Source organism: Bactrocera dorsalis, chromosome 2 (genome assembly GCF_023373825.1).
Source record: "Bactrocera dorsalis isolate Fly_Bdor chromosome 2, ASM2337382v1, whole genome shotgun sequence".
NCBI lineage: Eukaryota > Metazoa > Arthropoda > Insecta > Diptera > Tephritidae > Bactrocera > Bactrocera dorsalis.
This window is the reverse complement of record NC_064304.1, coordinates 51,829,055-51,901,143: the sequence shown is the minus strand read 5'-3', so window position 1 is coordinate 51,901,143 and position 72,089 is coordinate 51,829,055. Positions and strand designations below refer to the sequence as shown.

General features: G+C 33.3%; 1 long non-coding RNA gene across 1 annotated transcript; it reads left to right on the top strand.

Moving 5' to 3' along the window:
* Positions 1-27,484: 27,484 nt before the first annotated feature.
* LOC105226089 (uncharacterized) lies at positions 27,485-32,283 on the top strand. The gene is made up of 2 exons (XR_007421688.1): positions 27,485-32,017; positions 32,078-32,283. It is a non-coding gene; the product is annotated as an uncharacterized LOC105226089 (long non-coding RNA).
* The last annotated feature ends 39,806 nt before the right edge of the window (positions 32,284-72,089 follow it).

Here is a 72,089-nt window from a genome sequence, read left to right as displayed (position 1 = left end):
AAAATATAATCTGAAGAAAAGATTTTTTACCTTTTCCACATTCTAAATTCAGCAACGAAATCATCGGGATCTTCTACATCAGCGGACCATTGCTTTTCTAAAACACGAACAGTCTCCTGCATCTCAATAACGTCAAGATTTATGCATTTATTTGGCAAAATGTTTTCAATTTTGGAAAACAGCTCTTGATGTTTTAAAAATCTTTCATTGATTTGGTCCAAAAAATTATCTAAAAACGGTATATAAATTGATCTGCGGTAATATTCTTCCGGTTCGCCTTCATAATTGTCACGATTAGTTTGCCGTTTCGCCAAACGCGGAATTTTGATTTCTAAATCTAATTCTGCGGCTATTGTTTTAACTGATTCAAAAATTAGTTTAAACGATTGTTCAGAATACTTACGCATTTCACTAATTTCAGCATACAAATTATTTGCATAAGCAACGCAGCTGCTCAAATCACAGTCTATTTGCTGCAAACATAGGCTTATGTGTTTTGATAATGCAAAAATTGGCTTTAGTATCGCCATAGCAATGATTAATACGAATGCAAAAATATAAGCAAAATGCAAAAACGGCACAAGAACAAAACACGCGTACGCACATAATTCATTTGTTCTATTCTCATTCACGCTCTAATCATTAGTGACAAGTGTTGCCGCGAGCTAAAAAAATTAAGTATATGTTGCCAAGCAAAAAAAGTATCAAAAAGTATCAAAAGCGCAACCGTTGGTTTAAAAATTTTCATTTGAAAAACAAATAATAAGTAAAGTTGTGTATCTAATTCAGACCAGTTTTTTCTGGGTTTTTTTATTAAAAATATAGACGTTTTAGTTAAGACACTCAAGTATTTTTTTGCAAATAGCATAATTTTTTATACTCTCGCAACAAAGTTGCTAAAGAGAGTATTATAGTTTTGTTCACATAACGGTTGTTTGTAAGTCCTAAAACTAAAAGAGTCAGATATAGGGTTATATATACCAAAGTGATCAGGATGACGAGTAGAGTTGAAATCCGGATGTCTGTCTGTCCGTCCGTCCGTCTGTCCGTCCGTCCGTGCAAGCTGTAACTTGAGTAAAAATTGATATATCATGACGAAACTTGGTACACGTATTTCTTGGCTCCATAAGAAGGTTAAGTTCGAAGATGGGCAAAATCGGCCCACTGCCACGCCCACAAAATGGCGGAAACCGAAAACCTATAAAGTGTCATAACTAAGCCATAAATAAAGATATTAAAGTGAAATTTGGCACAAAGGATCGCATTAGGGAGGGGCATATTTGGACGTAATTTTTTTGGAAAAGTGGGCGTGGCCCCGCCCCCTACTAAGTTTTTTGTATATATCTCGGAAACTACTATAGCTATGTCAACCAAACTCTACAGAATCGTTTTATTTAAGCATTTCCATATACAGTTCAAAAATGGAAGAAATCGGATAATAACCACGCCCACCTCCCATACAAAGGTTATGTTGAAAATCACTAAAAGTGCGTTAACCGACTAACAAAAAACGTCAGAAACACAAAATTTTACGGAAGAATTGGCAGAAGGAAGCTGCATCCAGGCTTTTTTTAAAAATTGAAAATGGGCGTGGCGTCGCCCACTTATGGACCAAAAACCATATCTCAGGAACTACTCGACCGATTTCAATGAAATTCGGTACATAATATTTTCTTAGCACCCTGATGATATGTACGAAATATGGGTGCAATCGGTTTACAACCACGCCTTCTTCCAATATAACGCTATTTTGAATTCCATCTGATGTCTTCTCTGTATAATATATACATTAGGAACCAATGATGATAGCGGAATAAAACTTTACACAAATACGGTATTTGAGCTGAGGTATCACGTTTAAAAAAATATGTAAATGACGGATAATGAAATCTCGATTATCACTTTATCATGCGAGAGTATAAAATGTTCGGTGACACCCGAACTTAGCCCTTCCTTACTTGTTTTAATTTAAATTTATTTCACAACATTTTGCTCATGGAACGAAAACTGAAAGTCATAATAAATGAGTTTTTATTTTTCCTGTATTATGATTAACAATAACCTCTAAAAAAAATAATAGAAACCTTAATGGTGACTTTTCAGTTCAGAACTAATTTTCAAAAGAAGTCCATTTTCGACTCACAATTCTCCTTAAATCTAAAAAAATCCAGTTCAGCAGCCACAGAGTTATAAGGCAAACTCATTACTTTGAAGCAAATTAAAAAAAAGTCTCTGTCCAGTTTATATTTTTCTGGGTTTTTTAATTGGCCTACATTCCCACAACTTTTTAATACTATCCAGATACAATAGGCTTGTTTTTAGTTTAACAATTTCATAGTTTTAAAAAATTAAATTCTATCAGCAGAAAAGTATCAAAATAGGCCGTTTGTGAACAAAAAAGTATCAAATCACAAAATTTAGAAAAAAAGTATCAAAAAAGATACAATTGTATCAAAATGGCAACGCTGTTGGTGACTAATGTATTCATTTATTTTACATATTCATATATCGTCGGCAGAAAGATTGTTTTGAAAACAACAAATTACAATCCTTCAAATGACTATGTAGAATTAAATTCTATTATTTAAAAATTCAATTACTTTTGGGGTTTAACACCCCACACACATAACTGTAATTTGGACAAGGGAATTGCAATAGCAAGGCGCACCTGTGGGCAGAAAATTTGTAAAATGTGGGTGTGGCCCAGCCCTTTAATATAGCGTACATATCCTCTAGACCACTGAAGCTACAATAGCCAAATTCTCCTATGTCAGACAATGTGAAAAGGTATCAAATCGGATGATAACTCCGCCCACTCCTCATATAACGGTACTGACGGTGTGCTCGTAAAATTTTGGACGATGGGTGTTGCACCGCCCACTTTTAAGTAAAATTACAAATCTCAAGATGTGCTACACTGATCTAGCGCCTAGCTACTGAATATTTGTAACCCAGTACCTATAGTTCCCTTTTTCTCACAAATATCGGCCAATGTGTGAGATACATAAATAAGTCTGGGGATAATTTTTTCCTGATAATGGTATGTCTGTGTGTTAAAAATGATTTTCGAACTTCCAAGCGAATTTATGCCGCATATATCGGTCAATATGTGAGTTATCTCGAGTCTATCGTAATATAAGGCATTAATTTTTTTTTAACAAAATAAACAATACGAACGATGAGATACAGCGCGCGTCGAAGGATTTGGAGAATTATTTTTTTTTTTAGGTTAGGTCAGTCACATTTATGTCAAATTTCATGTCAAAATATTCATTAGTGTTTGAGATACGTGTCGTTTTGTAAGCTGCTAAAAGTGAGTTTTTCGTTTTTTGGGATGTCGAAATTTGTTGAGCAAAGAATTTGCATTAAGTTTTGTTTACGGAATCAATTTTCTGTTGCGGATACGTTGACGATGGTGCAGAAAGCTTTTGGTGATGAGGCTATGTCTAAAAAAATGTTTACAAGTGGTATAGTGAGTTCCAAGCCGGCCGTGAACGCGTCGAAGACGAAGAGCGTCCAGGACGACCATCAATCTCAACCGACAAAGCTCACATTCAACAAATAAAAGATTTGGTGTTGAAAACCGTCGATTAACAATTAGAGACTTTGCTGATGAAGTTGGCATATCGAAAGGCTCAGCCAATACCATTTTGAAGGATGTTTCGGGCCTCAAGCGCGTCAAATCTCGACTGGTACTGAAAACATTGAATTTTTTGGAAAAAGGCGTCGCGTTGAAGTGTGTAAAACGATGCTTTCCGACTACCAAAGTGTCAAGAAACGCATTATAACTGGCGATGAGACTTGGATTTATGCTTACGACCCCGAAAAAACAGATCAATCGAGCGAATATCGTGCCAAAAGAGATCCGAGACCAAAAAGATCGCGCTAAAGTCGCTCAAAAATCAAGGTCATGTTGACTGTTTTCTTCGATTATCCTGGTGTTGTGCATTATGAATTCCTTCCAACCGGTCAAACAGTCAACAAGGAATATTATTTGAACGTTATGCGTCGTTGCGGTAACGCTATCCGCCTAAAAAGGCCGGAATTGTGGAAAGACAATTCTTGGTTTTTACTCCACGGTAATGCACCATCCCATACTGCCCTCGTAAATTGTGATCATTTCGCCAAAAACTCAACCCATATCCTTCCGCAACAACCGTATTCACCTGATCTGGCGCCGTGCGGCTTCTGGCTGTTCGCCAAGCTTAAAAGACCGCTCCGGGGACACCGTTTTTACACGATAGAGGAGATTCAAGCCGCAGCGAAGACGGAACTGAAGGCCATCCCGGAAAGTGACTTTAACCAGTGTTTCGAAGATTGGAAAATCCGTTGGCATAAGTGCATTGCATCGGGAGGGGATTACTTTGAAGGGGATGAAATTGATTTGGAAGAATAAATAAAGAATTTTCAAAATAAATACAATGTCACCTTATTTTTTAGGCACTGTAGTATGTTTTTATTTTTAATCCTATGTAGGTCTGCGATTTTGAGGAGAAAATTCATTGAAATGGCTTGTAATATCACATAATACCAGTGATATGCAATATGTTACTTATACAGGTAATGAAGAAAATATATTTGACTATATTACTTACATATATACATAGATACACATACATACCTATCTAAAACAAGCAGAATTAAAACAAATGACGATAGGCCAAGTGGCACAAAGAAAAAACCAAGCTGAGTGGTTGCGCATCAGGTGCCTTAGCCCTTTGAGTTCCGTGTCGATTTCATTTTTAAACATAGCTCACCCGCGGCCTTCAATTTGCCGCGGAATACGTTACAGCAAGAATGGTGGAAAATGCACCTTTCGTAGGAAAAAGGGTTGGTTGCATACTTGCGATTTCAGCATTTTTCTCATAGTCTGAAAGGCAAAAAATATTTGTTGCTAAAACACAATTGTTTTCCTTTTCTTTTGGATTTCCCGCACCGCTGTTATTCGTTGTTATATTTTGCTTCTAGAACCCGTAAAAAGATTTTTTAGAATCAATACACGGGCTCAGTTAAGTAAAAAAATGGGTTTAGCAAATAGCAATAACAATGTAAATGTGTGTAAATGTATACCCAAAATTTACACTACAATTGTCGTTTAGCGAGCTAATTCAGCAGACGACCAAATTTGCAATTAGTAAAAAACAAGTCTCAATAGAAATATATCTACCGACTTTATCCAATGTTCATTTGCTTACATATTTATAATAATTCCTTAAAAACGTTGACATGGTTGTATACAGGTAGATAAGAAAGAAGAATATTAAATGTACTATTGTTACATTTACTCTCCAAATTCGTAGGGTTTAAAGGCGAGACACATTTCTTTACAATAAAAAAATTGATTACAGTGTAACTTTTCATGATTATTCAAAAGTGTGAACGTCTTGTAATCAACCAGATTTAACTTAGTCCCATTAGTTATCTAGCCAACATAATACATGTATTCGTCATAAAGTTTAATAGAAGAACAACAAACGATATATGTGACAAATCGGCCCTTGAGAAATCCGCATTGCTTACGTATTACGGATACATTCAGCAAAAAGATGGATACCTACAAGTAATTCTTCTTCTTTCATGGCGCTGAAACCGCTATGAGGTTATAGCCGAATTAACAACAAGCGCGCCAATCGGAGATTAAAAGCAAAGCCAGGTCCTTCTGCAATTTGCTCTTCCAAAGGAGTGGAGGTCTTCCTCTGTTTCTCCCAGCGGGTACTGCGTCGAACACTTTCATAGCTGGATTGTTTTCGTCCATTCGGGCGATTTGATCAAGCCAGCGTATCCGCTGTCTTTTAATTCGCTGAACTATGTCAATGTCGTCATATATCTCATACAGCTTATCGTTCCATCGAATGCGATATTCGTCGCGGCCAACGCGCAAAGGTCTATAAATCTTCCATAGAACCTTCTGTCGACTCATGAGATGTTGTCATCGTCCATACCTCGGCACCGTAAAGCAGGACGGGAATAATGAGTGACTTAGAGAGTTTTTCTTTTTTTCGTCAAAAGAGGACTTTACTTCTCAATTACCTACTTATTCCGAAAAAGCAACTGTTGGCAAGATCTATTCTGCGTTGGATTCGAGGCTGACGTTGTTGTTGGTTTTGATGCTGGTTCCAAGATAGACGAAATTATCTACGACTTCGAAGTTATAACCGTCAGCAGTGACGTGGGTGCCTAGTCGCGAGAGCCACTACTGTTTGTTTGATGACAGGAGATATTTCATCTTGCCCTCGTTCACCACTAGACTCATTTGCTTCGCTTCCCTATCCATTCTGAGGAAAGCAGAACTAATGCTGGGGTTGTTAAGGCCAATGATAGAAATATCATCGGCGCACGCCAGCAGCTGTACACTCTTATAAAAGATTGTAGCTGGTCAATTAAGTTCTGCAGGTCGAATTATTTTCTCCAGCAGCAAATTGAAGAAAACGCACTGTAGGGAGTCGTCTTGTCTGAAACCTCTATTAGTATAGAACGGCTCAGTCCTTCCCGATCTTGACAGAGCTTTGGTGTTGCTTGGTCAGTTTGCACAACCGTATTAGTTTTGCGGGGATACCAAACTCCGACATCGCAGCATAAAGACAGCTCCTTTTCGTGCTTCGATTATTTTTTCTCGGGCCTTTTCCAAGACTCAGCGCATGGTGAATATATGGTCGGTTGTTGATTTTCCAGGTCAAAAGCTTCACTGATAAGGTCCAATCAGTTTGTTAACGGTGGGCTTTAATCTTTCACACAATATGCTCGATAGAACCTTATGAGCGATGTTGAGGAGGCTTATCCCATGGTAGTTGACGCAGATTGTGGGGTCTCCCTTTTTCTGGATTGGGTAAAGCACACTTAAATTCCAATGTTGTGAATACTTTCGTCCGACTATACTCTACAAAGAAGCTGATGCATGCCTCTATGAGGAAATATCCCCAAATGGGTTGAGGCTGATCGACTTCGCCGGGGCCCGAAATATTGTTATTGCTGTACAGAGCTACCGTCTTTGCCTGCCCTGGCGTTAAAAGCTACAAAAAATTATCATCGAAAAGTCTTAACTGGCATTCATTCGCAATTATTAGTTTAGTAAAACTATAGTTTTTAACCATACCCCGCATATGAATATTTTTTAATTTTTTATACGACAATGCTGTATTTGTACACCTTACAATTGTTTGTAACGCCTAGAACTAATCGAGATTGCTATAGAGTTTCGTATAGAAATATATACATATGATCAGACTGATGAGACAAGTTGAATTCTAGGTGACTATCTGTCCGTCCATTCGTTGGTCCGTGGAAGTGATAATGCCAGAAAAAATTAAGATATCTTAATATAGCTTATTACACATGTTTTTTGACACCATAAAAATATTAAATGTGAGGACCCGAGCGCTTAAGTTTAATATATATATATATTTCATAATGAGTAAAGATACATATATTTCATCGCTGAGAAAAAGCTCTAGTACCTCTCTATGCAGTGTACAAATTGCTGAACTCCTATCACCATGACTACTTCAAATAATGGTTTTGTCGAAAACTACTAAAAGAAAAATAACTCGCTAATGAAATATGACAAAATCATTAAATTTCACAACCAAAATGGTCAGGTAGGATTTCCAAGGTATCGGAAAGAACTTGGACATTGGCTGCCCCGTACGGCAAAATTTTAATTTTCATTTTAAGTATATAAATCGTTCTCGTGTAAACATATTAGAACTTCCGGTTGACCGTATACCGTATGTAGTATATGTATATGTATCGGTCTATATATAAAAATATCTTAGAAAAGTTAAGTGAACGTATATATGAAAATATAATATACCCCAGCTCCCATATATGTTTATATGTACATATCGTCGCTTAAAATGCAAAATAACATAAAAAATTTTTTGGAAATTCACAGGGGAAAGAATAAAACGCGTAATAAAATGGAACATGAGTGAAACAAAATTAAAATAACGGTTAAAACTGAGTTATGTGTATCTTATAGCAGAACCTTAAAATGTTGGAGATATGTATTTATATGTATGTAATTTGAAGTAGTGTGTAGTAATCAATGAAACAACACTCAATTTCGATTTTTTTGATCATACGTTATTTTGCGTTTTAGGTAACGATATGTAGATTTTTATATTCTCACAGAATGTTTCAACAGAGAGTACAAAATTTTGACACCTAAGGTTGTTTAAATCACTTAGAATCGGGAATCGTAACAGTTATGAGAACATGAGTAAAAAATTCAATGAAATAATTATTTTTCAATTTACATTTTTTATTTACAAAATAATCGTCGTTTTGATTTTTATTTTTCTTTTACAAAATAAGTGATATTTTATAACTTTTACTTATTGCTCACAAAATGTTAGTTATGCGGTAAGTTTTAAATAACTTTCACGCAATAGTAGTTGAAGAGTAAGCTTTTTCGTTAAGAAAATATAGTATAGTTTAAGAAGACTCTCTTGCAAATTGTTTCTACAGAGTATAAAAGTATTCTTCATCTAACAGTTCTTTGTATCACTTGAGACTAATCGAGTTAGATATAGGAATAGATATATAAATGATCAGAACGAAGAGACGAGTTCGAATCCGGATGACTATCTGTTCATCTGTCCGTCCGTCTGTGCAAGCTGTAACTGAGTACCATGTTTTTCGGCATTGTAGGATGATTAGTATTGTAGAAGTACGCATATATGTGACTACTGCCTCGTCCACAAAAACCATTAGACCGATCAAATGCCATAACCATGTACCAAATTAAAATAAAGAAAGAAAGTTAAACATTTTGCAAAAATGGGAGTATCCTCGCCTTCTAAATGGTTTCATGTACATACCTCTTAAACCACTTAAGCTACAGTATCCCAATTCCTTGAAGATAAATCTCTTAAATACCCTGCCGACTCTGTATGAAATCGGAAGATATTCCCGTCCACTCCCAATATATCGCTACTGTCCAAACCACTAAAAGTGCGATAAATCAATAACTAAATATGTCAGAGGCGTAACAATTTACCTCCGAAGGTTTTATCGGAGCCGGTGTAAAATTGGACAATGGGCATGTCATCACCCTTTTTTTTTATTAAAATCACATATCTCGAGTCCCGACCAATCGATTTTGACTAAATTTAGGGCGCGTCATTCTTCTATATTCCCATGTCACTGTCTCTTATAACACAGTTTTCAATTTCTTTTGATTCTTTCACTTTGCAGTGTACAAATGAAAAAGTACTTAATATAATTGGTTAAAATTTTGGAATAATAATTCTTTAAAGTATGCCACCATATGGCCAAAAATAGTTCAAATCCAACCAAAACTGTTCGAGCCTCTAAATGCCAGAAAAGTGGACTCCATTATTTAATGTTGAGTTTTGTCCTAAAACCAGAAACTCGGCATTAGTATCTCTGTGCATCTAAAATGGTTTGAATCAATACTTACTTGAGTCAATCTTTCCTGAGCCCCCTGCTGCCAAATAAACTGCTATAACTATATAATAAATTAAGGAAAAAGTATGTTACCTGTGGCTTAAAAGTAAAAAACAATGGGCTTAGCCATTAAATAAATAATTCACAAACAACTACAACTTTAACAGCGAAACTTGATGAAACAACAAATTTCGGAGTAGATGGCGTTGATATCAACGTATTTTACATAATTTCAATTTCCATTGCATTCTTCACCAAAATTTCACCCAAAAATTTTCGAAATTGGACTTTATTTTTTCAAGCATCCCGGCTCAGAAAATGATTAATTGCGCGTGGAAAATATCGGTATAATGGGACATACATATGACAAAACTGGATAAATCGTTTCAATACTTTCCCTAGTCCACATACAAAATATTCTATCAAATTTATCTTTGTCATTGTACCATTCGTATTGGTCAATATTTAATATGTCTTAGCAAAAGTATAACGTTTAATTTATGTTTAATAATTTTTTGTCAAAAATGGGTGAAATCGCACATTTTCCCAATGCCAATATTTAGCCAGCTTAGTAAAATTGTTTGAAAATATTTAGATTATTACCAAAATTAAATGAAAAACTCAGGCCTCCCACAGCTGTAATAAACAGCTAACTAAAATTGGACTGTCCAGTTGCCCGTATGTTTAAACTGTTTATATCGGTGAATTTGTGTGAATTCTTCTTTGATTTCTTGATCATAATATGGTTTAGACTTACGTATGAATAATACATTAGGATATTAAGAAGTTATTTACAGTTAGAATGCCGAGAAAGCGAATGTTCCACAATTTTTTTCTGAGAATTAAATTTATTCACCTAAAAACTTGTACACGTATTGTGGTATCTTTTAACTGTATTTTCGGACTTAGTATTAGTAAATATATTTATTTGGAAAAGAAATATAGCTGATATCCTGGACTCCTCTCAAAAAAGACGTTTTCGATGACCACTATATCTCTGAACTGGATCCTTTTATTATTAAAAGACTAAACAGGTTTCATTAGAGGAATGTTGAATGTTGTAATTCATCGAAGGAAGAAATAAAACAAAACTTTTTGACAAAATAACCTTCTAAAAAAAAAAACGATTTTTGACCGAAATTTCCACCTTAAATTGATTATGTAAAATAATATATGTATTTATCGGTGAGAAACTACTAAAAAAAAATATTTAAGAAGGTCGTTTTAAAATTTGGACTAAAGTTAAACGGTTTAGCTGTTTTCGAGTAATATTGGTCACCGATTGTAGATGGTTACATAAATGAGAAGTTGATAAGGTTAGAGAAACACATTTTCTAAGTTTCGGACATTCTAAACTAAGTAACGGGGCCTAAAGTGGCAGTAACCAAAAGCAATAAATACAGCAGTACTTCCCATAACTATTGGAATCATGTTTTACACTGCTATAATAACTATATAAGCAATCTATATGCACTTGAGAGTTAGAGCTCTTATTAAAAACAAACACTTTGGCATTATTCGGCAAGCCGTTGTCAACTTAGAGAAATGAAAATATTTAAGGTACTTAATATAAGCAGTGGTGTATTCCAGGTCAACGCTCCAAAGAAACTTTTCTGGAGAAGCATCCCACCTAAGACACCTGTTATCAATTGATAACTAAAAAGTTTTAAATTTAGCCAAAAGTCCCTTAAAGTTTATGTCTCTATTACAGATAACTCAGAAAAATGAAGCGTGAATATTTAGTATCGATAGTAAAAATTTGGCTATTGGTACTCCCTAAAGCGCTAAGTACTGATTGTAATCCATTCACGATACCGTCGTTTAAGGATAGTATGCAACATTTTTAATATAAGTGTTACCAGCATTGGCAAATATATCCTTCTGATCCTTGAAATTTGCGAGAGTATAACATATTTTGCCCTTCCTCCTTACTTGTATATTATAATTACGCAGACACTTGGAAATATTTTACTTGTATATAACTATTTACAGCTACAGATTAAATATATCCTAAATTAACTCCTCTTTGCCTTTTTCGTTTTAGTAGTAGAGCATTTGGGCTTCTATTTGGAAATGCCATCAACATAAATTAATACTGCTAATATAAATAAGTGGAATCAACTGCATCAACTTTATTAAAACAGTATATAAACATTTCGCACTTTTGAGCAATTTGCAGAAAAAGATGTATTTGTATATTCACCAATTTACAAACATATGTACTTAAACTTTATTGTGTAGGTGTGCTTTGTGAGACCTTTAGCCGTGCTTATGTAATATATAGAAACTTACTATCCCTTACATTTCTCTTACCGCACTATGTATTTTATATTGAATTAACCTGTAAAATGGCTAACATGGGTGTTAGCACATATACATTTGTACTTATATGTGCTCATATGTATATAACTGAGATGGTGCACACCCTCCTCAATAAAGAAGTCCCAGAATCCGACTATTTAGCTATGTATTCCTTTATATACATAAACGGTATGTATGATTATTAATCACGTACACGATTGAATATTTCATTATCAAACTTTGACTATGGTAGGTGGTTGTGAAACTTGGTATTAGTCAAAGCACCACATTGTCGATAGAAGCATTTTTATTAAAGCATTTAATGATTAATTTATTGAGCAATCAAAAGCTTCTGTCGTGACATTTTTTTTGACCACCTCGCAAAGGTAAAATAAAAACCATCATTATATCTGAATGAATATTAAATACGAAAAAAGTCGAGAAAGATACAATTCCTGAAATATATTTTGGATTCGGTAGTAATAATTAATTTCGCTCTAATTGAGTAATTTCACTAGTTGAAATGATTATTTCTGATACAACTAAATAAATTGCTAGTAGAATTTAAATCTATAAAAACTTTAAATTGAATTAACAAGTGTATTTTTTTTAACTATATAAGCTCCCAAATTTCTTTTTAAATTATATTTATTGATGATATACTTACCTACATTGAAAATAATTTTATTTATTAGTGAGAATCTCGCTTTATATGAGTCTCTACTTCTTGCAGTGTATTGATAAATTGGTCAAGAAAATAACAAAATAGTCTAAACATGAAGAATATGCTGGACTAATATTTGAATCCAAGTTTATATATAACTAGTCAAGAACCAGACATTTATTCAAATATTATGTTTTGAGAAATTTTACTGGATTTCGTCAATTTAAGATAACTAAGAAACACACAGAAGATACTAAAGGGTGAAGGTGTTTGGAACATTTAATAAATACTTTTGTAAGCTCAACTACTGTCACTCTACTTGGTTTTCACAACAAGTCAAATAAAATATGATACATGTTTTAGTTACTGGGTAAAACAAAAACGGTTTGGGATATTAATGAAATTTTTTATTATTTTAGCGTCAAATCGCACTACCGAGGCGGCCAATTGGACCATTTCGTGAGATAACACGTTCACCAAACTTGGTTGTTGCTCAGCCCGGTTCTCAAACATTCGATGATTCTGGTGGTCAAGCGGCTTCAGTTCGGGAGTCAATTTGATTTTGTAAAATTCGTCACAACGACGTCACAGAAATGCCCAACGCTTGAGATCGACGTGTGAGAGACTGATTGGGTAGTCCTCAATTGATGCGCTGGGCACTTCTTTATCTCACTGGCACGGGGACATTTTGTACAGTGCCTGTGGATTCAGATTTTTCCGCTTGAAGCTCAATGTGAATGATATGACAAGCAATTATGATGACCATAAATTGGACGTAGCGCTCTTAAAATTGAGGGTACTGACTCCGTAATTCGGTAGTAAGTTTTAATAATTTCGACTCGTTGTTCGATCGTGTATCTCTATATGTTGAAATGACAACCCTTACTGAAGAGAAATGTCAAAAGAGCGGGGAAAATATGGCGTCGTTTGCTGTTCCTATCCATCTACTTTTGTAGCATCCCTATTGAAAAACTCGTTATGTGTTATAATAACCTTTGAGCGTTTTTATATGGAAGTATAGGCCCCATCACAAACATAAAACCATTTATTTACTTATTCCAGTTTTAAGTATTTTAAAAGCCTTATGTTTTTTGATTCGTGCGTATTGTATAATTCGTCGCAAATGACAACTGCGACTTAATCTTTTGACGGCAGTTTCATTAAATGCGAAATTATGACGATTCATCCCTGAATTTAACGCCATAATTCATAAACTTTTTAACAATAGCATAATTCTTTGGTGTAATAGAAAATGGGCAGAAACCATGGTTTTTGTAGCGTACGGTATTACTGCGTTAATTTTCATTTCTAATAGGTAATATGTAAAAACCGTAAACAAATTGGAAAAAGCTATGTAGCACTTAAAATAAAAAAAAAATGTTTATGCCACGCAAATTCATAAGTTCTTTTAATTGATTTGAAAGTTTATTTTATCAGCTTTTTTATTTTGGACCAGTAATTCCCTGGTGTTAGAAATTTGTCAAATGCAGCTGATCTTAAGCATCTGAAACACTGAGAAATACTTTTATAACCAACAGGGCGTAATTATGGTTACATCCGCAGTGGAGGTTTTACCCTTGCTTTCTCTATTCCAAAATAATAAAATTCTTTAATTGATATATAGTATATCATCAAAAAAAGAACAAATTGTAAAGCTGAACAAAGAAGCAAAATGCGATGCAGGAGTGTTGGACAATTTTAAAGTCAATTTGAAACGATTGACGCGCAAACCATCTGCTTTACCTGGCAGTTATTTGTGAATTAAGTGAAAAGCTAACAAAAGCAGGTGCAATTGCATAAATTGTATTGAATTGGTAAAGCAAGACCATTTAATATAACTGAAATGAAATACTTACACTAAATGTAAACAGTTAAAAATAAATAGTTATTAAGAGAATGAAGATATAATGTAAATCTTCCACGACCAATTAGATATGCGGTTTTCTTCGTCTCCAACGAAATTTCGTGCCAGTGACGCTTACTTCCCAATCATTGCATGTGCTTTTAATTGAATAAGGAGTTTTTCGTTAAGTGTATTCGGTTCTTTTCTCTTTAAGTCTATACATCCTACGCATTTATGACGCGTATGCGTGCGTATTTACGGGTAAAATTATGGCCAATACAATTGAATATTTTATGCACATAAGGTTGACAGCTTTTAAGTGAAGTTAAAATTTGCAACGTCGAAACAGGGGCTGTAAGTGTTGTAGAGAGTCACTGAACAGTCAAGCACAGCAAGGCTTGTTCCACCCAATAATCTGTTGTAATTTGTTTTTGGAGAATTATCATTTCGGCATTAGTATAATTATCCCATTGTGTTTGTTTGAATATGCACAATAGAAAATTCTTATGAATTAAAAGAATGAAATCCCCTATTCCTTCATGCTGCACAAGAGAAATCTTTTGAAATTTCTTCCACTTATTGCAGAAAACTTCACCCATAAGAGCAAAATTTGATTGACATGCCATACTCTCAAAATCTAGTGTAAGCAAACCAAATGTTTATAATCTAATATCTAGCTTTAAACTGCGCAAAAATATACATGATTCTTAGGATATTCGAAGAATGTTCTATAAAATTTTCACGAAGATACATTAAAAAACACGGAATTGGCAGCAATTTAGTAAGAAAAAAGTGTAGTGCCCCTCAAACTTGGTGTTTGGTCTATCGAATTCTGAAAATGAAGATTCATTCGTTAGATAATGACTTTATCCCAGATAAAGCCGAGAAGGTTTTACGAAATTAAAATTTTTTTGAACACCTGAAATGAGTAAACTCGGCTTATTGTTTAGTGTGAAATAAAAATTTGTAAAGGAGCTGTGAAAAGGTGAGTGACTTTTGCTTCAAGTAACTTGAAATTTTGACAAAATATCTTTGAAATATTATGCATTTAATAAAAAAATCAAAATAAAAAATTTTAAATCCCTACATCCCCCTTAAGGAAGTGTTAAACTGAATTAAAGGTGCCGAAATTTGTTTACAGTTGTCAGCAAAACTCCAGGTAAAAACGTGTTGCATTTCATATATTATAACGTTTCCTCATATGGATGGAAATCATTAGGTTGGGTATATTTGGTTTTGGTTTGTGAATTCGATTTTATCAAATGCACAAAATGACATTTTGTCAAAATAACATGATAAATATTAAAGCTATTAGAAATATTGAGTATACGAGGCTAGAACAAAGTGTGGCACATTTTAATTCACTATTGACGTTAAAAGAAGTATGCTTAGAGAAATATATGCTTTATTGTGCTTTATTTTGATAACTCACATCCATGTGGACTGTTTCCATTTATACTACTAATACAAATATGATAAAGTCATTGATTTTGTTAATTTTTATACTATAGCAACATGATTCTACAGAATATAATAGTTTTGTTTACCTAATGGTTGTTTGTGTTACCTAAAACTAATCGATAGACATAAATACAGAGTTAGGGTGTGTAAAAGAATAATTTGTTTTGTTTTTCTCCTCTACTTTGAAATATGGGTATGGTCTAACGATTTTTTATTTTTATCAGATAAAAAATGTCTTACCTTGCTTCCAACTTCTTGAAAAAATATGAAATGTTACCTAGGATATCTTTATAAAATTGTTTGAAAATCCTTCAGTTGCTGGTTTCCTCTTATACCTAATAAATTAAACTTAGTTCCTTTGGCTGAGTTGATATCTCATTTAAATATAAATATCTTGGTTAGGAAGCAAAATGTAAAGGAACTTCGTTAGTCTATGACCTATAATAAGATATTAAAATGTGTATTTAATTCAAGCATTTCGTCGAATAATGAATGTTGAATTTTTTAATCTGATGTTGAGAAACACCAAAGAAGTGTTTTTCGCTTTAGATCCCTGCAAATTGCGAAGGTAAAAGATATTCGGTTTCAACCGAACTTAATCTTCCTTACTTCTTAGCATAAACAAATAAAATTCAATGTGCCAACTGGCCGTACTATACTTATGGTTAAGTTTAATGTTCCTTACGGTTCTCGTTATACATACGTTCTATTAGTTTCACACCTACTGTTGTATACTGGTGAGCGTGTTTATTATCTGATTTTATAAAATTATCTTTTTAAGACATGTACATTAAAATTATTATATAGATAGATATATATAGAACGTTATAATGTTTCGATTAACTGTATTTTTTGGATGAGGACAGGAGGCCCTAATTAACAATTTTATGTTGAAACCTCATTTTAGTAACTAAGCATAGTTCTTAGCATTAATATTATATGTAAATTGGAACAATATTTGAAAACAAGGGTGTTCCAAAATTAACAAAAGATTTGAATTTGTCGCCATTTCTGTAGTAAAGCGTTAAAAACTCTAAAAAACAGGACATGTTCTCTCTCGTTTTGGTAATCAGAATTCGCCCTTCCCCTTTTTATTGGGTTATTTAAAATCAGGGTTCTATTGCATCAAGCCACAAACACACGTGCTTTAAAGGAGGAGATTCAGCTTTGTATCAATTTGTATTCGTCCACGTTTATTCAGAATAGTCATGAAAAATTTCGACAAACGAGTGCGTATGTGCATTGAAAGTTGAGGTGGGTATTTGCCCGATGTGGTATTCCATAAATAACCTTATTCCATTTACTTTAGAATCCAATACAACAAGTACTATCGAAAGACTAAAAACTATGTTTTTTATTTAAATCTTATCTTCCGTTAATTTTGGGACACCCTTTATGACGACGATTATGGTTTAGCAAGACAATATAGTCTTGAAGCATAAGATTTATCTCTTCATCGTCAAAATATACAAGTAGTAACAACCACAACCATCTAACATAAGCCCGTTATCTCCAAATTTACAAAAAGAAACAAGTAAGTTCGGGTCCAACCGAAAATTTTATACTTTACAAGAATCAAAGCAAAACTTTGTATTAAAATATGTTGTGAAAAAGTTAAACTTAGTTTTATTGCTATATTTTAGTTCGCGTCAGTTTAAATTATATTAAAAACTTTTTCGTATAATTGATATCTATATGATATTAACTTGAGCGGAGCGCTTAAATTTAAAATATTGAGCTTATGTGGAAAACGTCAACCAGAGGATCGAAGTTCTTTATATAACTAATACTTGTATATAGACAAATTCCATTCTAATTCAACGCTAAGCTACATAATCGTTAAGAAAAGTTTTTCATTTCATAAAAATATTTTTACCAATTTAAACGGCTTATAGTTGGAAAAACGGAAATCATTAACTGGAAATTTTTGGTGGCAGAGAAGTGGCTCAAAGACAGTCTCAGGAATTTCCCTTATTTTTTTTTAAATATGCAACTCAGATACTGACCGACTTATTCTTCATACGGTTCGTTGAAATGAAGTATATAAGAGTTGGGGGAAGTATCGATTTTATCTATATTTTCCAATACCATATACTATTAACATGCCACATAATATTAAAAGGATTCCTGGGTTTCATTGGCCAGATGTTCAAAAATTTTGAATATCAGTTATATTGACCTAAGGAAAGTTTCCGTAAAAGAGGACTCTCTCATTTTCATTGAGATAACTCACACATTGGTCACGGTATAAAGTTCTACGAAAGTTCGAAAATCTATATTTAAAATATAGACGTACTGTTGTCAGGAAAGAATTATCCCTTAATTTCAATTATATGTCTCACTTAATGATTCAACTATAGGTATTGTGTTCCAAACTTGACTCAAACTGGAACAGTTTTAATTGGATTTGGGCAATTTTTGGTCATGATGCGACATACTTCAAAGGCATTATTTGTGCAAAGTTGTATCTAGATATATTAATTGCTTCGTGATTTGAACACTGGAAAGTGAAAAAATCGAATGGAATTTAAAATTGTATTATATGTTAAGTAGGTGTAGGTGTAGTTGTGGTTCAATTTCAATTTTTTTACGGTAACAAAGAAATTTCAGAGATTGTTACTTGCAAAATGTAGTTGAAATCAGTTAGACGGTTTGGTTTGAGAAATACATATAGTATGTACATTAAACGAATCGTGGCCACCCCACTTTTTCAAAAATGTTAGCCCACAAGTGCCACTCGCTATTGCAATCCACCGTATCAAATTACAGTTCGATATCTGAATTAAATACGAGTATGTGCTTAGTTATGCTACTTGATAGGTTTTCGCTTATTGACGTTTTGAGGTAGTGGCAGTGGTCCAATAACGTGCACCAAGTTCATTACGATGCCTCAACTTTTATTCAAGTTACAGCTTGCACAGACAACAAATTTCAATTCTTTTGACATCCTCATCCTTATACATATATAAAACCTTATATCTATCTCGATTGGTTTGGTTTACTCTGCAGCAACATGTTACAAGAGTATAAAAAACAGTTTAATAAATCTTTCAAATCGTTTGAAAGTGCAGTTTTTCTTAATCTTTTGAATATTAATTATGTAAAATCCATCTTAAAATAACAATCTTTACAATTAATATAATTTCTAAGTAATGATATTAGATTAATATCAGCTTTAGAAGTGTTTATTTTCATTACTGATTAGAGTAACCTAAATGTTTTTCACATTCCAAATTTATTCTAAGTTCAGATGATTCAAATTATTTAGACTCTGTTAATTTGTTCAACTAAATAAAGTATGAGGTCAGCAATGTCGTGCACTGATCTCAACGTCATACAATATGATCGTTGTCGATATAATATGTATTTCAATCGAAAGTGTTCGGTATATATTAAAATACATATGTATATTGTTTTGACTCATACAGCTTAAGGATATATGAATGTAGATATGTATGTACATATGTTCAGAATAATTTGTTACCATATAAAGTGTATTGAAGGACATACATTTTCCTTTATTATTATATATTTTAAAAAATCTATTTCAAGGACAAAAGACAAACCACTCAATTGTAGACTTGGCTGGTCAAGAGCAACATTAAAATATAATAGTAATGGTCCGTGGTACACTCAGTGCATTGTTGTGGAAAATATCTTATGCAGCCATATGAACTTAGTACTTTGCTGCAATGTGTTTAAATAGTTGTGAAATTCTCGTAAACTGCAATCCTTTACCATTTCTGTGATTTACACAGATGGAGTTATCCTCAAAGATGTCACTCTCACTTTCCGCATCACATGTGTTCTTATAGCTACATAGTGTACATACATAAGCTTGTAAATGAAGTTCACTAAAAAGGAAGCATATACATATGTAAATACAATTTTAATTTCAATACTCCAACAAATATGATTAAATAAGCACACAATGCAAGGAATATATAAGTGTAGACTACATAACTATATGAGTTAGTACCTACTTATCAGAGCTATATACATAGGTATTATATGGTTTTGACTCACTTACTTAATTTGTGCCTTCATGAATAGTTGTGTTAGCCTATGTAATCTCTGCTTTTAGACTGCCTTTAACAACTTTTAGATTTGCAATTGCTTTGCAAAATATTTTAAGTATGAAATTTTTAGTATTTGCAATATTTATTGAAGGAACTGTCGTATAACATTTATAAATCGGCTGAAATTTATCAGTTACATATTTTGAAACGTTTGTAACAATTAATGCATAGCTTTAACAACACTTGGAAATGTTTCGTATTTTAAAAAGTCATCTTGATGCTTTCAATGATTTATGTTGATGTTATTTGCGCAAATTATTTATTTTGAATGTAAAATACACATTTTCTTCAGTTGTGCATACTCGTATACCTAACTAAACAAAAGTTCATTAGCCGGATGACGTGGATTTTTTCACTATCTTCAAGTCGTGCCATTCGCCCGCTTGTCTGTCTGGTTCTCTGACAGCTAATTGAAAATATCACAATTTATTGTATATGTCATATATTTAAATAAATTAACAATGGTCACTTTGTATAGTTGACAACATTATTTTGATTCTTTACGAACAAGTGAAAGAATATCAAATATGGGCTGGACAAAGCTTATTTAACATGCACAATACGCCCAAGTAAAAATATCATTACAAAGGGTAAGACAAATGATTTTTTGTTATTTTTTAAGCCTAAAACAATTTAAACTGTCTTGTATTCACTTAAATGTCTTCAGTATATACCCAATCTCGCCGTTTGTAATAAGTTGAAGTGTATTTGTTCTACTGTGATTTCCTTTAAGTTTACATACTGAATTCTTTATTTGGAAAGTTATATTTATATTAGAGCGTATCGATTTACAGGGAACTAAAAAACGGAAAAATCGAATATGCTGAAAATATTATACGGCTCATTCGGAACCATATTGCCCAAGAAATTATGGGCCTAAACCAGGTATCTAGCCAGCGATTTTTTAAACCTTTAGGGATTATAATGGGTGGTCCATATAAAATTTTAAATTTAAAGATAGGGCGTAAAAGATTGAGTGTAGCGTTTGCTGTATGGCACGTAGAGCCGTCCTGCTGGAACCAAATGTTGTCCAAGTCATCTTCTTCAATTTGCTTCAAGAAAAATTGGGTTCGGTTCGCGTTATCGCTCACCATTGATGGTTACGGCGGTTCGTTCTTCATTTTCGAAGAAAAATGGGCCGATGATTCCACCAGACCAAAATCCGCACCATACAGTAATTCGTGCTGGGTGCATTGGCTTCTTGACGATCACGTGTGAGTGCGTGCTTGTTAATGTAATCATCGAGGTGGAAATGAGTCTCGTCCGAAAAGATGATTTTTCGGTCAAATTGACCATCCTCGGTCAAACGATCTTCTGCCCAATCTGCGAACTGTAGAATAGTGAATAGCGACCCATTTCGTAAATTTTCGACTTTTTACTTAATATCTGTCACTTTCCGAATGGTATTTGACGTTTCCAATGTCGAAATATAGATAATTCAAATATAAAACATTAGATGACCCACCCATAGAAATTTGGAAATTGTTGAATACATTGGTTCATTTCGATATTCTATTGATCATTTGTCGGAATCGGCTAGGCCGGACATCTATAATTCCCATATAACAGATTATTTAGATTTTTATTTTTGCTATACACTGTCTTAATTAAAAGTGAAAATAAACAACTGTGACATATTTAGACCCATAATTACTTAAAGAAAGTCGTATAGAATAATCCGTAAAACATTTCCGGCATATGCGATTTTGTAGAAAAGAGAAATCATTTTTTTATATGCGTTCGCAAAACTTTATTTTAACAATTTTGAGAAATAATTCAAATATATAAGGAGTAAAGTCAAAATTAAAATGCTGATGTTAGTTATATTTGGTCTATGACAAGTTTTCATCCGATCTAATCCACTAAATTTTATTAAAATAACTCAAAGGAATTATTTTTCCAAATTTTATAAGGAAACCTTGATTGATTTTTTATTTTTATACTGGAAAGTGAAAATATTATAATTAGTATTTTGGTTATTACAGTCTGAATAGTTTAGGATATTTGCATATCAAACTTATTAAGGAGCAGGTCCCACTTTTAAAAATTGTTGCAACCATAGATGGCTTTCCTAATAAAACTCGTTGCACTAAATAACAGCCATGTATCTTAATGTGGAACTTATTGGCGTTTTGTGGAGCAATGTATGTATACAGCAAACATAGTGTTTAGTAGTCTAATGCTACGTACACCACCAAAACAAAAGTATTTTATGATTCTATACAGACAGTTACACACAGAGAATTAGAAAACATTATTCAATAATTCTAAAAATTTTTAATATGTTAGATTTTTGAAGTCTTTGAAATTATTATGAACTGTTAATGATTTCTCTTACTCAAAGCTCAAAGTATTCTTTTACTAAAATAATGTCAAATTTGTTTATCAAGAATGATATACTCATACATGGCTTTTGCTAAAGGACAGTAATAGTACACTCGGAAAAAAACACTTAAAAAACGACCACATCCCGTAATGTGTGTAATAAATTCTTTCTATTAGGACTGCAGTAGTCCTTAAAATTCTACTATCTGTGTATTGCATTCCGTCTTGTTTTATATTTGTAAGTAACAATAAATTTGTCAACAGTTAGAAAAGCTTACTATTATATTAACAAACTTTTGATGTCAAAATTTATAAGCTGGTATTATATATATTTATGTATGTATATATAAATTATATTTTTACATTATATTGAATTATATACATAAATACATGTGTGAATACGCATGACCAGCCACAGATTTTGAAATATTCGATTGGTACCTTGAGAAATCAAATATGGCCGTGCGAATGCTTAACTAGCAACCGCTCTCCTTCTCCGGCCACATCTGGCTATCTCGAATAACATTGTTGCCATAACAACGGATGCCCCACAACCACCACCGTTTCTCTCGATATCTCTCGTTGGTTTCGTTTTCTCATCAGTTGCGCTATGCATTTTTACTTAGCTGCGCCATACATAACATAACCTGAATATTAATTATGTTGTCGCCCAAGAATTCAGAATTCGTATAGTATTGTTATTGGACACAGAAAAACTGTCCAATATGATCGTATAAATGGAATGAATTTCAACATGGTGTAAACGACGAGGGCGGAATGTTGATATAACAAATATTTTATTCCTATTGATTTTGCTTTTCCATTTGTATTATATGGTTTGGTGTACATAGATACGAAGTCATTTATACATCTCTGCGTGTCGGTTCTTTAGCTTATTATTGTTGTACCACTACACAAACCAGCTGCTAGGTTTAACCAATTTTTGAATACTTTTGAAATATAAGTACAGCTTGTAAGTGTTACTCAGTAGTGTTGAATATAATTATCTCTAGAAGAAACTTGCTTAATATTAAAATATTAATCATACAAATGAAATATTCCTTATAGGTAGTTTATTTTAAGCATATATGTATGTATACCAGTTTCGCTTTTCATATCACAATCTGGAATTGTGTCTATCTACTAGATATGTTAATGCATTACAGACAAGACAATTCTAATGAATAACATTTTTTATAAATTAAATATTTGGTTTCAGTGATTCAATTAGGGTTAAATTGTACTTAATACATATGGTATATTACTCAAGAGAATTTAAAACATACTCTGTGGGAAGATGCCGAAACACTCATTTAAAGATATTCGCTTTTTTTATTCAGTTATCATGTACTTAACTAAAGAGCCTAACTTTTAACAGAGTACATCAGAGAAAGGAAGTAAGTAAAAGTATCCATAAAATCTTATTCATACATATGTATATGCATGTCAAACAAAAGTACGGAAATTATTATATTGGGCACATAAGCATGAGGGGAACATATGAACCAATTTAATCAAGTTTTAGCGCTAGATCAAATTATGTTTATTTAAAATAACATGTCTATTTAAGACCCCTAATTTAAAGCCTCAACACCCGCGGCGTTAGTTCTGCTTTCTCCAGACTGGATAAGGAAGCAAAACAAATGGGTCTGGCAGTGAACGAGGGCAAGACTAAATATCTTCAGACGATGTCAGCCTGGAAATCCAACACAGGATATCTCTTGCCAACAGGTGCTACTTCGGACTGAGTAGGCAATTGATAAGCAAAACCCAAACTCTATAAGTCACTCATAATTCCCGTCCTGCTATATGGTGCAGAGGCTTGGACGATGTCAACAACTGATGAGTCGACGTTGCGAGTTTTCGAGAGAAAAGTTCTGCGAAAGATTTATGGTCCTTTGCGCGTTGGCCATGGCGAATATCGCATTCGATGGAACGATGAGATGTATGAGGTATATCACGACATTGACATAGTTCAGCGAATTAAAAGACGGCAACTACGCTGGCTAAATCATGTTGTCCGAATGGACGAAAATACTCCAGCTCTGAAAGTATTCGACGCTGTACTCGGCGGGGGAAGCAGAGGAAGAGGAAGACCTCCACTCCGTTGGAAGGACCAGGTGGAGAAAGACCTGGCTACGCTTGGAATATCCAATTGGCGCCACGTAGCGAAAAGAAGAAACGACTGGCGCACTGTTGTTAACTCGGGTATAACCGCGAAAGCGGTGTCTACGCCAATTAAGAAGAAGAAGACTTTAAAGTTAACCAGAAGTGCGAAAATTATTAAATTAGGTATATAGAAGCTTCTGAACCGATTTCATTCATATTTGTCACTAAGCTTTATTGGAGTTAAGAAAACATATAAACTTAATTACATTAAGACAATTTATTAAAGAAAATCAGTATATCACATATTAACCCATAATCGGCCTAAAATCATTTATACTGCTTAATCCATGATATTCTCTACATAATTTTGTTAATGTTTATGATACGTTGGTAAAGTCATCCGTAATAACAAAAATAATAGTATTGGGTATGTGGGTGTATGAACGGGGTAAAAAACTATTGATCCAATGACTTAATTTCATTGACATACTATCTAAAATATATACTGATTTTTCGAAATCATGTAAGCTATAGGTTCGGAACTCTCATATTCGGAATGAGTGGCTTTAAAAAGGTAAAGTTCATTATCTATCATTTTGGCGTTCCATAGTTTTATATTTTACAACCAATTTTTAAAGGAACAATACTATTCCACTCATTTAGATTTTTTTAAGTCTAACGAGCTTCTTTCAACGAATATATCTTTTGGAAATTAATTCAAAGACATGTAAAATTAAACAAGTTTTGACAGCTTTAGATTTAATAAAAAATATATTTAGTACTGAAATTAAGTAATCAGAGATTGTGATTTGAACATTCACATATTTATATATGTATGTATATATATAGTTATACTAGAGGACTCCGTCCAGGCCTTGCTGTGGCTATCATACTAATATTATAAATGCGAATGTAAGTTTGTTTGTTATGCTTTCACGCAAAAACTACTTAACCGATCATCATGAAACTTTGTACATATATTCATGAAGGTATTAAAATTTCTATAGAAAAATTGTCTGTCAAAAAATTGCCAAATATTTATTTATTCTTTATTTTTACGTAAAATAGACTCCGGCAGTGGTGGACTCTTCTTTCTCGACGCACCAGGAGGAACTGGAAAAACGTTTTTGCTTAGTTTATTATTAATGTTCGTCAGAAAAGACCAAAAAATAGCAGTTGCTGTAGCTTCGTCAGGTATTGTCGCGACGATATTAAACGGCGGTCGTGCGGCACATTCCGTTTAAAATTACAATTGAATTTGGCACAGGAAGATTCGCCCATCTGCAATTTTAGTAAAAATAGTTCACGGGGTAGTATGCTGCGTGAATGCAAGCTTTTAGTGTGGGATGAAAATACAATGTCTCACAAGAAGGCTATAGAAGCTTTAAACCGGACTCTGCAGACTTGCGAGATAGTAAAGATATAATGGGAGGCACGGTAGTTTTATTGGCTGGTGACAAAACCTCCCAGTGATTCAGAGGGGGACACCAGCAGATGAAATTCAAGCGTGCATTAAATCATCAAACTTATGGTCGGCAGTTGAAAAACTCCGCCTGAAAACGAAAATGAGAGTGCATCTTCATAATGACGTGGATTCAGGGCTTTACGCAGAAATGTTGTTGAAAATTGAGGAAGGTTACATATTACTGTCAAGAGAATTTTGTAATTTAGTAGAAAGTGATGTGGATCTCATTGCTAATGTTTTTCCGGAATTGTAAAAAAATTTGTGTAGTGATCAGTGGTTGCGTGCAAGAGCAATATTGACACCAAAAAATGAATTGTTAATAGGATCAACACTGACATTTTAAACGAGGTTCAAGGAAAAATGAAGGAATATTTGTCAATGGATACAATTATAGATACGGAACTAAGTACTTCATATCCTGTGGAGTTTTTAAATTCACTTGAACTATCGGGTGTACCGTCACATAAACTTCAATTGAAACTAAATATACCAGTAATGCTTATGCGAAATCTAGATGCTCCTCGGCTATGTAATGGAATACAAAATTGGGTGAGAACGTACCTGGTGCTACAAGGGAAATAGTATTATAATATCTCCGATACAAATTATTACGACTAAATTATTTCCCGTCAAGCTTAGCTTTACTGTAGTATAAACAAGGCACCAGGACAAACATTACAGGTAGCAGGGTGCATTTAGAAAACCCATGCTTCTCTCATGGTCAACTTTATGTAGCCTGTTCACGTGTATCTAATGCCCGGAATTTACACATATTTGCACCTGACGGAAGAACTTATAACATTGCCTTAAAAAATAATCTAGATTAATACTTTTCATTTTATTTTTTTAAATTGTTAGAATTCAGAATTATTTATTTTTGTTACGGTGAAATATATTTTAACATTAGTTGTTGCAATTCAATATGCATATTTTAAGGTGTTGAAACTTCATTGTCTGTAGTAATTTTTAAAAATTGTTGATCTAAGTCAAGCAATAAAATGTAGTTATCATATTGACTCATTTCTATTATTATGCCTTTATCTCTCCACTGCGGGCGAAGCCGCGGGTAAAAAGTTAGTAAAAGTATATTTATGAAACCAAAACGAAAACGTTAATTCTGTTGTAAGAACATTATATTTTTAGTTTTATTTTATAAATATTTTCAAATTTAGCTTAATTAATCAAAAGCCAAGAGGGCAATTTTTTTACTAAATTTTTCTAATGGTTGCTCCAATAATATTTCCTGTAAACTTTTTGATTACCAAATGAGTACCGTTGCATAATTGAGGTGAATAATAATAGGTGAATAATTCTCACCGAAGATTATGTGATGTTGGGTATGTGTAAAAAATAAATTTTTATCACTATTTAAAATATATATCATAGCCTGAAAACAACTGTTGTAACTAAAAATTAATTTCGTCAACTTCTACATTTTTGGCCGCTAATGTAGACTGGTTACTGAGCCAGTTCTGATCGAAAGAATTAATTTTTACTTAAAAAAAGATACTCTCAATTAATCAAGTGCTCTGCGAACTTGGTTACGGTTCTATTTTACTATTTTCAATACCTAGAAATTGTATTATTTCTGAAAAGGACTAATTTGCCACATTTTACCATAAGATCGATTGCTTAAACATTCGATAATCTCGATGTCTTATAGCATTGACAGACGGTATTGTTAATCCGGATTAATTCAGGAGTTAGTGAAGACAACTTTGTTGCTAACTCCCATTCAATCCTCAAAATTTTAGGTAGTTAGCTACATTTTCGTTGGTAACGTTGTTAAAAATATTTTTAATATATTTTAATATATTGTGAATGTAAAACAAGTTGTTTTTATAATTTTCAATAATAAAATAAGAAGTTTTATGTTACGATGTTATATTATGATGCAATTTCAAAAATAACATGTTCGGCTAACAAAGGCAATGTTTATCTTCTATCCATTTTCACTGAAAATATTATTAAAATGACAATCAACTATTTACGAGAGTTTTAAACTCGCATAGCTGCCGTCTGTCACCTACAAATTTGGATCTGATTAAGTGCGCAATTAATCCGGACTAATGGTGCCGTCTGTGAAGGCTATTAATAGAAAGCTAACTCTCTAAAATTTTCAGTATTAAATGGGAGTTAGCAACGTTATCTTTACTAACTTCTGAATTAATTCGGATTAACTGTGCCATCTGTCAATACTATAAGGTGATCGAAAAATGATTGTGCTGTCGGCTATCTCAGATAGTGGTAGGATAGAACCACCTAAAACTTCATTATCGTTTAAATGTTATATTGTTCTGTACAATGCTTCGAGGATATTTGTTAACAATGGCGCACTCATCTTAAATTATAATTGAACTTACTATCAACAACTAGTTCAGTAGCAACACTAGGAAAAATACATATATGTATACAAAAATTACTGAATTCTAGCAATAGCTATATGTTGTTAGTATTATTTTTATGATTCTTTTCTGTTAACATAAAAAATATCCTTTCTCCGTCCTTCGTTCTAAATTACTACTACAGCCAAATCGGTTAAACCGTTCTTGAGGTATTAATAGTGCAACTAAAACAACTCTCTTTAATATATACAAGTGTTGTATATATATTTATATTGTATAGTTAGACAATATTAAAGGTCTAAAGGGTTTTTAAGATCTCTCCAAAATTCAAAACAGGTTAAATCAAGAGCAAATGGAGGGCCATGGAGACATTGCACAATTACCAAGCAAGCCTGTTTTAAAGATAACGAAAGAAGTGGAAAAAGATAAAGCAAAAAAATAAAAATAAATGGCATGTATTTTAAAACGTAACTATATTTACACAAACGCTATGAAAGTACGGTTATTGGCCCAACTTATTGGAATTTGTTTTTCTTAGTGTTACTCATACCTAATTCATTTTAAGCTGCTGATTAACTGTTAGCGCACTATTGCAGCTAGTACATAACAGATGGTGCTGTATATGAGATGCCTTTAATTATGAATTGTCAACTGACTAAAATGTTCACATACTAATATCATACATATTTTAAATTCTCGCAACATACTGCAACAGCGAGTACATATAATAGTTTTGTTAACCTAACGGTTATTTGTATCAAATATAACTTATCGAGTTAGTAGTAGTAGAGTAGTTAGTAGATATAGCGTTATATACTGTTGAAAAAAATAGAAAAAACAAGTTCCACTCCTATACTTAAAACCAAATTGTGTATGAAAATGATTAACATAAAAGCGATATCACATAGATCACTGATAACGAAACTTCATTGTACTCTTCTTTTTGAGAAGATTTCGTTTTTTATAATTACCGTAATTTACGATCTTATGAACAAGCACGTTTTCGCGAATATTGCACGTTCTTTTCTGTTAGTTCCCTAAAAAAGAGTTTAGATTTAACCATTCAAGTACGTTTAGTTACAAATTATCAATTTTGTGAAAATAACTTATTCAAATCGACTTTTATATTCCAAATGGTTCGCGGAGTGTACTGTACAGCACAAAAAAAAATGAATTGGAGGCTTTAAACCAAAAAATAAAAACAACTTTGGGAAAAAGTAAAAGCCAATGGGTACGGCATTGATCCTTCAACTTGTGCCAATATGGTTAATTCTTTGCTATGATATTTTTAAAAATAAATTATTTTTCAAAGGAAAAAAATAAAGATTGGTTTGGTAAAAGAATATTTAAAAAACATGCTTCTGTTCCCTATGAAGTAATGAAGCATACCTAGTCCCTTACGAAATATTTTATTTCAATTTTATTCTAATTCTATTACTTTTTCCACTGAAAAATAATTGTATAAATCAACTTCAAACTTATATCAGGTATTAGAATTTTATACCGGCGGTTTCGTTTTCACTTTTATTCATATATAGTAGTTTATTATAATATTATTAAATGTATATCATATCGTAACATATCATATCTATATCTCATTTAAGGGTAGCCTTGTTTATGGATGATTTATATAACGAACGAAAAAAAATTTATTATTTTTTATGTTAAAGCCCAACATTTTTCAAATAACACCTATACTTTAACAGAAAAAAATAATGCTTTGATTCTCACTTGCCCCATTAAAAGCGGTTTTTGTATTTTTTTTCAGTATTTATTTTGAAGCAAATGTTACATGAATAGTAATAAATTAGTCTTAATATTATCCCTTGATTATAAGCGATTAAAACGGCTGAAAGACAATGTTGTTTCGATATTCTTAAATAAGGAATGCCATTGCCAAGTTTCCTTTGTTATAGCGACATTTCATAATACGTTTTATTTTTCTAAAAATGTGTAGCTATTTTTAATTACGTAAAATAACTTAAATAACAAGAACCATATCCATAACATATGTAAGAAAGTTGTCAGTACTATTTCCAAATAAGCAGTTATTCAATAAAATGGAACCCAAGCAACGAAAACAATATTTGGAACTGTTAGTAAATATGCCTACTAATATCATGTGAGATGGCTTAAATAATTATATGAACACAGAGTTATAATTTGGTTCTAATTTCCAATGGAATCATCATTGGAATACTTTTCCTGAGAGAAGTATAATTAGCCTGGGCGGTCAAATGGTGTCAGTTACACATATTTATCTTTGATTAAACTGGGCCCGAAATAGTTTTAGATCGGTTACGTAATGGCCCACATTTTTTTATTTCTTACTTATGACTTACCACTTTTGATTGTTAAAAAAAAAATAATGTCTAATATATGTACATACATATATCAGTTGACAGCCAGTCAGAGTTGCTTGCTAGAATTTTTACTTTTCTAAAAAGTTTTCTGATCGATGTATGTTTCGAATATTTTTTTTCTACATATATATTTTCAAATTATTTTTTTAATTATTTATTTATTTCAATAAATTTGGAATTTTTAAAAATCATTGCATCTGAAACATTGAAAATTTATTTTTTTTTCATATATTTCAATTTTAGGCCGGTTATGTAGAATTCGTCTTTCCCTTTGTTGTGCATACATATGTATATGCAAGTGAGCATATAAATGTGTTAAAACTAGTGCTATTGTACCTCTCTTTGTTTTTTGTTACTCAATAAACCATATATGACAATATGAACAACTTAATTGAGCGCCAACGTACATGTATAACTGAAAATATATTTGTACTATGTGAATGATGCACATAACTTAATACCAATTGTATTTCTGTTTGACAATAGCCACTTGCAAAGAATTTCTTTTGAAGCTGCACACCCACGGTACCTAATAATAAGGATATATATATCAAAACATATTAAACTCTTACCAAATATATCAGATCGGTTTTATAAAAAAGTAAGCAAATAAATTTGGTAAACAAACAAGTCATTAATTTATTTCTCACAAGTAAATAGTTATATATGTGTATATCATAAAATATATTAATTATAACTTTGAAATATGTATATATTATAAACATCCAGCCAAAGACAAAGAAGATACAACCTACCATTTCAATTGTGTTTAAGAAAAATCAACGATGTAAGTGTGGCCTCGTGTTACGTATACTGAAGGTATACCGGATAGTATACACTCAGGATACATTCAGTATACGTATACGAAGTTGCACATGTTCACAACAACCACAAAAACTGCAAGTCACTAAATGCACAACTAATTAAATGGATTACAAACAACGATAGCAATTACCAAAAATATATAAAAATATTGCAGTTATGAGCTCCGTAATTATTGTCATTCCAGTTTATAGAGATGATTAGTTGGGGTCGCAATGTCTTACAATTGATAAAGTTGCTCCATTAGCTGAAATTTCCTCCATGTGTTAAAGTCTACGTATATACATATACATATAAAAAATAAATGCGCCTTCCACAACAGTCCACTGAAAACGTTAAATCAATTAATTATTTTTAACTAAATGAATATATTACTGAAGTGAATTGTTATTTATTTCATAGTAAAACTATAATTAGACACTAATGTATGTTACACCGGTAATTAAATTAGATGTAAATTATTTGAGTTCAACCTTTATAACACGTATTCACAATGACTAACTGCTCCGGCGATTCAGCAGCAACTAATGGACATGGAAATCAGGGAAAATGCAAGCGCTCTTTACTTGTGAGTTTTCATTGTCCTTTTTCATTTGCTTCTCTCGTTTTTACGTATTTCATTTTCTTACCATCAATTCGTTTTCACAGTACCTTACTGAAGGATATGCGCCACGAGAAAACTAAAGGGAGTGTAGAGAGAGCTGAATAAGAAAACGAATGAGGGAGGTATACAAAAAGTACTGTGAAATGAAGGGCATAATGATGTAGATAATACTAAAGTCATAACTTTTGTAACAAATATTTATAACGATAATATGAGAATTTCTATAAGGTATGTGCAATGATATTTAATCACTTACCGTACTTTATCGCCATCTGTTCTCATTCATAGTTGATAGTATGTGAACATATCTGATGTAACGAAAAAAGGACTTTTGATTAAACGAATAAGATGGTGAAGAGGAACCAGAAACAAAACAGAGAGCGGCTTGCGTTTAGAGAGTTTTTGAGAAAATTCACCCATTGAGTTTGAACTTTCGAAAACATGTCACGCTACTCTTTCGTATACGCCGGTACAATAAAGAAAACACAAACACACTACAGTGAAAGCTAGACAATCGAAAACTAGTAAAATTCTTATCACCCTTGTAGTAACCTGACTCTGTTGCTTTCGATGGCGATAAACTGTGCAAAGTGCAGATAAAACGTCGCCTTTTATTAAACTTCATCCAATTTCTGTTGAATTATTATGTTCATAATCCATTTTACAGTTATGCGCTGTTTGCAGCGTTTAGAATTGGCAACATCTGTAATTCAAGCAATTGCTAGTGAGCTTTGACGATAAAATGGTGGCGCATGTAACTTTGGTGGTAATGGCATTGAAATTGGTTTTAGTTATACATATATTGTATAAATATTTACATTTGGCGCATACTATATATATACATAAATATGGAAATCGGAATTTAAAATAAATACCTTTTTCATAAAAACAACTTAAGCAAAATACTCGTACATAAGAATTTAGAAACGAAATTGTTTTCAAATTCACATTTTTTGGACTTTGCGAACTTCGTGCTCAATACTCTAGAGCATTGGTCACAAACTTACATATTTAAATTAAAAATTAAATAATTACTTTTTAATTTTTACCCCATCATCGAAATTAAAAACGACCAATTCATTCAAATAATATAAATATGTATATATTTATATTTATAAGATGAAAAATTGCTTGCAATACACTTAGATATATTTTAGAATATCTAATATTAAAACCCGGATATACATACATACATAAATACTGCATAAATATTTATATGTCTTCATTTAACAACCGTAAATAATTTTTTAGTGTTGCCTACTCTAAATTAGTCGTTTAGTTATTATTGTTCTCTCTCCGTGCTATAAAATCACACGTTTTACTTAAGTATTAACTATAAAAGGTGAAATTATCATAAATTACTATGTTTGTGGCTTCTTTAAGAGCTTGGTTTAGAAATGAGTATAATATTTGGCCACCACACAATATGGTCAGCTTACTACGCTATTACATTGCTTTCGAATATTTTCTACGCCACCCACAGTAATCTCATTCGACATGTCACTTTGGATATTGTACATATTTCCTGTCTAAATGCATTTTTTGTGCTTAAGGATACAAGAGAACAGGTCTGCTAATCTCTCTAATCACCCTTTGTTGTAGGAATACAAAAATTCTCTCACAAATTTTATATACATACACCTAAATGTATAAAACCATTTGTACTTAGTTATTCATTTATTTAGGTAACCTACAGCACGGTTCATACACACTGTGTAAACAAGAAGATATTTACGTAAGAACAGTTTTTCCGCAACCAAAACACCTTCACGTTTGTGCATTTAATAAGAAGGACCTTTAGTATCCACTGTGGCTTGTTACGACTGTGGTACATCCAATGTCTTGCAACTTTATAGACCGTCAACTACTCCAACGATCTAATGCGTGAGCTAAAATTCAAAATTTATAATATTGCACAATTTACCCAATATAAAGCGCAAACTTATGAGTTCAAAAAGTACGTGCCACACTCGCGTGTGTTTTTCGGTAAATACGCCCTCATTTCACCCACTGAAGTATGCTATGATTATATGGCGGCTGGCAAACGGCAATTGGCAAACAAAGCATCACCACCAAGTTGTGCTTCTGTGTGAAGTGATTCCATTGATACAATACAGTATAGAAGTACAACCACAATGAACCTCCGGTGTTTTAAGAAGTCAACCGAAACTTTCTCCCTTAACGGCCGCAGCCATCAAATATACCGTTTAGTTGAACAGCATCAACTTAAGACTTGGGCTTGTATAACCAAAATCGTAATTATAGGGTAGTACCATGTACGCATATGAGGGTAAATTTTTCGATCAAAATTGTTTCTGGGTGACATTAGATGTAGTATAATATCATTAGATAAATAAGTTTCCATACAGACTACTGTTTTCAGAAATTATACACACCTTCTCTGGTTCAATAAATACTAGACCTTAGTGAGTCTTGTAAGTGCGTTAAATGACATCGAAGTTTGAAGTGTACTCTTGTTAAATTATTGAAATTAGAAAGAAAAACAAATACGGATAAGAAACAATGCTATGTTTTAATAAATAATATTTTTATTCATGCCGAAATTTACTAATAAGGGCTTAAAAAATGACATTTAGTAGGAATAACATTGTGCTACTAACTTAAAAACTTGTTTTTAAACCAAATATTGGAAACTTATAATTAGTACTTAGTATATTTCTTCAGGACTTGCTTATGGAAGATGAAAAATTTTAGTAAGAGTTAAGAGAGAGAGTATCGATATTGTCCGTACTCAACCTTTGCTATTTTGTTATTGTGGTTGATTTCTATCAAGCGCGGCATGTGCATTTAATAGTCATATGTCGCGTGATAGGAGTTTTTCACGTAGATATTTGGCTGTTTCTTTAGCTATGGAAAAATTTTATACAGTAATTCACAGCTTATTTTTTGATAAGTACTATTTACAGATTATTTATTTTAAAAATATCTTAAGTGTACATTCAAAGATAAGTTAATTGACATTGCGCACACAAACAAAAACATTGAATAATTTTTCCTTAGAATATTCACAGCAAAAAGAAAAACAAAATAAAAAGTTCATCGATGTCACAGGTTACTTCGTTCTCTTATCTAAACTTAAAACACAAGATTTATTTTAGAATTAAATAATGATTTTTGTAAATTAATGTTTTGTAGGATAACCTTTTTGTTTTAAAACCGATCTCAGCTGGCATTACATTGAGCTAAAAACTTGTTTAGTGTATTCCGTAGATATATTTTCTCTCTCCACCAGTAATACTTTTTTAAGGTAATGTTGGTTACTAATGTGATGTTTTCGTATGGTTTCCATATATTCTCTATTACGAATGATCTCTACGACGGCCAAAGGGGGACAGTTCCATATAAGCCACATTTGTATTAATTGTGATTCGTGTTTCTGGTCAATGCCTTGGTGGAATGCAAACCTGCCTCTCTGCACTTTGCAGTAAATTATTTTTTAGTAAATTTAAATAAATAGTTTTATCCACAGTTTGGTCTATAAAAACTAAATTGACGACACCAACGGACGACATACAGCCCTAAATCATTAAGTGGCTTACACCATGTTTTACTGTTTCACGTAGGTTCTTCGGTTCAAACTCCGCATTGGACTTACACCATATGAAAGACTTTCCAGCGGAACCGAAGAGGTTGCAATTTGCTGAAAGAAGGTTTAGCAAATAGTACTAAAAATAATCCGATGTACCACTGAAATCAAATTTTCCTATTCTTACTAAGCGGTATACAGACTGCAATAACAGTAAGAGTTTGCACACGAAATAAGCTGTGACGCCAATTAGCCTTGTATTTTTGTTGTTTATATTATTCTTAGGAAGAAATTAGTTTGAATCTTTTTGTTTCTGTTTGCAATGTAAAATAACTTACCTTTGAATGTACATTTAACATTTTTTAATAAACAATCTATAAAAAATATTACAAATTTTCTTTTAAAGAAATATACACATGAAATATGCTGTGAACCACTGTATAGATCATGCTAATTAGTATAGTTTTCTAAACTCTATATTTTTTTAGGTCCTGTGGAAACGAGAAAATATTCTAATGTTTTTCGTTTTTTTTTGTTGTTTTTTTTTTTAATTATATATGCAAGAACATATTAAATATATTGCTTTCTAAAGACTCCACCAAGAGAAATTCAATTTGCTTTTGCAAAATCCTTGCACACTGCACATATTGCAAGGCACAAAAACAAAATACACACGAAAATAATATGTAATTACGGGCACATATGTTACACCAAAAGCCATGTTAATTTTCGTGCAATGCAGCGTAGCAAAATCATTTCAACCCTTGGCTAGTCGTCATGTGCATACTTATGTAGACATATAAACATTTCGTAGATATTTTTGTTTCAGCATTAGGTGCTTTCGTGCTCTTGCATATTTTGCTGAAGGATTTTTGCATTTCGTGCAATCGTACAAGAGCAAGAGAATTTTTCTAATGATTATAGCTTTTTATTCTAATCTGCTTTAATGCTTACAGGGTTTTGATTATATTTCTAACATTATAAAACATGAATATGCCTGGAAACCAGTAATTTGAATAATTTTAACAGATATAAAGCTAACTTACATATCTTCCTAGAAATATTTAAATATTATTGCAAAAACTTACTGCATATCATTAAGCAGGATATCATACTTTTACAGTGACAAAACTAAATCTAATAAAATGCTTCATTCTAACTATACATAAGAAAAAAGTATACTTTGATTATTTGCAGTGAAAACTGTTAAGCTGAATAAGATAATACTAGACATAGTTTACTTGTTCACACTTGAATTTAATTGATAGCACTTAGTAAAAAAGATAAAAACTAGTCAGTTAAACTTAAAAATCAGACTGTATGTGGTTATTATTGAAATATACCGCATACAAAATTCTGAATAAAAAAATTTTGGATGTATGGTCAATAATTCTGTATATATATAATTTAGTATTTTTCTCAGTTAACATATATTATTATTTGAATAAAATATCAATATAAAAAAATATGAACAAAGCTCTTATGTATGGCTACTAATATTTATCAAGGTTATTGGTAAAAGGCGTTGCTTGCCATTACGAATTTTTGTGAAGATTTTTTGCCAAATAAGAAAGTTTTCCATACAAGGACATGGCTTTGGTCGTTCAATTTGTATGACAGCTATTGGCTAAAGTGGTCCTCTATCGGCGGTTCCGACAAAAGAGTGGCCTTCTGGAGAAAAAGGATTGAAATTTCAAAAATTGAGGGTACGTATATATATATATAGACGGATAGACAGATAGACAGGGCTAAATGGAAACAACTCGTATTGCTGACCATTTATACTTACATATATAACACTTTCTTATAGGTGTTACAAACTTTGTGGCAAACTTAATACACCCAGTTCAGGGTATAAGAAATTGAGTGTATTTATTGAATTGTTTGAAAGTAATGAAGTGTGGACCTGCCTCAACATAAGTTTAGGAAAGCAAAATTCAAACATCACCTTATATATGTATGTATGCATATCATTTCTTTAAGCAAACTAGCACATGTACTAGTGTGCTTATATACATATATGCATGCGTAATAAATAGGTCACTCAACTGAATGCCAAGAAGTCCAATAAAACGAGCTTATTATATGACAAGTTGCCTTTAGCAACGCAATGGCATTTGATTTTATGGTTGTTTTATTGTCTTAGTTATGTACGATACGTGGCAGCATTGTTTAAATTATAATTCTCAATTTATATTATGATGAATATTTGCATCGGTGATTTGATTTGGTTGTTCGTAAGTATAGTTATTTTTGTGTGAAAAATATTAAAGATGAGAACATTTGTATTAATTTTATTATATATGAACGATTGTAGTGTTAACTCCACGAATTGTGGGAGACGGCGCAAAGAAAATACTAGTCCATCGGTAAACGGAATTAAATCTGGCTATCCGGTTTGACTTTTTTGGCTGATTGTCTATTATTCAGTGCATTTAAATCAGGAAAACTTAAAGAAAACTCGTTCGTTATTGTAATTATAATTATCCTAGTTTTTTGATTTGAAGGTAAAAGGTGGAAGGATACCGAGCAGAGACATAAAAAACTTAAGTTTTTAAAATAAATTATAAAAATAGTGACTGGAACTCTGCAAATAAGACGCAATAAAAGATAACTACTTTTAGAAATTATGTACGAATTTCCTTAAGCTAAAAAACAAATTCATTTTTAAGCACACACATAGGTATATGTGGGTACACTATTTTGAGCTATGTGCAAAAGAGAGCATGTGTACAGCTCTCCATGACCACATTGTGGAGAGAATCGAAGAATTTATAACATTAGCAGTTTAAATGTAGAAACATAGGAGATAGATGGAGATCAAACAGAGAGAAAGCTTTGCCAATTTGTAAAACTAGTTTTAACTGCTATTGCACAGCTGATCGAGTAGCTTTTTTAAAGGTAATCAGAGCTATCCTAACCGATCATTAGTGCATCCAAATGGATTGGGAAATGTTGTGTGGTGCACTGAGAATAAAATGAAATATTGTCAAACATATTTATTAGTCGGACACTGGAGTTATAGTACTACTAATTATATTCACTAAATCTGACCAAATATAATATTACACCAAAACAGAAACACTTGAAATTCAGATCGTAATGATCACTAACTATCTGTATTTGTGGTATGCGAAATAAAAAAATACCTTGATTGGCTTTTATTCTTATCTTGGTAAGATTAGTTTAATTTATGAGCAAATTCAAAACATATTATTCACACTGTTCAATCGGTAGTCAAGTCAGTCAACCACATTCATACCGTTACAAAGTGTCACAATATTTATGTGGCATCAGCTTTAGCACGAAACGCATCCACATTTTTTTTATTTATAAAACTAAACTTGTGCATTGATATTTGAGCAGTTCCGTTTTTGAATCTGTTAAACTTTCACACTTTTAATTGCAGGAAATATGTATTGTATTTAATATTTTGCTTCTTACTAGTTAGGATACCTTTGCCGATGTTCGCTCTTTTCAACGTTTAGTGTTCATATGAGCTGTTGTCGCAGCCGCGCGTTCAAAACTCGCTCGAATAATAGTCAAGCCATTGCAGTAGCAACCAACTTTCGGGCCGAATTTTTATTCACATGTACGTACGGGTGGACGGAAGAAACACCATAGACGAACAGTAGCTGGCAAGCTTCAAAACAAATATCTGTTATCAAGGGGATTTTAGTGAACTTACGCGCATACCTTACAAATAGCCGTAACATTTTGAAAGTGAAACAGCCAGCGACATGGGCAATAACAAAGGAAAAGGCAAAAAATGAGAGTTGCCTCGTTGGGTGTCGCCGCTATTGTTATTATTGCTTCATTGTACACGAACATTCGTAGGTGTACGATGTCACACCGATACACACTTATACCAACAAAGACTGCACATACACGTATGGATTTTTTCTTCCAGTTTTTGAGTATCCATGTGTTTACATTTTTTTTCACAGACCAGATATTTAACATGTGTGCATCTCTATGAACATGCTCAAATATACTCATGTGGACAATATACAATGAAAATATCCCTCTTCTTTAAACAGCTTTGGAGCTGAAATTTCCCTTTTTATTAGGTTAATAATATGCTACTAGAAAATGCTGGATTGCACGTATATGACAACATACTTTTATTTTAGTAAATGACATCGTTAGTGCATTTTAAATTTATTTCCAATTTTACTGAAATTCACTGCTTTAATTTGAACCATTTCGCGTCAGTTCTCACATTGTTAGGGTAATTTTAATTCCTGGTTGTGTCTACAGAGGAATTTATGTATGCAACGTTACAGAAGCGTCGCTGTAAAGTTGTCGTAAAAGTTCATCGGCAATGCTTTTTGTGCAGAAAAGTTCAAATTTGGTGCTTTTGCCGAATAATAGTTGCTTTTGCGCTGTATTGTGATTCAACCAAGTACATATTTATATATTTTAATATGCATGTGTTACTTATTTACATGAAAAATAATTGCATACTGAAAACGGTTTCCACCCTTACTTAACGACATTTTGTGTACGCATATGTACATAAGTGAAGAATACAATTTGCAATTTTTCTATTTAAATACAATGCGATACATACCAGTATGTATGAATTTTACATTTATACCCACTATACACCATGATAAATAGGTTCGATTTTACACATGCATGTGCTTCCATGCGAATTTCGTTCGATTTTATTTAACGAGGCAAGATTTTCATTAGGAAGCTGGAATTTAAATATGGTTAAGCTTTCCAGGAAGTTTGTAACACCTTGAATAAAACGTCAGAGATAATATAATTTTGGCTCGGCTGAGATATGAATATACTATGTAGTTATAAATTATCAAATGCACTAAAACACTCAAGTTTGGTCAAAATGTGTGCGGTTTCTTTGTTAAGCAGATAATTTTATGGAGTTTATGATTTGAACAAAATGTTGGCCAAATAATCGTACGCATACCACCCTTTTACGTTAAGTTTCGATGACCCGGTTATGTTGGTCGCATTCGATGGAACGATGATCTGTACGAGATATACGATGACATTGACATAGTTCAGCGAATTAAAAGACAGCGGCTACGCTGGCTAGGTCATATTGTACGGATGGGTGAAAACACTCCAGCTCTGAAAGTATTCGACGCATTACCCGCCGCGGGAAGCAGAGGAAGAGGAAGACCTCCACTCCGTTGGAAGGACCAAGTGGAGAAGGACCTCGCTTCGCTTGGAATATCCAATTGGCGCCACGTAGCGAAAAGAAGAAACGATTGGCGCGCTGTTGTTGACTCGGCTATAATCGCGTAAGCCGTGTCTACGCCAGTAAAGAAGAAGAAGGTTATATTGGTCAAGATGTCAGCTTTATACTTGAAATTCAGAGAGAAAGTAGTATGTATGTGTGCTACATATAGGTTGTATTGGCTCAATACTTCCTTTAGCCCCCCATATACCTAATATTAAGATTTTCGAACTCCGTGTTTTTCTTATAACGAGGCCTATTTGTGCTTAGAAAGAATAAAGTCTTGTGAGAACTCGCCCTAGATTGCATATAACTAACCAGCCTTATGTGCCTGAAGGTATTTCCTTGGCTGTAATCCTTGGAAGTTGCAAGAGTATGAAAGGATCGATCATCCGAACTTAGTTCTTCGCTACTTCATTTGTTTGTTTTGGGCTTATTTAAGCAACTAATGAAGTAAAAAGCTTTTATAATTTTGTAGTCTACATATCTTTTAAGTAAATAAAGTTTAGGATAATAATGTCAATATTGGATCAGAAAAAGTTAAGTAAAAGTAAGTAGTAAATACTGTAACATTAATATTTTATCAAGATAATATTCAATTTTAAATTATCTTTCAAATTCAAATTATATATGTACTATTATTTTGGCACCTTTGCATGATTATTTCGAAATCCCACAAATAAGAAAAGCCACAATAAAAAAATAAGGGAAATAACTCATGGAACGATTTGAGGACACCTTTGCTTAGTTCAGTGAGATTTCTTTTTGCTATTCAACCCTTAAATTGAACGTTAGCAAGGACACTTGATAAAGAACAATGCTGATAGAGCACACTGCTATTGGTATAGGAGCATCCAGTCGAGAATATAATATTGTTGCATTCACATACAGTGTAATGTTTCCGATCATTAGGGCATTGCATTGAACCAATTTTATTCCTTTAAGAAAATATAATTTTGATGATAGTTGTATTGGAAAAGTTACACCAAACTAGTGTGCCTTGTATACGAAGTGAGCGAGATATAAAATAATATTAAACATTGTCAATATTTTGTTATTGAGTCGTGATATTTGCGGATTAAATTTCATTCAGAGCTTTTTGAATAATTTTGGATCGGTTGAGATATGAATCCTCAACTCTGCGCATGTTTAAATATAACACTGAAAAAGCGTATAGAGTTTCTTCATTGGGAAATATATGTAAATAAAAATATTATTACTTATTATAATTACTTGACTTATTTTATATATCCAGAAAACTCTATATACAACTTTATATTTATTTTTTGTGTCGCATTCGATATTTTCATAGAAATAAAAAAAAAATAGTTTTACCGAAATTTTTATTTATTAAAATAATTAAAGAATAATGTCAAGATTCCGACAATTAAATATTTAAAAAATATCCTAAGAGAATGATTTTAATAAATATATTATTAATAGGATAAATGTGGCATGTTCAACGTGAATGATTAAATAAAATAAAAAGGAAATAAGTCAAAAATGTAATATACGAAATACTGATTTTCTTTCATAAAATTTTTGTCATAAGGAGTAATGATGTGGCTTCTTACGTTTTTTCTTGTGTGTTTTTTTTTTTTTTTTTTTTTGAAAGAACGAAGTTGTAATATTTAACTTGAATGATAAAAAAATGCCAAAATGACACACTGCAAATCTGACAACTCTATATAACAGGGATGTGCATTATTCTTCTCAATACTTTCCTCGTTGCAGATATGTATACTTGTGCATATCTACCCCTAATTGCATGCACATAAAACTGCTATTTTGATGAAGGACATTCTATGGAATTTAACAAATCGAAAAAAGGAAGGTAATAGCATAGAATGAACAAAATTTGTAAAGCTGAAGAGAAATACATTAGCAGCAGGCAATGGACTTTTACCCATCATAATAACTGCATATGTTTTCTAGACTTTTTCTTTCATATTTTTACAGAACCTATTCTATCTCAAAACACTAAATATATTTTTTGGTTTGATTGGTAAAGTTAAATAGAATTTGTGACTTTTAACAAATAAACTAAATTAACCAAGACTAATAATTATGAAGTTTTCAAATCTAATTTTTATAATAATTTTTGTCTTCTGTCAGGGACACAAATTTTGTATGTAGATAATAATGATATAAGAAAAGTAGTTTTGAATACGGGAATTATTTTGAAGTAAAAACAAACTTGGTCATTGAATATAATCATATTTATAAAAAGTTATATTTCTTTAACAATTAAGAAAAAACAGGGATAAACGCATTAAGGATTAATTGTAAATACAAAGTTAAAACCAATACTTAAGACGAATAAAACTATTTGGAATTCAAATCAGGTGCAGCCAAAACCTATTTATGACAGACTTTTTAAAGCAGCGTCGGTTAAAAAAATAAATTGAAATATCGTCGGGTTTGATAAAGGTACGAGCACTTGAGGAAAAAAGCGGCGACTTGTAAATTTTTTAAAATTCTATGGTAGTAACAACGCTATTGACCGAATGGTAGCTTCGACTATATTTCAAATCACTCAAACTTTTCTTGTCAATATTTGCGCTGTTTTCACGCATACTACAATGATGTATCAGGCATACTTCAAAACTGTTGATGAGATAACAGCTGTTTTCGCTGCCCTGGCTGCAATGGGCGTGGTTACTGAGTTGAAAGCGCTCTTACGTCCTTCCGTATTTTCGAAAACTAGAATTCCAGTACATTTCATTTATGTCCAGACTAAATAAAATTTAGTATCCAACTAAAAACCGGCAACGACAATATTTGGTATATCTACCTTATTCTACTCAACACATTCGTGGAGTTGGGTAATTATAATGCAGACCAACTGCAATGTAGTCCGTGAAGGCTGAAGTATAGTGAACTTAGTAGCGATATGAGCGAATGCGATGGAAAATACTTTGTTAGTGTATAGTGAGCCCACGTTGGTTTAACGCTATGGTGGGTATTCAGTAGCCATATTTTCAGCAGAGCGAGATCGCGATTGTGCTTGACAGAGATAAACAGTTGTATCTCTAAAAGCAGCGCGGTTGAGTTCGGAGTAAGCGTCAATATTCATTGCTAACCTTTTGGGGACGGTCTAAATCGCTCAGGGTTCAATAAATGCCGGACATACATTTGGGAGCGTTTAGTTGACGCGCAACTTATTATAAAAAATAAGAAAAGAAACACTGGTAAACAATTTACTAAATGCTTCATCGTTCTGTATACAGAGAAGAATTTGATTGTGAAAATATGCACACATATACGCCGAACAAAGCTAAGGTTTGAGTCTGAGCAGAACAATTATGGCATGTCAATGTCAGAGCGGTTTTTCTTTGGCGCACAAATTTCTTGAGACTTTACTCGACACATGTTCCAAATTCTGAGTGTAAATAAGTAATTTGAATATATGTAAGATTTGCTTTATTATTAAGAAATATGTAAATGTATACGAAGAATTACAAATTTTTATAATGTACTTTAAGTATATTTAAATAAAAAGTTGGACTGCATTTCCATCGTCAATAAAGCAAATAATAAAAGATATTAGAACTTATCAATACTTTATTATTTATTGTGTCTGTTTGATGAATAATTTGTACCGTAAGATATTTGGTATACTTTACTTAACATTTTTTAGGTATACTTTTATTTGTTTGATATACATTAAAAATCAAAATTTCTGGAATATAATCGACGAAACTAAAATGATTGTGTGTTAAAGTATAATAACCATTAAATACTATTCGCATTTATAGAAGAAACCCGTAGAATATGGTATATTTTCTCTTTACTTGTCTCTATCTTTGATGCGTGCTTAAATAATGATGAGTCGCAAAACTATTTATATAGCGTAACCCGAACACACTTAAATAATATAATGAAAAAGATTATTGAAGATGGGTAATGGGTTTCTTATTACTAATTATATATATTCTACATTTAATAAATATATGTATAGCGTGGTTACCAGATGCAAATTCCCTATATATTAAAGTTCGTTTGCTTAAGTGATTTATAATATATATTCCTCTATTGTGATATATTATTTTTTACAGTTAAATAACAAATAGTAAAATGTAGAAAAAGGAAAATAATAAACTTGGCGATGCTAGTGCAATTGCAAATAAAGAAATGTTCACACAACAATTGATTTTAATCGTTGGGGATAAACAAACACTCAACTCGACACGCTGATCTTTCACATATCTTGAACTTAATATGCCCTGCTCAAATATATAAATATTTAAAATCTACAAAAAACGGTAAAACATTAATGTCAGATAGGCAGAACTTCAGATATATATATCCATAATTATTTTGGAATACATGTATGTTGGTTAAAACTCTTAATATGATTTCAGTTGGTAAACATGATTTCCCATTGATTTGTATTTTATTATATACTGAAAATAGTTATGGAATTAATTCACTACACTTATAATCTTTCCAAGTAAAATGCGAAGAAACCTAGCAATGATCTTCTATTTTATACGGTGAACAGTAGTTTCCGTAGTTCACAGTTTTAATAAAAAAGGTAACAATACGTCTTTTGAATTTAAAAACCAATAGATGAAATTATAACTTGTTTGTGCATTATTTGCGACCAGATATAAAAGTAAACTTGTTATAAATAAAAGATATCGATAAAATGGCCTCTTTAAAGCTTCGTTTAATTTTCTTTCCTTTGTTTAGGAGTGAGTCAAAACCTTCCAGTTATACTTAAACTATTGTTCACTGTTATAGCCCATAAACAAAATAATCACCCAAAGGGTTGTATGTATACAAATATATGCATATTCGCTTGATTGGCAATTAATTATAATAACAATAAATCTTTGAAATTTAAAATTTTATGGAGAAATTGATAAATAGCGCTCTAATTTTAAACGTTAATACGCTATAAATGTATAATAATTTTATGAAACGTAATAAATGTTTAATGTTCCATGTGTGCTTCTCCTACGCATGAGTTTTTATTAATGAATATAAATAATCGCTTATATATGGTGCAAGAAGAAGAAGATATGGTGCATGTTCAAAAATAAAAGCCACACACCTAATTAACTCTTCTGTTAACTAACAGTATTTGCACGATTTTTAAACATTCGCAACACAACGAAAAATCTTGTATACTTTTTTTACCTAATGCTTAATTGTAACAATTAAAAGTAATCGAGTTAGATATACACATATAGTATATAGTGTATGTATATGATCAGGATCTCAAGGCAAGGTGCTTGTTTGCTCGTCCGTTTGTTTGACCATGCAAGCGATAGCTGGAGATATTTTAGCACATGTTCCGATTAGTGCTCTGAGGAGGTAAGTATTGCAGTAAGTGGTATTGGGTCATTCATGTTATTTTGAACAGGGCATCGGATTTGGGGAAATATACATCAACAAAAAGAGCCATCTAATGCTAATCAAAATCTTTCCCTGCAAATCTCAATAAATGTGGGTGACTATTTTGAGGGTCTCATTGATTGTGCATTCAAATTAAACTATTTTTTAAGAACATTATTGATTGAACTAATAAAGAATAAGAAAAAAGCGGCGGTGTGATCGAAGTGTTGCCTGCAATGTGGAGTGAAATCAAAATGTTAAAATGTTTAAATAATTATTTATTGAGTAGTAAAACATATTCATTCAGTAAAATATAAATCATATTACTGATGTTGAAAGATGGGTCACTTCCAACAACGTCCACTGAAAATGGTCGTGGTACATTGAGCTGGTTCAAACGATGCAGAAGACAGATTTAACCGATTTTTGTCGATAGAGTCGAGGGTTTCTAGGCGAGAGGCATTGTACCTTCAAGTTATCGAATAAAACGGTACAGAGAACTACATTGAATCTTTCTAATTATACTAAAACAATCAATTTAATAAAAAAATATTGAATTTTGTTACTTGACGTTATGTATCTTATTATTTGTATGACATCTTCTGATCATTATCAAAATTAATTATGTACATTATAATCGATTTTCGCTTACTTCTTCAATAAATACTCTTCAAATATCTTAAAGTTATCACTTTCTTAATAAAATTACCATGGGTACTTTACAGTCGCTCTTCTCTTTATGCGTACTCCATTTATGACAGCACTTCAGAAATAATATAAATAATTTGGAAACAATCTCGCTCCCCATATATGTACTTATATGTTCGTCCCTTCTTGCCCACTATGGGCTAATGTGAAATCTTTGCATTCGAAATCAATTGAAGCTCCTTGATTTTAATGTTTATATTTTGAAGAGTTAAAAGTCAAATACATTTTACAGCTATATAGAGATACCAAGAAGTCATGGAAATTTGGTTGATTTTTATACAACACATGGCTACAATTGAATTATATATGTATATGATATATATGAAGACACACAACATAAAGAACAACTGTGAGGAATTCATTTGGTCTGCCAATCATATTAACCAATAAAGTTGTGTTATCATGCATGTGAATGCATTCAATAGAAAAAATCATTTGCAGTGTAAATCAATAAGTGTTGAAATATTACACTACATATTTAATTGTTTAAATACCTTAGGTTATTAATGTAGTTTATAGCTATTCAAAATCTTCTGACTCTAAATTTTTCTATATAAAATAACATATTTCTTCACAAGTATTAATTTTAAAATGAAATTGATTTACCTAAAGTATTTCTAATACAATTACTTAGTTTATAATTAGATACATATCTCACCCAAATAGGGAAAAGACAGAATTGGCATCATTATTGAATAAATGATTCCCAATATTTGTATATTTATCAGATACTAGCTGGCCCCGCAGCCGTTGTCCTGCGTGAAATTATGTGTTTTGAAATGAAAAGAAAGTTGAATTTATCATTTCATTTTTTTTTTCAATGTAACGCAGCTTCATAAACAAAATTTTTTGGTTTCTGTTCCGGTGTACAGAAAAGATGGCTTTCCAACTCGTGTGCACGCCACGTATATCTGGCCGTGTGAAAAACATAGAATTTCCAAACTTATTGCACACACTATGCGACTATCCTTGTGTCCTGTTGAGTGTCATCTCAAATGCAATTTTCGCTGGAAACTGAAATGGCAAATCGTTGGAACTCAAAGAAATTCGTTGAATCAAGCATTCAGCCTTTTGTATTCGATAGCTGCGTCACAATCAGTCGGGTTCCATTACATAGTTTCGGCGCTTGCAGATTGCAAAACATAATAACGACAGATCAAACTTTGAGACGCAAATGATGCGGTGGCATACCAAGCCTCTCCAAAGAATTTATAAACTCCACTGGATAATTCACGGCGACGTCTTCAATGGAAAGACGATCGGTCGATTTGTATGAGCTCAAGTCTTCCGGAATTTGACTTTGAATCTTCCAGTTTAAGTCAAGAACATCTGTATTTTTTGGCAGTTAATATTGCGCGTGCATTAAAGGAATCATAGTTACGATAATTTGGCCAATGTCCGAAGATTGGTGATGAGTTCATCTTTCGTGAATTGATAAACCGCAGATAGAATTGATATCAAACCACCGGAAGCATCAACCGGAATTGACTCATTTCCAATTTTTTAGCAAATACGATGTAAAATGTCTTCGACAATGCCATTTTTGTTCGTATCTCATAATTGACGCGGATTTAAAGGCTGATATGGTGAAATAATTATCGCGAAAAGTGTGCGATCTTCATTTGCATTCGAAGTAGCTATCGCATCGTCCAACGTTTGTTTCCACTGATTATCGTGTTCCAGCAATTGTAATTGCACACACCATACCATTCACAGTACGCAATACGCCGCGTACATTAATCAGTAGCAACCGAAGGTAGAAGCAATCATCGTTTTTTGGGTGGGATGTGCAAATTCATCCTAATGCATTAGTTGAGAACACACCTGAATGTCCATCTACTGTTCGGTCTTGCCATGAATGCAAGGTATTTTCAAATAGAGCAATGTTCTCGTAAGCGGATCACTGACGAAAGTTGAGAAAAAAACTCGTCAATGTTAGTTTTGTTGTTGGCGGTGTTACCACCGGCTGTAATGTATTCTCTGGGCTGAAATAAACTCTTTGGCCAATCTCCATATTAACTGCGAGACACACAACAATCGGAAACCGTTCATGAATTGCAAAAGTAAATATCCTACAAAGCGCTTTATTGCAGTTCACGTATGGACCGTATCGTTAAGACCATTGACCGCCATGTTGCTTCCCTTGGTGACGTACTTACAAACGTATTTTATAGATTACACCAAACTGCAATACTAAACATTGATATGAGTTTTGAATGTGAATTAGACAACAGTGGAGAATATAGTACGATCCATATGGTGTCAACTTCGATCTTCACTACTCTAAGTTGTATGGTCGTCTGATGAGCTACGACGATGGAGTGGATATCCATCATTTCCAGTTTGCGATTCCGAAAGAAAAGCAAGCGGATAGTGTTTCGTGCATTTATTGTTAGACATATAAACCGAAAAGGGTCCATGAACCATATTGCTTTCCACCACTTCATATAATACTGGATCTTTCTCTATATCAGGAATTTCCAGAGAAATGATTTCATCAATTTGATCTGGTGTAACCATCATCCAAAGAAGAATATGTGCGTGCGGCAAACCTCTCTTTTGCCACTCAACAGAGTACATCTAGCTAAAGTCAATCAAACATCGTAACTGTTGTTTGAAAAGTCGTGCTGTGCCATCGTGACGATCGCTTACTGATTGACCGCGATCCATAATTCCGCACATATGTCACCGCATCCTGGGAGTACTTCCTGCCTTGTCTTGGGCTGCAATACTTTGATGTCAAAAAGAACACCGACCGATATTAGGGCGATCTCTTGGTGGCTTCGTAACAAATTTCAATCTGCAATTGACCTCTTTGTGTGAAACACACGTAAAGTTTTCACTGAATAATTTTCAATTGTTCAATTCACAACCTGTCGTAAAGCATCGTAAATCGTAAAATTATAAAAAAAAACAATTGTAAAAATTTATAATTTTACGATGCTTTACGACAGGTTGTGAATTGAACAAATAATTTTTCTTTTGAATAGCCGGAATAAAAAAGCAAGCGATCGAGACTGAACTATTCAAATAATTTCCAAATCAAAATATTGAAAAACAAAACAGAAATTGAAAAAAAATGTTTATGGAAAAAAGTTACTTTTTGGAATTATCCAATTTGCCGACTTTTCATGAAAAGTATAAGATGTTTTTATTTCTAAACCTTCCTTAATCCACAACAAACAACCTCTTAAAATTTCATCAATATTGGTTCAGCCGTTCTCTTAGCGTTACTAACGAACAAACATTCATTCGTTTGTATGAGAAAAAGAAAAGGACTGTTTTTAGGGGTTTTCCGGCAATTATTCGAATAATCCCTGAACCTAAACGAATATTTTAAAAAAAGAATTATCAAATTTCGTTCAGTCGTATTAAAGTTATGAGCGTACATACATTTTGGCGATTCATTTTTACATACATACATATTTATATAGACGAAGATGTAAGGTTGTTTTTATTGTTTTTTTTTTTTTTGAAGAAATGAAATATTGAAATGATTCCTACAAACATGAATTTTGAACAAATGCTTATGATTTGAAATATAATTTTTGTATTTATGAGTTGTATTAAATTTTGACATAAAGAGATAAAAAGTATCCTATGTCCGTCTCCTGGCTCTAAGCTACCTCCCTACCAATTTTCAGCCAAATCTGTTCTGCCGTTCTTGAGTTATAAGTGATGTAACTAACACGACTTTCTTTTATATATATAGATTTTAATTGATGATACTTTTATGACCATGAAAATATCATTTAGTTTAAGGCATATTAAACAATTTTTAACCACTTACGGAAAATTCTTGGTAGTTTTGTAAATTATTAGTGAAAATTATTTTTTTTTTTGATTAAAGGTTCAAAATTATCAAACATGTTTATACAGAATCTTCTGATTTTAAATCATTGAGTATTTCGTCATGACCAAATTTGATTTGGAATTTATATTTAAGTACGGCAAATGTATATAGTAGGCGGAATATACCTAGAATGTGATTTCATTGTATGCTTTTACACATAAGGTTCTATGCTATCATTATTGACATCGTTATTTCAATTTCATTTCCATGTTTATTATAATTTTAAAATCAAATGTTGAATATTATTTATTTTACACAAAATATTTTCATAAATAGTTTTTATTGCTAATTTTATAGCACAAATGACAAGAATATATTAAAAACAGCGACAATTTAAGCGTATCCATATAAGACAACCAAGAAAACAAACAACTAAATAGGAAACTATGCTATGGCTGCGTTAGGTGGCGTGTCGGTAAGGAATGAAATCGGCATACGATAATCGAATTTAAATTTTCGTTCGTTGCCACCGTGAATTGTGCGACTCCATATATTGTACATTAGTAAAAATAAACGCTGTGTGGGGCCCATAATACTGGCACACTGACACCTATAACATAAGTATAATGCTTTTAGTACCTATAAGACATCAAAATAATCGCACGACATGACACTATGACTGAAGATATCATCGAGGTACATGTATAAAATAGTCAGTCGACAATTTTTAATATTTATGACAAGCTTTACATAGAGTTAGCTAATTATAATACATATAATCTATATTAATATTCGATATTTCATTTATTGAGGGTAAAAGCGAATATTTTTAATATTATATATGTATATATTTATGTAAATATATTATAATATAAATATATTATCAATAACCCAAGCAGTGATATTAGTTGATTACTTAGCAAATTAGGATTTCATATATGGGTTAGATGGCTGCTCCCTCAAAATTACGGGGGAACACACTTTGACTTGAAATCAGTTATAGGTAAATCGACGTGAATCTACGAGCATTACGAAGAGGAGGTGATTTGAGGTGATTTATTTTTTCCAACATTTCACTACTATGTCTAAAAATATGAAATCTGAGGGTTTAAGTCCTTCCTTCCTATTCCTCCTTCAAAGGTACATGAGCAGGGAAAACACAGCCAGTGCTAGGCGAACTGATCTGATAATAAAAGTATTTTGGTATGAAATTAAAGTGGGCGAGAATTTCAGAGTGTCAGACTCGCAGTCATCTAAGTATCCAGCTTCCCTGAGTCTGAAGGCAATTATGACATTGAGCTTAATAGTTGCTGCTGGAGGATGGAGTCATGTGTAGTTCACGCAAGTGAGGAAAGTTCTCTAATCGCCATTCACGTGGGAGTGGCCAGAAACGATTCTTTTACATATGACTCAAGCACCTCACGACTTCCGGTCTTTGACCAAGTATCCTCTGGGTAGCCTAAGAACATCCGTTTGAAGGCGAGCTAAAGTGAGAAGGCGAGACATCCCCTGCATAGGGTTGTGCGCTGGGTTTGGGACCGGCCGCGTAAAAAACACCCCCAATGAAAAACAACAAACAGCCTCGGATGAGAGACCCCCCTTTTGATGACGACCATGGCAAACGAAATAAGGACTATGATTTGAGGGCATGCACCTGGAATGTCCGGTCCCTTAATTGGGAAGGTGCCGCTGCCCAGCTGGTAGATGTCCTCGTAAAGATAAAGGCTGACATCACCGCCGTCCAAGAAATGCGATGGACGGGACAAGGACAGAAACGAGTAGGTCCTTGTGACATTTACTACAGTGGCCATATAAAGGAGCGCAAGTTTGGTGTTGGATTCGTGGTGGGAGAGAGACTCCGTCGCCGAGTACTATCATTCACTCCGGAGAATGAACGTCTAGCCACAATCCGCATCAAAGCGAGGTTCTTCAACATATCGCTGATTTGCGCCCACGCCTCGACGGAAGAGAAGGACGATGTGACCAAAGATGCTTTTTATGAGTGCTTGGAGCGCACTTATGAGAGATGCCCCCCCACCATGTCAAAATCGTGCTTGGCGACTTCAACGCCAGGGTGGGCAAAGAAGATATCTTTGGCACTACGGTCGGTAAATTCAGCCTCCACGAGGAAACATCCCCAAATGGGTTGAGGCTGATCGACTTCGCCGGGGCCCGAAATATGGTTATCTGTAGTACTAAATTCCAGCATAAGAAGATACATCAAGCTACCTGGCTGTCTCCGGATCGAAAAACCACCAACCAGATCGATCATGTTGTGATAGACGGAAGACACGTCTCCAGTGTTTTAGATGTGCCTGCGCTCCGAGGACTCAATATTGACTCGGACCACTATATTGTTGCAGGCAAATTTCGCACCCGCCTCTGTGCAGCAAAAAACGCACGCCAACAAACACAAGGAAGGTTCGACGTCGAGAAGCTGCAATCACAACAGACAGCCGAACGATTTTCTACTCGGCTTGCACTCCTGCTCTCTGAGAGCACTCGTCAATAACTCGGTATAAGGGAACTGTGGGACGGCATTTCAAACTCCTTACGTACAGCTGCAACCGAAACCATTGGTTTTCGGAAAGTGCAAAAGAACAGCTGGTACGACGAGGAGTGCCGTGTCGTAGCGGAGAGAAAACAGGCTGCCTACCTCGCAACGTTACGATCGAAGACAACACGTGCGGGATGGGATAGATACCGAGAGTTGAAGAGGGAAGCGAGACGCATTTGTAGACAGAAGAAGAAAGAGGCCGAAATGCGTGAGTACGAACAGCTTGATAAGTTGGGCGACAGGGGTAATGCTCGAAAATTCTACGAAAAAATGCGGTGGCTTACAGAAGGTTTCAAGACCGGACCATACTCCTGTAGAACCCCCAAAGGTGATCTAGCTACCGATGCCCAGAGCATATTTAGATTATGGAGGGAACACTTCTCCAGCCTGGTGATTGGCAGTGAACACATAACACCAGGGAAGGCGAACCCGATTCCCCAATCGATGACGATGGAGCAGACGTTCCATTACCCGGCCATGAAGAATAGCAGTTGCCCACCTGAAGAACAACAAAGCGGCAGGGGCCGACGGATTGCCGGCCGAGCTATTCAAAGACGGCGGCGAAGAACTGATAAGGAGCATGCATCAGCTTCTTTGCAAAATATGCCCAACGATTGGAATTTAAGTATGCTATGCTCAATCCATAAAAAAGGAGACCCCACAATCTGCTCCAACTACCGTGGGATAAGCCTCCTCAACATCGCGTACAAGGTTCTATCGAGCGTATTGTGTGAAAGATTAAAGCCCACCGTCAACAAAATGATTGGACCTTATCAGTGTGGCTTCAGACCTGGTAAATCAACAATCGACCAGATATTCACCATGCGCTAAACTTGGAAAAGACCCGTGAAAGGAGAATCGACACTCACCACCTATTCGTCGATTTCAAAGCTGCTTTCGACAGCACGAAAAGGAGCTGCCTTTATGCCACGATGTCTGAATTTGGTATCCCCGCAAAACTAATACGGCTGTGTAAACTGACGTTGAGCAACACAAAAAGCTCCGTCAGGATCGGGAAGGACCTCTCCGAGCCGTTCGATACCAAACGAGGTTTCAGACAAGGCGACTCCCTATCGTGCGACTTTTTCAATCTGCTGCTGGAGAAAATTATTAGAGCTGCAGAACTGAATCGAGCAGGTACAATCTTTTATATGGACAGCTGCTGGCGTATGCCGATGATATTGATATCATTGGCCTCAACACCCACGCTGTTAGTTCTGCTTTCTCCAGACTGAACAAGGAAGCAACGCAAATGGGTCTGGCAGTGAACGAGGGCAACGAAATATCTCCTGTCATCAAACAAACAGTCGTCGCACAGGCTCTCTCGTCACTGTTGACAGTCATAACTTTGAAGTTGTAGATAATTTCGTCTATATATGAACCAGCGTAAACACCACCAACAATGTCAGCCTGGAAATCCAACGCAGGATTACTCTTGCCAACAGGTGCTACTTCGGACTCAGTAGGCAATTGAAAAGTAAAGTCCTCTCTAGACGAACAAAAACCAAACTCTATAAGTCGCTCATAATTCCCGTCCTGCTATATGGTGCAGAGGCTTGGACGATGACAACAACCGATGAGTCGACGTTGCGAGTTTTCGAGAGAAAAGTTCTGCGAAAGATTTATGGTCCTTTGCGCGTTGGCCACGGCGAATATCGCATTCGATGGAACGATGAGCTGTACGAGATATACGACGACATTGACATAGTTCAGCGAATTAAAATACAGCGGCTATGCTGGCTAGGTCATGTTGTCCGGATGGATGAAAACACTTCAGCTCTGAAAGTATTCGACGCAGTACCCGCCGCGGGAAGCAGAGGAAGAGGAAGACCTCCACTCCGGTGGAAGGACCAAGTGGAGAAGGACCTGGCCTCGCTTGGAATATCCAATTGGCGCCACGTAGCGAAGAGAAGAAACGACTGGCGCGCTGTTGTTGACTCGGCTATAATCGCGTAAGCGGTGTCTACGCCAGTAAAGAAAAAGAAGCATATATAAAAGTCGCCAATTTCTTCGTGGACGTGATATTTTTCTATAAAAAAGAAAATAAAACATTATACGCTTAATTAAAGTTTCACAAAGCCAAAGATGCCAAGGAATCCTTACAAACTATACTGAAGACTTCGACGTATTTATCCGCCGCGTCAGTAGAGATATATAATTCCTCACCTGGAGCATCTGGAACAGTTAGCTGGAGCCGTTCGTTTTCCTAAGGTTCCTATAGAATTTTCTATGCGGAGGTGCTGCGTTCAGACTCAGCGTTGCACCTGGGATCACAAAATGCGCGGTTTCTAGAACATTTTAGTCTCAGGAATCGTCGACCTTGACTGTCTAGACATGGGAGGTGACATCATTTTCATGTGACATGTATGCCGAAATCAGTCAAATTCCTTCTGAGAATATCACCAAAGAATAACGTTTAATTGGTTTCATATTCTTCGTAGACCGCACTACTGAGCAAGATATGTACTGTCATTCGTAGAACCATCCTCTCTCACCTCCCACCGAGGAGCACCACATTAAGTAGTATCAATAAAATAAATCGGTTCTTTCGAGCCGTATAAACTGCTGTTCATGCGTAAGCTGCGATTAATCACATACGTGTATTGTCATCAACTTTTGTTGCGAGAAAAGTTCGACTAAAACCTTCAATTTCAAATTTCAGGGCATAGTGTCCACGACCTCCAGTCTTGCCAGCTTTTTACAGCTTCTTCGCTGCCAAACAAATAAAGGTGGCAGATATTGGTTTGTTTTGGGTCTGAGACTGCACAATGTAATAAATTTATTCAAAATATATATTTATACGACGAATTTTTAATAAACTTCTTAAATTATCTAATAGTAAATTCTAAATTAAATATCTTCAGTTTATTTAACAAATCATATTTGGTCATTAGGATTTAAAGATATGGTGCTGTTTGGCGATTACTGGTATTTTTTCAGGTGTTGTGCTAAACATTTGTATTTTAGTAAATGAAATAAAGACTGTACATATATGTATGTTATAGATAAGAACGCATTATTATATACTACATTATATAAATTTTTTTATATTTTGTAGTAATATACTTTAATAATATATAATCAAAGGACTGCAAACACAGGGTGAATGGGAATTCTTGGAATTTCTTTGAGCCTTATATAGTAAATGATTTTAAATGAAAAAAAAATAGCTGTTTTGGTATTCATAAAAATCTTTTTCAATCCGATCAAACTAAATCGAATTTTAAATAATTCAAAACTCTTATATTAAGTATATGGGACTTCGGAAACTGAGTTGATCTTATTTTTGCATCACCACATACCACAAGTATTACTAAACAGTGAGGTTCGAAAATGCTTATATGAGGTATATGGAGCCCTCGATGTTTCCCTTTTTGGTATATGGATAACAGGGGCGGATTCAGAGTAGAATTTTAGGGGGAAACTATATAATTTTGTTTTTAATTTTAGTTTTATTATTTTAAAATTTTAAATGTAAAATATAAAAAAAATATTATTATAGTTAAATCAAAATTGTTCCAAATGCATATGATTACGTAGTCACAGTATTATCAAATAAGAGATAAACAAAATAATTGTCAAAATATGTCATACACTTTGAGTTGAATGAATAGAGGTTTATTAAATGAGTACAAAACCAGGAACAGTATTTTATCTTATACACATCTTTGAGGGCCATGTTCGAGTGCACAGTGACTTCAGGCAACCTACTATTTTAATTTTAGCATTAAGGTTTTCTGACCATCGCCTGTTTTTCGGTTATTTGTAGCTTTTGTTTGCATTATTGAACCTTTAGCCTTAGAGAAGCAACTTTTCAAATGAAATTAGAATTGAAGTTAAAGATTGTGTATTATAACAAAGATGTTTGCACATAAAGAGTTCAGTAACAGCTATCAGCTAAATATGATGGTGGTATGTTTGAACACGCCTTTTTCAAACATTAATGTTTCCAGAATAACTTTGAACTAGCTTGAATGTTCCGTGTACTCATACAAACATGTATATAATGAAACCTGTTAACTAAAACTTGCTTCTTTTCTAAGCTTGTATATGTTTAATAATCAACAATAATTACAGCTCACATCATATATACTACGCAGAAAATTATAGATAAACAGTTGTGGTTGTGATACTCACTCAATAATTTAGTCCACTTAAATTGTAAAGTTCTATGCAGGGCTTTAGTATTCTTATATTAAATGAAACATTATGAATACCAGCATTCGCATAATGCGACGGCCATTATACATTTTTAGTCTACAAATAACTTTTGAATACAACAAATAGCGAATGCTGTTCTGATGGCACTTAATCCAATAACAATATGTAATTATTTTTCTATAACCAGCATGAGTACTTTGTGGGCAAAAATTAGTAAAACCTTTTCATCTAAATGTCGCGCTCCAAATGTAATATTAAAATAATCTTTAGTGTTTAGTAAACGTTTGTCTTTCTGAATTACATAAAGTGCTTTCGGCGATTTCTACGATAAGTAAAATTATGGTAACGTTTAGAATGTTGAAAAAGGCCTTCGGTGATATTTGTTTGTGGAGCAAGTACGTATTTTTGATTGGTACAAATTAATCAAAGAGGGTCGAGAACGCGTTGACAAGGAACCACAATATCAACGGATGATCAATATGTCAATAAAATAAAGGAATTGGTTTGAGAATCGACGATTAACAGAGATCTTAGTGGCATCGTTCGAAAATCGGAAAATCTTTTCGAAAGAATTTTGAGCCTAAGAAAAAGGAAAGCAGGATTAGTTCCAAAATCACTCATCATTTTTTCGAAAAACAGCGTCGCGGTAATGTTTGTGAAACAATGTTTTCCGACTACCAGGATGTCACAAAACGTATTATTACTAGTGCGGAGTTATGAATTTATGCTTACGACCCGAAAAGAGACGACTAATCGGCCGAATATAGTGTCAAAGAGGAACCGAAGCTGAAAAAAAACAAGCTAAAGCAGGTCAAAAACCAAGGTTATGTTGACAGTTTTCTTCCATTATGGAGATGTGGTGTACTCCGAATTCCTTCCGAAAGCGAAGCAATTCGTGAGTTTTTCGCCAAATGTTGAACCAATATCGTGACAAAACCATCATATTTGCCTAGTCTAGCTATTCAAAAAACTCAGACGATCGGACGGTTTTGAGTCAATTAACATAGAACGTGAGTTGCTACGCGCATTGATAGCTATTCCAGAGCTTGATTTTAACATTACTTTGAGGGTATGCCACAGACTTCATAGACTACAGTTTATATAATATATATATAACTGATAGGATGATGAGAAAAGTTAAAATCCGGGTGACGGTTCGTCCGTCCAGACTTTATTTTGAGTAAAAATTTAGATATCTTGATGCACTTTTGTATGCGGGTTCCTTTGTACAAAAAAAATACGAGTTCGAAGATGGAAGTAATTAGACCACTGCCACGCCCACACGATTAATCGGAAACCTATTAAGTCCCACAACTAAGCACTAAATTAAGATATACATTTTTAATTTGCCACAACGAATCTCAGTAACACACTCATAAGTGGACGTGGTCCCGCCTTCTAATAAGTTTAATGTACATATGTATCTCCTAAAGCTACTATAACCAAATTTGCTGAGTATAAATCTTATAAGAACTTCTACCAACAGTGTGGAAGTGGATGAAATCGGAGGATAACCCCGCAAACTATCCATATAACGGTACGGTTTAAAACTACTAAAAGCGGGATAAATCAATAACTAAATATATCAGAAACGTTAAAATTTACTTCCAAACTGAAATGATAGGGCTTCAGGTGAGTCGGTGTGAAAATTGGAGGATGCCACCGCATAATTTTTGGTGAAATCACAAATCTCGGCATCCGTCATACCGATTTTGACTAAATTTAATACTTAGTATTCTTCTTATATTCCTATATCACAGGGTGTGAACTGGCGAAATCGGACAAAACTACGTCTACTACCCATGCAACACAATTTTAAATTGGATTTAACTCTTTTACTTTCCAGTACACAGATCAAGAAGTAATTAATTTAACGGGATAAAATTTTGCACCTATAATTCTTTTAAAAAATTCTATAAATCCAACCAAAACTGTTCAAGACTCTCAATACCAGATATATGGACGCCAGTATCTACTTGTATATCTAACTTTTTGCTGAAAATATGTTTTTACTCAAAAAAGTGTGATTAAAATAAATACAACTGGGCGAAAACTTGAACCAACTTGACTTTTATTAATATCAGGATTTTCCAAGAACCGGCTGACTTTGATCCATAAGATTGTATGTGAAGTATCTTAATGAAACCCAGGGAACATTTTTTTTAATATGTGATCAGCAAAATAATTTTTTTTTTTAATTTTAGTTAAATATTGGATATGGATATGATAATTTAAAAACAATTGATATTAAGTTAATTTTTCGAATTTTTAATTATTAAATTATATCAAGTAGAAAATAATAATCACGTGTTCAAAGCGTGAATTAAAATTCGAGTCACTTCTAGTCTTACGTATAGTCAATTACTGCATTATATAAATATTTGTAGCCATGTATTTGAACATGTATAGTACATGTATAAACGTATACTTGCATAACTACAAATACCTTTCTTTAGGCACTAACATTCAAAGAGAAATGACATCAAAGACACAACACTTGGCACTTCCCATAAATCTGACCGATTTATTCGTTGGAGTAATCCGGTTTCAAAAGAATATGAAAATTGTACGATGTGTGTATATGAAATTATTATATTGGGTTGTCAAAAAAGTCTTGCGGTATTTTTATTTTTTTATTTTTTTTATTGAACTTGAAATGACTCATGCCCAGCTCTTGATCGATGCTGCTACTACGCCGGTCTCTTTCGACCAATTCAGCGATTTTATCGCAATTTTCGACGACAGGCCTTCCGGAGCGTGGCGCATCTTCGACCACCTCTACACCAGAGCGAAAACGTTGAAACCATCGTTGTGCGGTGGAAATGGAAACTGTATCGGGTCCATAAACTGCACAAATTTTATTGGCGGCTTGAGATGCATTTTTGCCTTTATCGTAGTAGTACTGTAAAATATGCCGTATTTTCTCTTTATTTTGCTACATGTTCGCGACGCTATAACTCACGAACGACTTAAAAGAAACGACAATCAATCAAACACGTGTTAGCGCGTGAAATGAGCTTTCCAAAAAGGTATAGCATGACCCGATGCGACGAATAAAACTAGAACTACGCGCTTTCAGCGCCAACTAGCGAAAATATCGCAAGACTTTTTTGACAACCCAATATATATTTAAGAGGCATGTAGTTCAAATGCTTAAAAATTAAATACTTCCTAAATGAGACAAGAAATTTTTAAACTTTCGCAAACAGTAGCTACATAGTATTATAGTTTTGTTCACCTATTGGTTGTACGTATCACCTAAAACTAATCGAGATAGATATAAGGTTATATATATATATATGATTAGGGTGACGAGAAAATTTTAAATCCAGCTGACTGTCCGTCTGTCCGTCCCAGCAAGCTGCCACTTGAGTAAAGATTGAGATATTTCGATGAAACTTGGTATGCAGGTTTCGTAGTACAAAAAAAGTTCGAGTTCGTAGATGAGCGTAATCGGGCCGCTGGCACGCCCACAAATCGCCATTAACCGAAAACCTACAAAGTGCCATAACTAAGCACCTAGTAAAGGTATATAACTCATATTTGGCACAGGGGATTGCAGAAGGAAGAGGCACATGTGAGAAACAAATTTTGAAAAAGTGGTCCCGCCCTCTAATAAGTTTAATGTACATAATGCTACAAAACCACCTACTTATGTATAGTGTGAAAATTCATAAAATCGAATGAAAATTCCGTTCACTCCACATATAACAATACTGTTCAAAATTACTAAAAGTGCGATAAATCAATAACAAAATGCGTCAGAGACGTAAAAATTTGCCGCCGGGATGGTATGAAAGCCGGTGTGGAAATGAGACGATGAGTGTGGACCTCCCATTTTTTGCTGAATATCTCGGGACCTGACTGGCCGATTTCGACAAAATTTGGTAGGTGCTCTTATGTGATGCGAAATCGGACAATAACCGTGCCTACTTCCCATATAGCACAATTTTAAATTACATTTGATTCGTTCAGTTTCCAGTACGCAAATCAAGAAAAATTTAATATAACGGGGCAAAACTGTGTGCGAATAATGCCCTTAGCATATGCCACCTTATGATGAAAAATTGTTCAAATGCAACAAAAACTGTTCACGGGTACCTACCCAATATTTAGACTCGGGTACCTATAGTTAACTTTTGTAAGAAGATATCGGTCAATGTCTGAAATATACATATAACTGAAATTCAGGGATAGTATTTCTCTGACAACGATGTGTCTGTATGTCAAAGACGGATTGAATCGGCCCAATACTTCCCTTAGTCTCCACATATATATTATAAAGATCCGGGTGACTTTGTACCGCATATATCGGCAATATGTGAGTTATCTCAATGAAAATGAGCTAGCGTATTTTACTCATAACAGTGTACCTTTGTGCCAAAAATAAATAAAAAAAACTTGACCTACCCCCCCATTTAACTAATGTCAGAATTTTAGTCTTCCTTCCTTATTATTCTTCATTTACAGCAATTCTTCAATTTGTTCACATTATTTGGGGTAGATGGAAACATTGCTCATTGAATATTATTAAACTCTGTATTCCATATCGCCATAATTGTTCTTTTTTGGACGACTCAAGCATTTTTAATTGATTTGTGTATGTATTATCGTTGTTGGTACATGCCCTATTTCATAGCAAAATTATTATATATTACATGTACACCAATATAAAACCAATTGGGATCGTGATTAACAACAGTAATAATTATTATATTATGTTGTTATTTGTATTTTGGTAATTTTTAGTTTATTATTCAGAGATACCTATGCGTGCATATAGTTTTAACAAAATGCTCATTTTCATAGATACCTATACATGTTTCAAATGCCTTAAACTGATATTTTTAATTTATACGACAATTTTATGCTTAAAATTGTTATTATTAGCTAAGCCAGGATATAAGTATATGTATGTAGCTACATGGCTGCACAAAAGTATTACGATTTATAAGAAAAGGAAGGCTTCCTTACATTGACAATTGTCAGAATGTCTCATAAACTCTTGAAACTTATGTCTGTTAGCGAACATTAAAACGTAATTTTACTGACCACAAATACTGGATGTTGCATTCTGCAGCGTTTCTACCTCCTTTAGTTGGTTGCGATTCGTTAATTTGCTTATTGCCATTTAAATTTTGGAGTTCGCTAAGGGTTCATAATAAAACTTGTTTTTGTTTCTTTGGTTGAAATGAAAAAGAGACCAGTATTTCAAAGTATAGTCAACCACTCCCTAGAAAATAATCGAATACATAATCTGGTTTTTCTGGCGTTATAAATCAAACATCTTGTTTTTTCCAGTTTCTGCAAATAAGCATGTATGTCCAATTTAAAAACAACTAATGCATGCATGTATTGTCTACGTACTCGTACATATGCACATGAGGATAAAAAATGAAGTCGCATTTTGCACGCCGCTTCTAACAGCATGGCGAGCATACTCGTATTACTTGCAATATGTTACGTTTCTAGGAAGGGTTAAATCTTCCAGCTGAGTAGTGTTTTTCATTATCCAACAAATATATACTATGTTTAATATGACTTGAAAATAATCCTTTTGCCGCAAAAAAATGCAAGCAACAGAAAAGCAAATTGTCGCACATATGCATCGCTTCAGAAACGGCGAGTGACCGCACAGCTTCAACCCTTTGTCGGCCATTTTCACGGAGCATTTTGTTGGCAAACATTGGTGAAGTGATACCGTGACACTGTCAATATTCACTATAGTTTTTTAAGGACATTTAATGCAATTTTCATATTTGTCATCTAGATTGTTTTTTCATTACAGCTCACGCCTTTGTAAAGTTCCAGATATTTTGTTTACAAGGCTGTACCATAACAAAAAAATGTAAATATTCTATGTGATTTATTGTGTAAAAACTATATTTTGTGAAAACTTACATATGTATATAGTATACTTTTCAATATTATTCTTATATTTTCTAAACGGGAAACTAAACAGAGAGCAGCCTTCCTCCTTTTGACAAAGTTAAAATGGATGAAATCGTGTCGTAACCAAGGCTACTGCCTATTTAACGGTTTTGTGGAAAGTTGCTGAAAATGCGATAACTCAATACATAAATACGTCACAAATATTTAATTTTACATGTAAGATAGTTTGTAAGGGCTTAAAAGGAAGCGGAGCTCAGCGTCTGTGGATGATATTTTACCGAAACTATCGGACAATTTGGGAGGCATCTTAACGAAAATCAAGGAGATCTAATAATATCTGTCACGATGCCTCGAAATACGCCAGACCATTTTGAAATATTTGTAAAGCTGCTCATGCAAGTGAATTTTATATGTTTATATGTTCATGTAAGTAGGTTTATCGAAAACATAGCAGTATTTCTGTTTTTGAATGAAAAAACGTCTTTATTCAACAAGCCGTTTTTTGAACTTCGAAAAAAGTAAATAGTCGTTGAATCTGACAAATGTGGTGGAATGGGCCAAAGTTTATCATTTGCACTTTTAAGGGTACAACTAAATTCAGCATATCAGTACTTGACCATTAAATATGCTAAGGTAGATTTTCCGCAATGCAATTGCAATGCAGTATCGGTGTTTTCCCATTTGTTTTCAATTGTAAAAAAATAGAAAAAATACTTACCAGCGTCTATAACTTGAAAACGATAAATTAAATTTCGTGAGGCATTGATAGTACTTTAGTGAATCTGCTCCTTGTGGGGACTAAATTACATACTGAATCACACAATAAAGACTAACGGACACAAGAAAACATACTTCAGGCTAAGCTAAAGATTATTAAATATCAATAATATTATATATTGTATTAACAAAACCAAAGTTTTAATAAAACAAGTAAGAAAGGGCTGAGTTAGGGTGTAACCGAACATTTTATACCCTTGCGACGTGCAAAGACATTCAGATGCTGGCGAAACTTTATATTAAGTATAGACTTTAATATCGACCCATTTTATATATTTTTGCCAATACCACGTACTATTAACATGCCACATATTAAAAGTATGTTCCTGGTGTTCAAAAATCCTGGTAATAGTTATATGGGTGTTAGGTCAAGTTTTCGCCCAATTTTATCCATTTTAAGCACAAAGAAACTCTGTTATGGGGGAAACACGCTCCCTCATTTACATTGAGATAAATCACATATTGGCCGATATATAGTTTGTGGTATAAAGTCACCGGAAATTCGAAAAAATATATATTAGGTATTTGTGTGCTCAGGGAAGTAATATCCCGATAGAACTCATTTTTGATACACAGATCTACTATTATTAGGAAAAGAATCTCTATGAATATCAACTAAATACTATATCTTATATTGACCGATATTTTCGGACAAAATACAACTAAAGATACTGGTGTCCGAACTTGGTTATTGTAGTTCAAGTGATTTAAGAAATTTGTACATTAATTCTATATCTATATCTTTATTTAGTGTTTAGTTATGGCATTTTATACGTTTTCGATTAATAACGTTTTGTGGGTATGTAGTGACCCATCTACGCCTTACTTTTTTGTCAAGGAACAGGTGTACCAAGTTTTATCCAGATATCTTAAATTTTAGTCAAGTTTGAATTAATAAATATAGCAAACTTTTTTCTAACTTGTGAAATACATTTGGTAATACTGTAATCTTACCATTGGTTTCTTTTTAGTTTTCCATAGTGTATGTTATTGAAGTAGGTAATTATCACGATCTCTTCGTAGAAAGAACTTTTTCTCAAATTTTTAGCGCCGTAATTACTGCGCCTATAAAATGTGTCAGTAAAAACACGTACGCTATTTGGAGAAAATACATTTACAATCGAGAGTTGAGTTGGCGGGCGTTAAATTTAACATTAATTGCATTCATACATATAGAAAATTTTCATAATATCATACAAAGTATGATTATAGCCGTACTTCGCATCGCATGGCAAACACAAACTAAAAACAAGTACAACTCTTCCAATTGAACAGCAGAGTGTGCCGTCTCCATTCCGTCTACAACCCTACAATATTTCATTTCGCAACGCAATTAAAATTTGTTTGATTATATTCCGCCACAAAAACAAAGATGTAAAATTGTAGCTTAACTCCAAACACTCATATAACAAAGAGGCAGAGTTATTTTGAAGCGCCAAGATATCATTTACCCAGTCTGAAGCAAACCAAACTTCTGAACTTATGCAGAAGAATGAACAATTTCTCATATATTGCATTTTCTGATTTGCTTTTCCCCTTTTACTTAAAATGTACTAAACGAATGCATATGGTGAGCATAGCAGAAATGGATGGTGATGATGCCTCAAGCATTAGTAAGGAAATAAAAGTTCGGATACAGCCAAATTTCCATTACGCAATGCATAGGTAGAAGGGAAGTCCGTATGAAATAACTTGCCTTAATCATTGTGGCAGTAATTGCCTAAAGATATATATAGGTAATTTACTTGTATTTCAACTGTCGAATAATAAGTCTGATAAGATACATTCATACAATAAAATAACTACTTTTATTTTCTTCATTTTTTTTTAAACAATATTTAAACTTGAAATATTTTCAGCGAAAATCTATAATAGATAGCCCTAGTCATCTCTTCCAATTTTACATTATTATTTTGCATGGATCAGATCATCTTGAAATTAATTTTACAAAGATATGTATGACTCGATTACATTTCAGCGAAAAGAAAACAACATAAACACTGATACCATATATGTAATAAAATCAAGAAATAGCCACACTAGTGGATACGAGTATTTTATGTGCGTTTGACTTACTTTAAGCGCACTTACAAAGCGCCTATAAACGAGAACACAATGTTTCCGCGAACGTAATATAAAGTAGATATGGGTATGTTTGCATATTTGTTTTTAAGTGAAACATATCCGAATAGTGTAACTACAACGACCTCTTCTCAGATAAAAACAGTGAAATTTACAAAATTATTTTCCTTAACTTAATTAGTAAAACTAAGTTAAAAATATTTAAATAATTAATACACATAATAAGACGAATTTTGGTATATTAATAGAATATTAATAGGTTATTACTTCTAAGTGTAGATATGGTTATTCCGTTAAGCCAAAATTTGTCAAATGCTAAAAATTCATATTTAAAAAAATACACAAGACATTATAAATCAATTAAAGAAAGATTTATTTAACTTTGACTAATTAAAATTAGGCTTATCATATTTAGTAACTTGTCACTTTTGCTTATTGATTAAATGTTTAAAGAAATTTACACGAGCTTGTTCAACAACATTTGTACATTTGTTTCTTATATTTCTTTAAGCTTATTTTCTATTGTTGTAGTTATTATTCAGCAAAATCATGTTCTTTCTCCTCGCAGAATGACTAAAACTGAAATAAATCTTTCTGCAACCATATTCATTGACACCTACTAAAAAAGTATAAACACAATGGATAAATGAAGTCGTCATTATTGGCTGGTGTCATTGGTAAAATAATTTGTTCCTGCTTCAAATTGCATTTTTACGTGACCACAATTACATATACCGAGCACTAATTTATGCACTGTCACAGCCGAATAAAAATAATTCCGATCAGGCAGGGCGAAGCTATTTTACCTTAAACTGACGGGAATAAAAAAACAAGGAGCTTTCAAAAACAACACAGTAATTGTAAATGGTTTCCTTATGTATGCAACCACGAAAAATTTCCCTAATACACTGTTTTAATATATACATATATGTATATCCTTTAACTACGGTTGTAGTATAGAGCGAAAATAAAAGAGCTTAAGTCGTTCCGAGTTTTGCGAGTTGTGATATTAGCCTGAGGGTCTTTCAAGGCGAGAACTGCAATATGTCAGCAATAAGTTTTCGAACGTCCGTAATTTCCGGACCTTTTGGGTTCCGATAACGAGCAGTTCTGCAAACCTCCTCAATATTTTTGTATAGTATAGCTCTATAAGTAGTTCGTTGGTTTATTCCAGTAGATCTTGTTTGAAGATCTTTAAGATTTTTAAGTTTACAAAAGAGGGCAGTTAGTTAAGGACCAGAGTATTGTTTTCAGGCTGAATTCAAAAATACGAAGTTTGGTGCTGACTGCGATAGATTCAGTATATTTTCAGGACTAAATGATAAGTTCCGATAGTTCGAAACACACACTACACGCTTGTTTATGCGTTTGACAATGTTTTCGCCTCCAGTGATGCCATTTCATTCCCCAGATTCCAGAATTCTGTTTGAAGCGATATCTCTTTGTTGTAGACAGTTCGTCGTACAGTTCCGGTGTCATTGTTTCCCTCGCAAGTTTACTGTTACTGCCAAAAGAGCACGATATTGCAATTATTGAATTAATATTCTGTGTTCTTTTCTTCTCGTGTTATTATTGCATAACTTTTATTTTGTAAGCGAAAAATAAAAATCAAAATGTATCAATAATTTTGTGCAGAGAAAATAAAAATTAAATTTTAAAGGTTTTCGACATATTTGTGTGATCCACGAAAAAATAAATGTCTATTATTACATTATTTCTTTCTTCTTTCTTCATAATAATTTGTTAGTCAAAAATTATGCAACAATTAGGACATAAAAGTAAATTTATATACTTGCACTATAATGATGGTATAAATGGTAGTGCTACTATTAAAGAAAGACATTTTGAAGCAAGTAACGACTGGTTTGAAAGATGCAAAATTCGTGCCAATCTCCACGGTATTAGTCTCAAAAGCATAGCAGCTAGTTGCGGACCATTTACCTATAGAGTTAAAAGTGATAATTCATGAGGGGGTGTTGATTCAAAACAAGTTTTCAATGTTGATAATTTGTCTCCGAAAGAAAAATTTTGTATCGCGAATGGAAAAATCAGCACCAGGACTTAAAGCTAGTAAAGAGAGGCTAACACTGCTTCTAGGTGACAATGCAAATGGCAATTTTATGTTTAAGGCGTTACTTGTTTACCAGTCAGAAAATCATAGACTTTTTAAGGGTTGATCAAAGTATCGACCTCTTGTCCACTGGCGAGCCAATAAGAAATCATGGACGACGGCGTTATTATTTAATGACTGCGTTTTCGAGTGCGCCATTAGGAATAGTCTTAGTCGATAAAGCCTTGTAGATTATGCCTTTGGTCACCCAGTTAATATTTATGACTTATTTGATGTCATTTGTATGTTAAAATTGCGTTTTTACCACCGAACACCACATCATTGATACAGCCGATGGATCAGGATGTAATTTCGAATTTAAAAGCAGAACATTTAAAAAATTGTGAAATTGATGGACCCGTACAATCTGTTATATTTTAAAGGCAATCAAAATTATTTCCGATGGATGTAAACCGTGTTAGACGAACAATGTTTGGGTCAAAATATCGCCAGAATGTGTACGCAAGAAAAAATGTAACAGTTCTCTTTAGAAGTTGATGATGTTGAATCAGATAATATTTGTCATGAAGCTGCTAACTTAGTTCTAAGGCAGCTAAGAAGGCAGCTCGCTAGACATACGTGAGCGTCAAAGTTTAGCTTCACAACAAATTTCTAAAGAAATGAATATAATCGACGTAGCAATAGAGATTTTTTCATAAAACTATCCTGAAAGCGAAAGAAGTGTAAACGGGGTAGCAAAGGATTTTAATTGTTACGAGCTACTCTGACTCTACATATAAAATAATCTTTTCAGCAAACTTAAAATTTTTTTAAATAAGGACACATTTAAGAACTGAGTGCAAATTGCGGTGAATATACTATCAAAAGCGTTGCTGAAGTGGATATTCACTTGCCATTCGTTGATTAACTGCAGTATAACTCAAAGTGTGACAACATAATTGGTATATGAACTGTCTGTGCGAAAGCCTGATTGTTCCTTCCTCAGGAAACCTTGAGGAAGGGCCTGTATCGGTTCAATAAAAGTTTGGTAAATATTTTTGATGAGATGCTAATCAATGTCACTCCTCTATAGTTTTTAAATACGAATAGAATGCAGATTCTAATGTTCAATATATGGGGCAAAGGTAGGGTACAACATAATTAGACAATTCCACTTTATTAGCGATGTTTTATTGCAAAGTCAAATAACAGGTATTGTAAGCAAAGTATAAGTTGATTTCATAGTTATTTAATATTTTTATGTTATCAAATAACACCGCTTCACCTAATAATATTCGATTATACCCTCTTACCCTTACAATATATGCATTTGTTAAGTTTTATAAATATATCCTATTTTTATTTAAGTTAAAGCATCTACGATTAGACAGACATCTTCTTTCTTTAATCTCATTGCGACAAATATAAGTACGAATATAAATATATCAATATAGAAATATTTCTAAGTTTAGGTTGATTAGTATAAAAGAGTCAGTAATTTTCAAACCCGTCGTAATCATCTAACACTTTACTGCCCATTGAACTGTAAAAGCAAGAAGAAAGTAAATATCTTTTCACTGATCGAAAATATTTAAAATTAATATAAAACTTTCAGCGTCGATATTTTTAATGGGCCGAAAAGCAATTTCGTAAGATTTCAGCAAATTTTTTAATAGAAACAAGTAAGGAAAGGCTGACCGAACGTTTTATATTTTCAATTTTCTAAAATTATAGCCGGGGGCATATTACCAGGAGTCGGCAAAACTTTAAATTTAGGTTTACGTGTAATCGACGCAATTAGAAAACATCAAAAACATCAAATGCGTGGAAATACACTTAGGTGTCAATATATTTTTTTTTTTGTAAAAACTGTGTGGACTACCATACGATTTTTTGGTACAATTTCCTTATTCAAAATATTTATATTCAAATCGATCTAATTAACTCTAAACGTTTCAACATCAGATGGAATGTCAAAATGGTTGGAGGTCACTTTCCGCCTATAATGCGGCTGGGGGAAGTTCTAACTCATTGTATTAACGTTTGACATTACCGAGGTATACTTATGTTTTTCCGCAATTTCGTGGAAATAATTATCACACTGACCGAAGTATTCGAATAAAGTCTGCTAAAATAACGATTCTCAGTATAAATAGTATATGAGGGTTGGGTGTTCGTGTACCGCTTTCACATCACATTTTTGCCATTAATTTTTTTTCTTTCTCTTTCCCTTCCCTGATTTTTTCTAAGATGTCTTATATATTGACACACATACTACATAAGGTATAAAGTAAACCGAGGTCTCGAAAATCTTTACATTAATTGTATGGTAGCTAGGATAAGTACTGATCCGATTTTGCCCATTTCAGACTCAATCATTTCATCTCTGAAAATCAATACTAGACTTCACAAACTGACCGGAATTTTCGGTAAAATACCACCAGGGTACACAAATTTGGTACATGAGGCCTTGAAAAGTAATAATCTGATCTTTCGTCGCTTGATATGATATCTAAAAAGTACTATTTGTTGAAAATAACGTCTTAACTCGAATTACAAATCCTGATCATTTATTTATTTCATTTATAGCATATAATTCCTTTTCAACTTCGATTAGTTGTCGGTGTTCCCATCTATCGGTGGGAGAACTATTTTACTCTGTCCAACATGGGAGAGTTTAAAAAAGAAGCTGTTTTAGAATATACAAAATTTATTTTCTATGAACAAGCTTATAATGTGTTTGATTACCTTTTTTGTAATTGAATAAGTAAATACGAAAAGACCGCCCATAACTGGCGCGAGAAAATTACTTTCTTAGTGAGTTTTACTGAAATATTACATAATTAAATCAGTTTCAACTGGGTACAGATATACTAAGTATAAAAAATATTTAATTTTTTATATCATGAGTTATAGCCATTCATTCTCAGATGATATTCTAATGCCATATTTTCCACAATCGCTTAGGATATAAAGAATATATGCTGTTATTTGCATCAATGCGCTGCGTAAATTATGTTCATGCGATGAGCGATGAAAAGTAAGAGTAGCTACAAACAAACATGAATAATAGCAGTAGTGATAATTTAAGTGTCATTTTATTGGTAGTAAAATAACAGTTTCTGATGTACATATAATGAATTATGTATGACTATGCACGTTTCTGCCTCTACCCCTGCAAAACACCTGTCCACACCTCTCGACTCAGTTTTCTAAACTATCCATTTTAACTTCACGGTTTCGGCTGCTGTGGGCCATTTGGTGACAATAATGTTGGAGCTTGGTATTAGTGATTTCGCTGCAGCAGTCATTAAAATAAAACTTGAGTAAATAAAATCTGCGATTTTCGTCTAGCTAACATATAAAAAATCATTTCGACTTGGACTACTGCCCTAATGTTGTTTCTTGTTTTTGACAACAACAGTTAAATGTCGACGGGTAACAACGGTGCTTAAGCAACTCTTAATTTTTGTTACACCCCTTATCATACCTACCTCACTGATCAGCAGGTATCAATGTGAAGATGATTGTTATACAGGTAATGTTACATGTATGGGTCATGAGCAAGAGTATAGTCGACACTAGTAAAAAACTCTCTTTTAGCTTGATGAATAATTTTGTAGTTTATGCACATTTCTCTATTTTTGTTTTATTATTCCCTTACATATTTTCTTCTGAAGAGTTAAATGGCCATGAAAAATCGTGGTTTGGGCTGTATTCGATTTTATTGCACATTATGCATGATGCACAAGTGAATAAGGAAATTTACTTTAGGTTAACCTATTTATGACCTTGGCTATTTTTTTATTTTTATTGCTTAGTGCATTAAGTAACTGTTGTTTTTTACTACACCTTACCTTTCTTCGATATTTACTACACCGATGCCTCCCATTGGAATATTGCATACAACTCTTTTGTGAATTACAATTTTAAAATTTTCTTTCTATAGAAACAATGTAAAGGTCGCACATTTGAGAGGTATTCTGCCTTGTATCTGTCAACCTTGAATTAGAATCTTGAAATGTAAAAAATTCTGTCAAACCCTTAATTAAATTAAAACAAGCTGCGAAAGGCTATATGGTATGTTACTTTCGCAATTTTCAAAGATTTCTTATATTTTTATACTCTTGCAACCAGTTGCTACAGAATATTATAGTTTTGTTCACCTAATGGTTGTACGT